The following is a 71,701-nucleotide window of genomic DNA, read 5'->3' on the forward strand; positions in this document are numbered from 1 at the left end:
AACTTAAAAAAATGTCCCTAAAAATGTTCACTCTCACAAATGTCCTCACTTGCAATATGAGTCAGACTACAATCAGATCAAATTATGTCCTCACTTTTTAAAAACATCCTCTTCCAAATGTAATTTTTTTACCAAATTTTTTTTAACCAAAAATTTCCAATTTCCAAAATTGCCCCCCCCCTTTAAAAATGTCCTATTTGTCTTTTTCCAAAAATGTCCTCACTTATCCATTACGTCTTTACTTTCCACTTTGCAAAAATGTCTTCTTTTCATTTTCCAAAATGTTTTAAAGAAAAAAAAAATCATTTTATGTTTAGTCCTCATTAATAAATGTCCTCACTGACCTCCTTAAAATGGCCATACTTTCCAAAATGTCCTCACTTCATCAAACTCGTCCTCTTTTCTTTCCTTTTTCCAAACATATCATCATTTTCTCTCTGCCCTCACTCTAGGTTTAAAAAAAACATCCTTGTGCCCTAATTTCCCACTTTCCAAACATCCCTGACATCAAAGACTTGTCCCCACTTTAAAAATGTTTTCGGTCTTTAAATATTCCCTCACTACGAATGTCTCGTACTGGTCAGAACTATTAGAAAACACTGACGTCCACATGCCTACAGGCAGACATGTGCACAGGAGCTGCAGCTCCTCTGTGCCTGGACTCTATAAAAATACCTGATCAGTTCATCAATACATGTTGTGCTCTCATACATCATTTAAGCGTTGCTGATACTTCACTCATCTATAATTAAAAGCTGCTCAGAGAGCTCTGAAGGATCAGAGAAAATAGCAGCACACTAAACGTCTCTGTGCTGCTGCTGCTGCTGCTGCTGCTGCTGCTCCTGGATCAGTCCATCTGTGCTGCTATGTGCTCGTCGCTGCCTCTCACATCCATCTGCTGTGAGACTGACACCGAGTCTGCATGTTCGCTGATGGATGGGAGCGGAAATACAGCTCGGACCGTTGGGTTGACAGCGGCAGGAGCAGAGATCAGCTTTTAAAGGAAGGTTTTTATTTGGCAACCAGGGAGCAGAACACTCCAAATCCAGCAGGGAATCATTGGAGGTTAAAAATCCCTGAATTTTCGTTGTGTGTTCCCTCTGGTCTTAACAGAATCTCCAGTTTGTGTGTGTCCACACCCACCCCCACCCTGTGTGTGTAGTCCCATCACTGCTCTTTCCTCTTTTTCAACTTTATTTCTGAGCGCTTGTTTTTAAGGTGCCATATTTTATTGTTTTATTTGAAGTTTCAATGAAGATATATTTGTTGTTTTAAGTGACAGAAACAAAAAGTTTTACATCTCCTCTTTCAGGCTTCTCTCTGGAGCTCTAGTAACAACATATCGGTGAATCAATCTCTGTGGACTAAGCGGTTTGATATTTTCACAGTATTAATATAGAACTTCGACCTGCTATATAATAAAAAACAAAACAAAAAAAAAAGGACATCTAATTTTATACTATAAGGGACCTTTAAGATCACTCACTTCTAGGCTGTAAACACTTTGAGCTCTTTAAACCCTCCCTATCAGCTCTGCAGAAACACAGCAGTTTGGTCACATTCACTCTTTGGATTGACACATCCCACTTACTGTAGCTTACCTACTTCCTCTTTGTTTAATGTGTGAGGCTCTGAGCCTCTCCTCTGATTGGCTGACTGTTTTCTGGGCGATCAAATAAAAATACAGCAGATTTCAGGTAAACACTCACAGAAACCAGATCCTGCAAGGTTGGATGGTGGGTCCAGGTGGGCGGGGCTTCGGGCAAGGTTGAGGGTGGTGACTGCTTTGTTGTGACATCAAAAAGTCACAGAAGTCCTGACGGCTGGTTTTAAGGCTCAGTGTCTGAATACAGGCTGTGTGCATTTCTCTGTGGACTGAGGCTTTGATACTTTCACAGTATTAATATAGAACCTAGATCTGCTTTATAATCACAAACACATGGACATCTACCTTTATACACTATGGGACCTTTAAGAAATAAATGTGTTGAGTTGACATGATTATTTGGTCTTTCATATCACACTAAATGGGATTATGTGCTGCAAATTCACTGATTTATGAGTCCTCATTTGTGTGTGTATGAGAGGTCTCAGTGGAATAAACTGCAGACATACACACCATCTCAGGTAACAGGGGAGAGGAGAGAGTCGTATATCCTCTGCAGTCTACTTCTGGCTGATAAGTTTTCTATTTTGGGCAGTTGTTAAGACAGGTAGTATCACCTGGGAATTACCCAGGAAGCCACAGAGCGGTGATAAATCACAGCCGTAGAGATGTGTGCAGCAAACGAAGCGCAGAGGGATGAAATTAGCAGCAGAACATTGTTTCTTCCAGGATCCAGAAGGCAAAAAAGACGGTATATAAAGCAGCACACTGGGCATGGATCATAGTGAGATGAAAATAGTGACAAACTGTTCACATTGCAGGATGGTTGCCCATCCCCTCCCCCCGTGGTTCTTTAAAAACACAGCCTGCACCGCAGCTTTAAACAGTAAACACTCCTGGTTGTTTGGCAGGAAAAAACACAACGGCGTTCATCAGTCAGAGGCAAATATCTGAGACAGCTACAGCGACAAGGGAAGCTCATCAATATTTCAGTGCCTGTGATAACAAAAAAGGAGGCCAGTGGCTTTATGCCGACGTCTCTATGTCATTATACACAATGAGATCTTTGCTGTTCATTAACAGCACAATATACAGCACAATAAAGTCCAAACTTAAAGTGCTTGATTGGATTAAAATACAGGATCAAAAGGAGACATAAAGAAATAAAGAGGGTAATCAATGGAGAAAATATTAATCTGTTTCCTCCTGTTTGAGAAATAACTACAGAGTTAGAAAGTTACACAGGCTGTGTCAAAAAACAAAGGTGTTTTAATGATTTACATTTCCAGTGTGAATCAATGGGCTGAAGGCCGAGAGCCACAGACAGAGGAGGGAAAACAGTCTCATCTTCAGGGAATTTTCTTGTCATGCAGGGTTAAAATCTAATGTGGTAATATTTTCACATGTGCCAGGTAGTGGGTAAACCAACCTAAACCAAACCAAACTGTTCTGTTACACCCCCCCTGGTTACTGGAGAAAGCCTCAAACACACTCGGTAGAGCTTCTGCCAATGCTGGACCACCTCCTGTAAAAAATGAGCCCATAGGTTGTCTGTGCAGCACCTTATTATGACCCATAGCTATGTTCTGTTGCTAGGCGACATCTAGTGACTGTAGTAATTATGACAGGAGCAAAGGGAAACGTGCGGTGACGTAGTTTATAGAGCGACAAAGTCCACGTCAGGAGGAGGTTGGGGTGGATGGATGAACATGACACAGGAGAGCGGTGTTCGATTCCCATGTGACAGGAGCAGTTTATGTTGTTTCTATTATCCATGACTGTTTGACAAAGTTCACCACTTTGTCTCTCTGTTGTTATTATTGTTACCATGACAACAAAGACCGTCTAATGTTGAGGAAGTACTTACTTTAACCCAAATCGCCATCTTTTCCTAAACCTAACAAAACCATGACCATTATTATAGTAACCATGGCGCTGAAGCGTACGCCACTCTTGGTACAGTCAATGCGTTTATTATTGTAACCATGACAACCAAGGGACTGGCAAAACCCCCCCACCCCCCAAAAAAACAACAACTTGAGGGTCATATTCAGTGAAATCCATAACTGTGAAGCTCTTAAAAATGAAGTCCGATGTCTGTACCTTAGAATAAGGACAATAGAAATATTTTTTTTTCACCCAGCTGAACATGAGCGAGTTTCTGATGACTAAATATGAAGATTACGAAAAGTACCTGGAAATTTCATGTATTTGAACATGAACGAGTATGTCTGAAAAACAGCGGTGAATATCTTCCAAAAGGAGGAACAGATGGATCTTCTCTGTCAGACTGTGAAATCATTCTCAAAAAGCTCCTCTGAATTTGATAAGACATGATGAACATGGAGCTCAAACAACACTGAAGTCTTTGATAGGGGGAAATACGAGCCCGCTATAAAGGATTACATGAGAAGAAGGATGGACCTCTTTATACATATTCATTATGATTTTTCCAATTTAATTGTATATACACAATAATTGTTCATGGTCCATAGATATTTTAGATTAATGAAAGAAAATGTGATGAAAAATCCAAAGTTCCAGGCTGGTGTTGCTGACTTATTCCTTTAAAATAATAATATCCTTACAGCAGTGGTTCCTGAGTAGAACAGACAAGAAAAAAAAAGCGAGAGCAATGAAAAAGCAAATGAATTTTTGAAGGTTGTATCTGTGTTTCACATTAGATAATAACAAGAGGAGAGAGAGTGGATCAGGACGGAATCAGGCCATGAATAATGCTCTTTTCACTCCATAATCCTCTGTGATTGATCGGGACCTGGTCCTGCTTTTCATTCAGAATCACTTCAGCCAACTGCCACAGCAAAGTGACAATGTGTGTTTAATTAATGTGCAGTGATTTAGCATTTATTCACTTGAGCCGAATGAAAAAAAAAAAAAAGAAATCATAAATTACAGCTCAGTGGGCCAGATGGCGCCGTTAGTTGAGGGACACATTTAAATTTGATTAACCAGATGTCCTCATATTCTTCATGTTTATTTGTGGTGAAGAGACCTTGACAACATCATGTCACACGTCATGTTTCTTTACCGGCAGATGGTAGAGACGAGGAAGTCTTCCAGCAATCACGGAGCACTTTCAGGGACACTTCCATGTTTTAGGGGGAGACTCTCCGGTGACTTGGCTCCCGGATCAGGGGAGATTCTCTGAACAGATTTCAGACCTGGAGCACTGTGATGTCCCCTCTGCTGCTGTCAGCTCTCTGGTGCAGAAAATTCATTTCGTGCTCCTGTATCCATTTAGTGTAAGTGCCACTGAGATGATGCTGGACCAACGCACTACATGACATTTTGACACTTCATTGATTCAGACTCAGATTATTGATTCTGCTTATTATTATGACCGAGATATGAGTCATAGTATTTGAGAAGGAGAACTTGTGAACTGACTCATTAAGGAAACAAACAGGATTATCTCACCACGCAGGCTGGTGTTTTTTTTCCTTGCATGAGAACAAATGAGATTTGATGAGTCAGTAGCAGATTAAATGACATTTTACAATTGTTCTTTTTTTTGTTGTTGTAGAAACTAATCTCATTTAGCAAAACGCAAGAGACCAAACTGATCCTGGTTCAGTACGTCTGCATCTGCTGTAAATAGAGACCAGTGGCCACACAGTGCTTCACTTTGATGTCATGAATGACAATATGTTTCACCACAGCTCTGTAAATCCCCAAATCTGTAAATCCGACTCCAAAGCTACATGTTCATTCTGTTCCTCTACTGCTTTTTAATTGCTGCTGTATCCTGTTTCTCTATGCTAATAAAAGCTGCCTGTTGTGTTCCTGATGAACTGATGAACCAATGCATGTATATATCTGTATATGTGTGTTTGCTTCTTTTAACATTTAACATAATTCAGGCCGGGAAGCTTTAGCAGGGTTAAGGCTAAGATTTTATTTTCCATTTGTTTTACTGTGCATCTTTTTTGTGTGATTTTTTTTCCTTTTTTTTTTTTTTTTACTGATCATCTTTTTTATTTTGTTTGTCTGTGCATTTTTTTTTTACATTGTAAAAAATACATCGATTTTTCAGTATTATGAGGTTTATTGAGTCTGGATCTTATTAATACAGGGCCTAGATTTACAGTGTGTATTAGAGTCGCAACAAGATTTAAAGTTATTCATGTTTCCAACTTTCTTCAAATGTTAAAATGCTGAATGTATTCTATTATCAGATGGATCATGAGAAATCATTTAGGTATTTTAGTTGGTACTTCAGTAGTTCATAATGAACTAGTCCAGCTCCACACGACTCAACTCAGTACCGCTTCAACATATTTTGTCATGAATTTTTTTTTTTTTTTAAGAATAACAGCTTTACTTTACTTTTGAGACCTGATATATTTTCCTGCTTACACTTTCCTGAGTAAAACTTTGAAGTACTTTCACCCCAGTCTTTCTCTCTTGCACGCCTCACTCTGCTGTGTGAGGACTTCTGCTGCCCCCCAGTGGCCAAAAGCAGAGTAGCAGCCGGGACACAGTCACTTGCAGTTGGCAAGTGCAGCGGTTGAATACAGCAAGACTTATGTTGTAAAGTGGTTCTGCAGCCAACACTGTGTCCATTGTTAAAAGGCAGCTGGAGACAGAACATCGCAGTTGAATTAGTTTAAAATAGTTTTGCAGGGGAAGAAAATCCTGCAGAAACTGTTGAGTTTTAGTTAAAGTTGGTTTATTCACTGTGTCCTGGTGAATAGGTAAATTTGTAACATAAGAAAGAATGAGCACATATAGGCCTCCTACCCTGAAAAAAGACAGATTTTAGTTTGAGACACACATTTTATACGAGATACACAAGTTCAGATGTTGGTAAAACTCTTATGACACCAGATTGTCCTCATATTCAAGGAAACGCCACAGCACAGATCTGGACACGTGTGAAGGGAATGAATCAAACGAATCAAATCACACATGAACCAAATGATATAAACAATTGCCAGTTCGTATAGAAACCAACACTGTGACAAAATAACAGCTGATAAAAGTGGAAGTAACAACTTGCAATGGATGCAATGGTTTCACATTCAAATTTGCACAACAGCATCTGCGCAGCATCTGCGTAACAAGGTTACAGTTTCTAGAGAAACACTGTGGACATGCTGCTGCAGAATTACTCAAATGTCATAATTTAAGACAAAACTTTTACAAAACAAAACATTTTTGTCCCACTTCAGTCTCATATTGGATTAATATTATGTCAGGTTACTTTGGTTGTTGCTGAAACCATTTAGTTTTAGGCCAGATTTCACTTATGCAATTTTTTGGGGTCAAATTCTTTCTATGAAACACAGTTAAGGTTGAGTTCTTGCTCCTGTTTGCATATGTCAGATGAAGAACGTGACCTTTATTTTGGTACATATTTGGTAAATATTTCCTTTGAGCCGTGAAGTTCCTCTGGTTTTTGTTTCCATACAGTAACATGACTTCCATGGTACAGCCTTCGCTCATCTGTGTCGGCTCTGAGTCGTCCTTGTTCACACGACATTAACTCTGTTGTGTGTTTGAGACAGAACGGCAAAGTCATAACCGCCAGCTGGATTCAGCACCGAGAGCTGGCCAGTGTCAGGGTGAGAGGTCATGAAACAAGTCAGACATGAGGAGGAATCAGTGAGGAGTTCTCATTCTGCTGACATGTGGTTTATTTCTTGGATATACTGTTATTTATTTTTCTTCATGTGTTTACTGTTTTACAGAGAATTAAACAGAAGTGGTAATGGTAACAATTTTGATAAAAAAATTAAAATGTATTTTAAATGGTACCAGCATCTCAAAAGTAAATATCTACAACACATTTGGGTTTTTGACTGTTGGTCAGGGAAAAATGAAGCAATTTGAATAAGTTTGGGCTCCAGGGAACGACACTTGGCTTTTTACACACTAAAATAATCAATCGAATAAAATAACACTGAAATTTGAATTGAAATAACTGTCAGACCTATTGATGGTAATTGTTTGTACTTCTTTAATGGAATAATACAGCCCAGGTTTCCTGTGTATTAATAACTTAAAACACTCTTAAAGTAATTTGAAATTTAAAAAAGACAAATTTACAGAAAATCTTCATTGTTTTTGCTCATTGATGCAGTTCATCAGTACCACGATGCTGTTCCGGGTGTGACATTTTAAATCTCAGCAACACTACATACAAAATGAAGTTTAGACGTTTGGACAACTGCACAAATCTCTTCAATTGGTTCGGGGATTCAGGAAATGTTGGCAGGAAGTGTCGCAAGATGTCGACAGCTCTGTGCCTCCACCCGCTGAGCCTGGAGAGGGGTAAATGCCTCCTGCTGTCGCAAGAAGCCGGCTCACACTGAGCGTGATTCATCCAAACAGTGAGGAAAACAGAAAGGGTTCAACTAGTTCAACTACTGTTCCCTCTGTGCTGCAAAAATATGTATGTCTGTATTTACTTATTTTAGATATTCATATAGATTCTGTGTTTTTAATGCCGTGTGATGACTCGTGCAGTTTCCTTTTAAAGTAAAACTGAAACTGACTCTGTCACATGACTGAATTTTAATTTCAATATATCTTACCAGACAGTAGAAACAGATTCAGTTCATGGTTGACAACATGATCACAGATTCACAGATGCAAGTTTAAGACACATTTTTATTCCCACAAAGAAAATGTATTGGGTCATTGTGATGTTATTCAAATGTGGAAAAGTACAAGATTATAGAGCATAAAAAAAATACAGTGATTAATAAAATATATACTTTAAAAATATATGCAATCTCAGAACCTGAGGTTGAGCTCCACCCAGTGATTTTATAAACTTAAACAGGAAGTGAAATTGCTCTAATGTGTAGTTTTTGTTTGGGAAAAGTTGAGTCTTTTCATGGCTTGAATTTATTTTAATTCTAACATCTTTCCTTATTTCTCTTTCTGATTTGTTTCTGAATTGTTGTTTTTTCCTTGTTTGTTTGGGCTCTCATAAAAAAGACTCTTATTTGTGTCTATCTATCTATCTATCTATCTATCTATCTATCTATCTATCTATAAAACAACTATAAACCTATAAAAATCTGTCTTGTTATTTTATAAAATAAAGAATACAAGAAATGCAGCACATTTCCAACACTGGAATAATTTGTGCTAAAAGATCAACTTAATTAAACAGACTGTGCAAAATGAGAATAAGCACAGTACTTCTGTGTTAATAGACTTTCTCCACAACATTTCAGAGACAATTTTTTTACAAATAAATATGCAGCTAAAAGGAAAAACAGATGCAAAAATAAAATTCTGAGTCTTTAGTCCTCTAAAGAGGAGTGAGACTATATTGACTGACTTTAGAAAGTCAGTCAACATGAAACAAGCAGGTGTTTCTGGTAAAGATCTTGTCTCTCTCTTAAATATCAGTTTGTTTTGTTTTGCATATGAAACAAGAGTTTTGAAGCGATACAAGGTTTGAGAGGTTTTCCCCGCCCTCAGATGATCATCATGTAATCCTCTCACCAATCTGAGAGCTGGAAAATCCCCAGAGCTGGAGATGTGTAGCTCTTCCCCCTGACTGATATGTGAGTGTGAAGCTGTGGTCAGGCGTGAAGCTCTCTGACAGGGATCCTGCTGCAGAATCCGGACTCTCGTTTTCCTTCTTGCTCTTTACAGTTCACGCTGTATTTCTTCTAACTTCTCTCTCTGTAGGAGTCGGTCAGCCCTGCCTCACCTGCAGCTGGTTCGACATGGAGCAGAGAGAGAGACTCCTCCCGAGGGCCCAGAAGAGAGACCACATCTCTCCTGTACTGGCCTCTCTTCACAGCCATGGCGCCTCAGATGTTAAGACTCTTCTATTTGTTTTCAAAGGTCTGGCATGGACTGCACCAAGGTCACATCTCTGAGCTGATCGTGTCCTATCCCTCCTCCACTTCCCTCCTTAAATTGGAGACTGTCCTCCTGTAACAAACAAGCCCATAGGTTGTTTGTGCAGCACCTTATTATGACCCATAGTTATGTTTTGTTGCTAGGCGACATGTAGTGGTTGTAGTAATGATGACAGGAGCAAAGGGAAAAGTGCGGTGACGCAGTTTATAGAGCGACAAAGTCCACGTCAGGAGGAGGTTGGGGTGGATGGATGAATATGACACAGGAGAGCGGTGTTCGATTCCCATGTGAAAGCAGCAGTTTATGTTGTTTCTATTATCCAAGACTGTTCCACAAAGTTTGTAACCATGACAACAAAGTTCATCTAATGTTGAGGAAGTACTTATTTTAACCCATCATCTTTTCCAAAACAGCTATGACAGTTATTACAGTAACCATGGTGACGCTAGGTAGTCACGCCCAAGTGACACCCACCATGTTGTCACCCATTGGTTTGTGACCTGCTCTGTCAATCACACGGTAGCCCCGCCCTAATGCATACCCTGCTTTATCATCTATTTTCCTCTAAATGGACCATGATTTAAAAAATGAAGATCATCATGTTGTATTGAAGAAGACTTGAAACTAGAGATTGAGACCATAAACTCATTAGCTGAGGTAATAAATCAAGTGAGAAGTGGGAACATTTTCCCATAGACTTCAGTACAATTGGACTTCTATTTACAACCAGTGGAGTCGCTCTTCAGCATTGGCTTCACTTTTCAGACCTGGATTCTCCGTCCATTTTTATACATTTTTGTACTGCTGCGCTCCTATGAATTGTATCAGAGGGTTGAAAAATGATTTGCTCTCTGTGCAGTGCTGCTGTGTTTTTAAAGATTTTATCTGGACTTTTTTTTTTAATACATTTATGTGACTTATTCCCGTAAAACGTTGACTGCAGGACAGAAATGTGGTGAATACTTCCTCTAACCATATTTGGTGTCATGTCAAACTAAATGTGTCAGTTCTTCAGAGCTGAGTTTTTTGTTAAATGTGGCCCTTTAATGTCCCAACATTAGATTCAGTATTTCTCCTTCTCTTGTGTGGGAAGAATCTTTGATTATTCTGACCTGTGCAAATTCAAAGTTAAACCCTGTCAACATGATTTTTCTCTGAATCATCCACAGTTGCAGCAGGTCAGATCGTTTGACCCTGACTGACACATGTTTCCACTGTTGTAGTCAGAATATGACTTGTCACCTGATTGCATCAACATAACATGAAACAACTTCGAAATTTACACCAGCACTTCCGCTGTGTTGAGAAAACAGGAAGCAGATTCACTCTGTGGGGTGAGGAGCATGCGGCTCATTATCACACTGCAGGAACCCAGTTCATGTCTAAGAAAATCAGCAAAGCTTCACATTCAACGTCTGAACCATGAGCAAACGAAAACTGAGTAAGTTGCTTGTTTTCTGATGCTGTTGTCCAAATATTTTGGACATTTGAGGGATTTTACTAAAATTATAATTAGAGAAACATGACATCCTTGTAAAACATGATATCACATCTATTGAGTCCTTATTATATAACAGGAATAACAGGACCCTATATGGCAACACAACAGATAGTGGACTTCTTTATTTTAGAGGCATAATTTATCATTTTGTGTTTGTCTGTTTGTTTGCTTGTTTGTTGTGATGATAAATATGTTGATCTAGAAAGTTACAGAGGTAAAAGTACCAATACTTTAATGTCAAAATACTACATTACATGTGAAATTCCTTTATTCAAAACCATATAAGTATCAAAAGCAAATTTTACTGTAAGTATCAAAAGTACACGTTCACATTCTGCAGTAAAATGCCTCCGTGACTGATTCTGAGTCATTGATGCTTCAGTTGTATTTAACAGTTAGGCGGTTTAGTCCAGCACCTTTAGTCAAGTACTTTATTTAAGTACAATTTTGAAGTACTTGTATTTTCCATTTTTTCACACAACACACTGTTAAGGGAGACTGTTCTCCAGAAAGGAAAGTGCGGTGACGTACAATATAGAGCAATAAAATCCACGTCAGGCTGAGGTGGAGGTAGATGGACGGCTTGTGGTTGTACACCTCTGTGACTAGTTTCTGATTACATCTACATCCCTGTTTATACAGTCATATAAAATATTATCCATTTGTGTGACATTTTGTCATAATTGCTGTGTGGAGTCTTGAATAAGGGCCAAAGTGTTTTGTGAAGTCACACTGACCTTTGACCTTTCTTAATCATTGTTCGTCCTTGGCTCCAAGTGAATGTTTGGACCAAATTTGAAGAAATTCTCATACTAATACGACATTCAAAAAGCCAAAACCACATTTGTGAGGTCACCATGACTTCGACCTTTGACCACCAAAATCTAATCAGTTCATCCTCGAGTCCAAGTGGACATTTCTGCCAAATTTGAAGAAGATCCTTCAAGGCCTTACTGAGATATTGTGTCCACGAGAATGGGACAGAAGGACGGAGGGACAACCTGAAAACAGTATGCCTCCAGCCCTGCTGTCACCGGCACAGAGGCATAATAATTAAAGTTTAGGGAAAAGTCTGAGAAATAAACACACATTTGTGCATAAGAACTTTTTTCTCTTCTTTTCTCTTCTTTTCTCTCCCATTTATTGTCTCATGACCCCTCAGATGTATCTGGAGACCCTTTGGGGGGCCCCTGGACTAAACTAGCAAACTCAACCTTGAGCTTCTACCGCAGTGAAATGTTACTTACACACACTTTAAATAAATTTAGCTGATGATACTTTATTTTGAAAGGACTTTTACTTGTCATGGAGTATTTTATGGGTACTTTTACTGAGGTCAGTGGTATATTTGTCTCTGAAATATACAGTAGTGTAAATGTTGTCAGTTACTTTCCACCACTGGAAACTGAATTCAAGCAAAAGCAGAGAAGATCTTTTATGATGAGTCAGAGAAAACAGGCTGATGTAAGTGTGTTTGTATAATCCTATAAAAGAATGTGATCTATTGACACTTGTGTCACTGTGTGATAGTGTGTTTGTGTGTGTGTGTGTGTGTGTGTGTCGGCTCTTTGTCCGCTGTTCCACTTACAAACAGTTTTGTGGTCCATTGTAAATGAGGCATAGACGTGTCTTTGTGCAGTTTGAATGGACAGTGTCTCGGCTACTGAGTGGAGCAGAGAAAAGACAGAGAATGTCTGCAGAGAGGACAGCAGCTCACTGTGCTTCTCTTTTTCTGCTGTTAGTTCTTCATTATTGAATCTCACCCATGCTGCATCTGAAGGCCGTTCATTCAGTCCAGTGAGGCCTGAAAACCGGGCGAAAGCTTTAAACAGTAAAAACATCACAAATCACCATGCAAACTGGAATTAGCCTCAAAATATATCTTAATGTGGAGAGGTGCAGTCAGAGGCTCGTTGAGCAGCCTGGCAGCAGTGCAGAGATATTTCCTTAGTTGATAGCTAGCCTCGCCCTTCTAACCAATCACAGAAGGCCAAGGTGGGACCTCACAGCTGTTAATCAATACATGAGCTCAATTCTGGGGAAACTACTCCTCTTGCACAAGCTACAGGAAGATGTATCACGAGCTAGCGAGCCTCTGATTCCTGCATCAGATGAGACACAATGAGGATGCAGGTGGAGGCGGGGAGAGCTTTATTTATTTGGCTCGATATCACAAATCACAAATTTGCCTCAAAGGACCTAACAATCTATACAGCATCCATCACCGTCTGTCCTCAGACCTTCAAACTGGACAATGAAAAACTATCACAGAGGAAAAGTTTAATGGGAACAAGGGGGGAGGAGAGTTTGTTTTCAACTCTCATGTTGGTGCTAGCTTGATTTCCAAAACTTGCATACTGTAGCTTTAAAAAGTCTCGCTCAAAGACTGGAAGCAGGGGGGAAGTGTTAGCCTAGCTCCATCAAAAGAGAAAAGAAAACTCTTGAAGACTTCTTTGTTTTCTTTACTCAAGACTAGTCTGATGGATTTTGTTTAGTTTGTCCAAACCCCAAGTCCACTTGAACTGGATCTTATGATACTGTCCCTTTACATCCCATAAAAATCCAGCTTCCCAATAAAAGTCAGTGCAAGTTTCTATCAACTATGACCCCAATCATTTGCCTCTGAAAACTTACATATTTCTCATGAAATGTAATATGTATGACTTCAGGAGAAAGGTCGGTTATTCTTGAGCCTATCAAGAGTTCAGCTCAGTTAATGTGCTTCATCAGGACTTTGTGGGTGTCATTTGAACAGACGACCAAACCTAATGACCAAACTGGTCATCAGCTTTCACCAGAATCTGATTCAGATGCTGTTTAATTGTAATTGATGCCAGGAAGTATGTGACATCACCTTTTTCCAAATGAGAATTGTGCAAAGAAAACGCAACTGAAATTTCTTCTGTCAAATGGCTAAAACAAGAAGAAAAATACGTTTATGGGGTCTTGAAGCAAATAGGTTTAGTTGCTTAAACCATTTTTGCACCACAAACATTTGTAAAATAGATTTTGGATTCGTGGTGGAAATATTAATAATATTTTCATTGTCCTGATTTTTCCTTTTGAAAGAGTTAAAAAGCTACAAGAATAGATAATAATTAAAAAAAAAAGCAGCTTCTTTGTATCTGCACCTCCAGCATCTCCTTTCATTCTCCTTCTCAAAATCATTAGTCTATATTTAGCTGAAGAAATAAATACCCATCAGTGTGTTCAGAGCCTAACAGGCCCCCGGGAGCAGAAACATAATCAAACATGGCTGAGGTCTTGAGGGGCTACAGTTAGAATAGAAACCGATGAGAGTTGGAACTGATGAGGGCACAAAAACATTCCTCCGATGACTCCAACGCTAAGACAACATTTCTGTTTTTTCACAGGACAAAGTGAAAATTAAACGTTTGCAGCTGCTGGTCCCATGTGGCCCCACATTATACTTTAATTGTCCTTAAACATATACGACTGCAGGCCACAGAGGGAATCATTTGTTACCTGACTGAGGCCGTGACCCTGAGCAGGAATAAACAAGTGGTTGGATGAACAGCGAGTCAGATTAGTAGAACTTAAATATCAGATATTAAATCTTCCTCCACCAACTGTAAGTCATTTCCTGCAGTTCATCATTCAGATTCTCAGATCAGACACTCTCAACATCACAGTCAGGACCTGTAGCGGCCTGAAATGTGTCAGAGGAGATTTGTAAGACAGATAAAATATTATGCATAAGGTATTTGGCAATTTAAATGATAAATACATTTTGAGATATTGTGTAACATCATCTGTTTATCAACCATTTTGACCCTTTGTGCTTTTACCGAATACAAAAAAATGCTAAACTCACATGACGAGAGGAAAACTCATGAGAATTTGGAGACCTAGTCAAAGGTCAGAAAGGTTCTAAAAACCCTGTGTTATCTTTAACAGGAAATAGACTCAAGGTCCACAGCCTCTCTAGCGGCCACATGAGGCTGTTATTTTTTTAACAAATCTGCTAAAACGAGTCTCCAGTTTGTCCTGAGGCTGGCAGGCCCAGTTCTGCATGTTAACATATAGCATGTCAGCACATTAACTTGCAGAAGTACACCAGCCATTAGGCTAATTTTAGAAGCACTCGGTCATGAACTGAGGAACTAGAGAAGTAGAAACTTTGACCCAATTGCAAAGGTTATTATTGTACGTTCAGATTTGACAGCTAGTTTTTGCATAAACTTCCAATGAGCCAGCTGGTGAGATGATAACAGTATATCCTACAGCCATGGACAGAGTGCGTGATAACAGGCCTTTGGTCATTTTGCATTTCTTTGTGGTTGTTTTGTGTCACTTTGATCAACTTTCTATTAGTTAACATCAATAACTGTATGCAAAGATGGACGACATGACATGACAGCTCCCTGGGGCCCCCCTGGCCCCCCTTGCTGGCCTGTTCTCTGGTAACAGATTCAAGGCAATCAAGGCAATTAATCCATCAACTGTAGAGAGAAATAAGAGTTCAGTGTGAAATATCTACAGCTCATTCTTTTTTAAATGAATTCATTGTGTTCATTTACACACTGAGACTCGATGTCATTACAAAAAAGTGTTTGGATTATGCTGAAAAATCAAAGTTTGTAACAACAAACCCTAATTAACTGCCACCAACTCTCCAGGTTTCAAGTGGTTTGGGAGCCTCACCAACCTCTCCACCCGCCGCTCCCCAGAGAAAGCCAACGTCAAGACAGTCCCGGAGCATGATGGGAGCCTCGGTGCCAAATCAGCAGCAGCGGGGGACCAGTTGGTGGATGACATGGAGTCCTGCCTCCCCAGCCCCAGCTACGCCCGCTCCAGCGACATGTACACACATGTGGGCACTGTGCCCCGCAGTGATAAGCAGAAGAAGAGCTGCAGGGGGCTGAAGGAGAAAAAGAAGAACAAGAAGAAAGAGGAGGAGGAGGAGGAGGAGGAGGAGGAGGAGGAGGGGGTGACTGGAGGGCAGAACCAGTGGAAGGCGGGGGAACATGTCCGAGACTCCCCCCTGCTCAGTGCCCTGTCCAGCCTCAGTTTGACCAGTCTGGACCAGCATCTGTCTGTTTCTGCACCGGCCTGGCTGCTGCCCACCACCCCATCACCCACCAGGGCTTCACCTTTAGCCTCAGCACCTGAAAGCGTCTTCTTTGATTCTTCAGGAGACTCCATTAAGAGCCACGGAGCTTTGTCAAGGAGTAAGGATGATTTAGAAGCTGGTAGACCAGCAGAGAATCTGTCAAACATGCCACATAATGGTCCCAAAGTGGTTTCCTCGCAGGATCTGTACGTGCCGATGGACCCAATAGCTGAATCAGCTCGCAACCACGTGGACGACCAAAAAGAGAGGCAGCAAACACAGGAAACCACAAACCCTTTGAACATCTTGCAGGAAGTAACGAATGTTAACAGGTGAGGAAAGTGTTTAACAGCACTCTGAGAAGGTGTAGTGATGGTTCCAAAAATAGCCCGTTGTTTGGGTTTTGAGCTCCTCTTGTAAACTTACGGTCAAATCGTTGTCCAATATTGACTTTCACATCTTATTTTCTTAAGAATTTGTCGCTGCAGAGAGATTATTTCAACCTTTTTCTATTGCAACTGAATATCAGTGTCTTGTAGAAAACAGAATAAGAAAGAATGCTGCAGTAAAAAAAAACTCTTTGTATTGTAGGACATAAAAGTTATGCACTGGAAAATATTTTTTTTAAGAAATGACAAAAAAGATTTGCATCTAGCAACATGGTTATTAATAATAGAATAATTTTAGTCCATATTTGCACTAATTAGAGCTCCTGCCACTAATAAAGACCCTTTATTTTTTTAAACTCTAATGTACACTCTTGTTTTTCAATAATAGATTTGATTAAACCAAATCAAAAACTATTCATTATATTAATTCATATTTTTTTATTTGACATAAAAATACAATAAACGCATTAATTTAATAATTTATTCTGTCACAATCTATTAATTTAATTGTTTTTTTTCATATCTTATATTTAATTAGGCTATTCATGTGATCCTGTGTGTTACCACTACTGTTTGAAATTACAATTATTACGAAAAAAATTGTAATTGTGTGAATGAAGTTGTGCTTTACAGAAAACTTCATTAAAAAGTCACTTTTCAACGTTAAAGTTGTAATATTACAAAAACACATTATAAAATGGGAATGTTTCAATAATGCTATTAGAATAAACGAGTAATACTCCCAATTATGTTCTAATTACCACCTAACAATCGTGATTAAATTACATCAAATTACATTGGACACCAGTGGTTGTCGCGGCGCACATGCGCAGTGCCTCCCCGCCTGCTCGCTGCGGTTCAGTCAGCTGGAGGAAACTCAGCGGCAGCTCGCGTCGGACTGTGCGGGACAACATGTGTGAAGTCGGGGACGGGATCCGTGGGTCGGTCCGCTGCGGGGAGGGAGAGAGGAGGTGAGAGAACATGTCAGTGTCACCTGTCACCTGTGGACCTGCCCAGGACTCATCTTCAGCTGGGGCCGTGTCTGCATTTGAACTTCAGTCGGTGGTTTGGTGACTGCATGTGGTCTGTGGTTGATGCACTGAGAGCGGAAGCAGACACCTGGTGTAAGTTAGTCTGATGCCATAAAACATGAGAAGCTCCTGACCAGTAAAACATTTACAACTAGTCGACTTTGAAGTCTGTGAGTTACCAGGCTGGTCATTTCTCTCTCTCTCTCTCTCTCTCTGTGTGTGTGTGTGTGTGTGTGTTACACCAGCCTGAGTCTGGACTGGACTGTATGTTACATAAGAGGAGGAATTTGATCCTGCTCTGGCTTCAGTCAGAACAGTGATAAGGCTTTTTGGCAGAGATGCAGCAGCCTGTTTCCCTTCATCCTGTCTGTCTGACCTGATTCACACCTGACTTTGACCGCAGGCCGTCACACTCGGGTGTGAGGGAGCTGAGACACTGCTGGCTCATTGACGTTCTATGTAGTGGTGGGAAATGAAGAGATCAGAGTTTGCAGAAGACGAGTAACTGTGCCAATAACACTGATAAACCAGTCGAGTGAATGTCCGGAGCTGCTGGCAGATACTCAGTCATGGTGGTTTTGTGGTCCAGTGTTTCTCATGTGGGTTAAAGTTCTCTGCAGGTGTTGTTGCTTGTGACGACACAAGGGAGCAAACACGTACTAATTAATTAAAGATGAAATATAAACTGTTGGTCAGAAGCTTTAGAGAAGCTTTAATTCAATGTCTCAGTGTTTCTCAAATATAAACTGTAGAACAGTGGTTCCCAACCTTTTCCAACTCATACTTGAAAATCTCAAAAATGTTTGCAGCCGACCTCCGACCCCACAACAAGAAATTGTCCAAAAAATACATTTTAATAATAATAATAATGATGATGATGATCAAACATTCAGACTGAACTGAAAGCAGAGGAAGCTCAATTTTTCATTTTTGTTTGTTGGGGGACGGATCACTTGTTGATTCACTATCTGTCTCTTGATTCTCTCTCCTTTTATTACTTCCTGTTGCTAACCGCTATATAATCTTTTAGTGTGTAATCAGACAGAGATGGTAAACAAATAAAGGATGTGGTCGGTCCAGCAACAACATAGACGTTTCTATCACTGTTTTACTGCAGTGATAGGCTTTAATATGAGAGGGGGAAAACACAAAGTTCAGCTGCTCATTAACATAAATATCTAATCAGCCAATCACATGGCAGCTACTTAATGCATTTAGGCTTGTAGGCATGGTCTAGACGACCTGCTGAAGTTCAATCTGAGCATCAGAGCGGGAAAGAACGGTGATTTAAGTGACTTTGAACGAGGCACGGTTGTTGGTGCCAGATGGGCTGATCTGAGTGTTTCAGAAACTGCTGATCTACTGGGGTTTTCCTGCACAACCATCTCGAGGGTTCACAGAGAACGGTGTGAAAAAGAGAAAATATTCAGTGAGCAGCAGTTCTCCGCGAGAAAACGCCTTGTTGATGCCAGAGGTCAGGGGAGAATGACCAGACTGCTTCTAGCTGATAGCAAGGCAACAGTAACTCACATAACCACTCGTCACAACCAAGGTAGAGCATCTCTGAACGCACAATTCCATTTCTGCTGCGACATTCGGATGGTATAGGGTCGGAATTTGGCTTCAACAATGTGAAAGCATGGACCCATCCAGCTTTGCATCAGTAGTTCATGCTGCTGGTGGTGTAATGGTGTAGGGGTATTTTCTTGGCAAATCTGGAGCAACTGTGTGATGCTGTCATTTCTATACGGACCAAAATCTCTGAGGAATGTTTCTGGCACCTTGTTGAATCTGTACCATGAAGAATGAAGGCAGTTCTGAAGGCAAGAGGGTTCCAACCAGGTACTAGCAAGGTGTACTTGTGGGTATGTGTGTGTGTGTGTGTGTTTGTGTGTGTGTGTGTACAACTTTTCACTAAAATTGTAATGTTTTGCAAATGATTTGTCGGCTCACTTGCAATACCTTCACGCCCAACCAGTGGGCCTCTTTGTGATCTACTGGTCTTAGACATGAGCTAGGCTCCGTCCACACGTACTCTATACTAAAAAATGACGAGTTGATCAGTGGGTTGACAGAAAAGTAACATTTTAAAGCAAAAATGCCAAAACTTCACCCGTTCCAGCTTCTGCAAAATGTATTAGTTTCCCAGTTTTTCAACTCAACATTTCTGAGCTTTTGACTTGCTCAGAAAAATAAACAAACACGTGAATATGTTGACTTGAGGGAATGATGTCAGACCTGTCGACAATGAAAGCAGCCTCACAGTACTCTCATGATGGAATAATACTCCAATAAACTCAAACAGTTCAGGTCTGAAAGCTAAAGTTAGACTCATGGCTCCTTCTACAAGACCGGGTCCACATGATGGAGGGTGATGGACCAGTCAGAGTTGATATTGTACTTGATTAAATTAGTAACAAATTAGTGATTAATCAAACTATGAAAATCCAAATGATGACAGAGGCTTTTGGGTAGTTTTGCTTTTGTAATGCAGCCTTTGCTGGGAGGAGCAAAGGCTGCATTACCAGAGTTGATCTCAGTTCACTTCAGTTTTCCAGTTTACACATCATTCAGAGCAGAAGTGGTGATGAGGCTGACGTTCACCTTCATATAAAACAGCTCAACTTTTTCCTCTTTCTGTTTGTGTCTGTTGTGAACAGCTTCTGCTCTGTGTGGACACATGAAAGTAGGGTTATTGTTATGGGTTATTATGGGAGCTGGTGTCTTTGTGTGTGTGTGTGTGTGTGTATGTGAGAGAGTGTGTGTGTGGTGCAGTGGTGTAAGAGCTGCTGGCTCAAAGGAGCAGGAAGTGCTGTAAAACTTGATGCTGGTTTGGGGAACGCAGCCCCGAGGTGGAGGGAGTCTCCCCTTGCTGGGTTCAGAGAGCAGCTGAGTTTCTCTGGACCGTGACGACTCTTTAGAGACTGACAGACTGGTTTCAATCAGAAACTGAGAGTCTATGCACCGATCTCATACCACATCATTTACATAAAAAAAACTCTATAGTTTCACACCTGGATAAAACAGCAGTTTCCTGGAAATCAACTCTTCTTCACTGCTCTAAAACTGAAGAACTGGTTTCCGAGAAAATAAACTGTGTCACAATTCAGTGGCCACATCCTTCAGAGGATCCTAGCAACCTTAACAACATACAATTCTTTTCTCACAAAAACTTTTTAACAGTTGTATCGTTAGGTTTGAGCTGAAACTGAGCTGAAACTCAGTATTTAGATTTAAAAGTGTAATCCTCTTTTTCTCTCCCTCTGTGATGATTTTCATCACCGCTGCAAAATGAATCTCGGCCTTTGGGACAGCCGAGTCGCGCTGCTGCGATGCAGCCAGTCTTGAAATGCAGCCTCTGAAGGATGCGGGCCTCGAATTGAGACGCAGCTATAGAGTAACGTTAGCTATTAGCATAACTTTAGCAATTTGGCAAAAAACATTATCACATAACTAATACTTGGTGTTGAACCAGTGGTTGATTTGTAATGAGGCCAGATGTTTTTTCATGAACTCAGCACATACAACTTCTAACTCTGATTGTTTCATGTTCTGTTTTACTTTTGCTGATGAAATAATTGTTTCATAATCTCAGGAAACAAAAGTTGTTATGTCAGAATACACTGAAACATGCACGTCCTCTCCAGCCTCAGTTACCCAGTGTCTACCCTCATTGTCTAAAACAGTCAGGAACAGCACAAGTAATCAACAGCTGTGAACGTAGCTTTTGACTGTCAGGGAGCTTCTCATGTGGTATGTTTTACTTGTGTGGTCACATCTGTTTGTGTGTGTGTGTGTGTGTTTGCTGCCTGCTCCCAGAGTTTGTGTTTGGGAACAAAAGGTCACCTCCCTTGACGTTGCTCATGGAAACATGCAGCATGTAGAGGAAGAGCAGAGTGACCCTCCCATCGTGCAGCTTCGCTGACACAAAGCATCGCTGCTGTCAGGGAGAAACCGTGAAACTGCACTTTAGGTGTTTTCCCTTCTTTCTAATGTCAGTTGAAGAGTCTCAGTAGTCGTCTGTGTGCCGCGGAGCCTCCCAGAGCCTTCAGACTTGGTGAGAAGCCGGCTGCTGTGATTACGGGATGGACATCGGGGAGAAAGGAAGTTTCCTCTGCTTCAGTCCTGAAAAACAGACTATTAGCAGATATGAGGTTTCACACAGCAGTAGGAATATTCCCCATCCTCCCTGGAGAAGTTTGTTGTGTTGCAAGCTGTTGCTGGGCGGTGTCACATTAACTCACTGCTGCTGTCAGAGAGTTGTGCAAGAGGACAGACATACAGACAAGAGGCACTGGAATCCTACTGCTATTGCTACTGCTGCTACAACTACTGATACTGCAGTGTCCAGGGCTGGGTATTTATGTTAACAACCAAAATGTGTCTGTCACAACAAGTACTGGAAACTATCAAGTACTTCCACAATAAGTAATTTCAAGCTCGGCCCCCTGCTGCCTGAAAATGTGACTTAAAGGTCCCATAATTTACACTTTTCCTGTGTTTTTATCAGAACAGAGGATCTGACTTTGTTTTCTGACTGATCTAATAAAAATATAACTGATTTCAGGTAAACACTCAGAGAAACCAAATCCTGCAAGGTTGGATGGTGGGTCCAGGTGGGCGGGGCTTGGGACATGACTGAGGGCAGTGACTGCTTTGTTGTGACATCATAAAGTTACAGAAGTCCTGATGGCTGGTTTTAAGGCTCAGTTTCTGAATACAGGCTGTGTGCATTTCTCTGTGGACTGAGGCTTTGATACTTTCACAGTATTAACATAGAACCTAGACCTGCTTTATAATCACAAACACATGGAGATCTCACATTATACAATATGGGACGTTTAATGCAATCATTTAATCAAAATTTCACTGTAGAAACAATTTAACAACACCTGAAAACAACCCAAGAGCTAAACCCATAAATATAAATGAGACCAATCTGAAACAATAACCTGATGAAATCCTAACATACCACAAAAACATCTGCTGCCAGAAGGAAATGTTTTTAGCCATGCTAACGGCTCTGGGGATTGTAGCGCTAGTCTGAAATATCTCCACATCTATCAGTACTTTTTCCTCCAGCGCCACCAGCAGGTCAAAGCTTCCACTTATTCTCTGAAATAGCTCAAAGTATTGCTGTGCCTCGCAGAGACACTATCATGGCTGCAGACAGTGTTGCTGGATAAATTAGCAGAGACGCGGTTGCACAAATAGCTCCAGAGACAATAAGTGTGTGTCTGTACCTTAGTGTACGGGAGGTCAGGGAGGACCAGCTGGCCTCCCTGTCTTAGCGATCCAATGATACACAGTGTCCAGAATGTATCAGCACTGAGAGGACGCCTGCATTTCGCCAGGTAAGCCTTTAATGTAAACTTCTAATACCTGTGTTTCTTTTGTGTTGCAGCCGCCATGACTTGACGGACAGCAGTGGAGAGTACGTGAAGGTAAGCTCGCTCTTAACACGACCTCAAATCTATTTTCTCACTTCCCTTTGTCAGACAAGAAACTCTCTGTTTCCAGCAGAGGCACCAGTTTCAGTAAAGGTTCACTGAGAGCTTGTTTCTGATCCTCTACACACGGCACTCAGGTCCTAATTCAATCAGGGCGGCCCACAGAAAAGCCTCTGGGAATGTGGCCCTCTGCGGCGGAATACTTTGAAGCTGCACCGGTTACCAACGGCGACCGCGGCGGCCTCGATTCGGCCGGCAGCTCTGCCTGGAAAAGATGGAGAGAGGTGCAGAGAGCGAGAGGATTTCCAGTTCATTGACTTATAATTGGATACTTGACAAACACACTTGTCTGAATGGGACAAGCTGGCAATGAATGATAATGTTAATGAAATTAAAGCTATTCATTAGGGGCTTCCAGGTCTTTACCCCCCCACCCCCAAGAACTCACACACATGATGTCATAGGTCACTTTTGGGGACGTTACATTGACTTACATTCATTTCCTGTAGACCTACCCTGACCACTGACCACTGACCCAAAATATATCTTTTTTCCAATTGGGGACACAGCTTTTGTCTGCAACAGGACAAGCTGTCCCCAATTTGTCCCCAAAAATAGCCTATGACAGACGTAACACACACACACACACCCTCCTGTTTTGTTGTGGAAGTGGCTCTGGCCCGGTGCCAAGCCCTTGATTAACTGTTGAGTGGGACAAACCATTCTGTCCAAGCAGGAGGCCACCTGTATAACAGTAAATGAGGTGTGTGTGTGTGTGTGTGTGTGTGTGTGTGTGTGTGTGTGTGTGTTCCAAAACAAAAGCATTCCCAGCCTGTCCTCAGTGTAAACTCTTGATATACAGTAGGATTTTTTTTTTTTTTTTGAACAAAGACGCGACAGACAAAGCTCCGCTGAGTGATGACCCCGTCGCACAATGATGTTGCCATGGCGACAAGGCCAAGACTCCAGCATGAGTCTGGGTTCTTGGGCCCCTGGTGCCGCCAAGTGTGGATGCCAGTGTGGGAATGCCAGAGCTGTCCGTCCTCCCTCGCTCCCTCCTCATACCCCTCTGTCCTCTATTAACACACACTCACACTTTCACGCGAAAACAGAGCTGCAGTTTGACAAGATTTACCCACAATGCTTGTTTTCGTGGCGGACAAACGTTTCAAGCAGCTCTTCTGAGGAAACAGAAGAGTCTGGTTTGTTGCTCCAGATGCAGGAAAGTGGAAAAAAGCAGCAGATTGTGACGATGCCTCTGATGGGATTTGAACCCAAAGCTAGCAGAGGCTACATGACGGTCTGAAGTGGCTTTGTTGTGTTCTTTTGTCGGGGTTTTGTGTCTGATTGTGCGCCTGTGATGCCCTTTAAGTTCTCCAAAGGGAAGTTCTGGCTGGAGCCGGCGTCAGAGCAACAGAGGAAGCAGCTGGAGGAGGAGCTGAAGCTGAGCGGCACCAACCTGAAGAGCCACGCCTGGTACCACGGACACGTCCCCTGGGAGGTCTGTCTCACACACACACACGCACACACACACACACACACACACACACACACAGGATTTATCGTGGCTAATCTTACCCAAAAACTTAAATGCAAGTCTCTATTTAAAATTTTAGTGTTTTACAGTTAGATTTTTGTCCCCAAATGTGAAGTGAGCTCTCATAGTGATCACATTTCATTTCACGTTGTAACACAACTACACATACAACTGAACAACCCAAATTTTCAAATGTTTGTCTGGTGTTTTTGTTGTAAGTGCTGCATCTTGTTTGCCACACAAACGTCTAAAATCAGCCTTGTTTTGTTCGGAGTTACACCAAATGTTTTCACTGCTTAAATGATCTTTATGTTGCTTTTTTTCTAAATAAGTTTAATGAGACCAGGTATTTTCACCACTGGATCCAAAATAAAACTGGCTTTATTTATGAAGGACAGCTTCTAATTCAGATTGAGTTTCACACAAATTTTTTGTGGATTTTCCCTTTTAAAATTCTCAGAAGTCAGGGTCATGCAAGAGTTCAACCACAAGAGGGAGCTGTGCACAACCACCAGCTTTAAAGGCTTTAAAGTGTTGCTCATTAAATCCAGATTCATAAAATGTGGAGAAGAAAAAACAAAAACAAAAAGGAAGGATTCATCTAGGTAGCAGTGATAACACAGTAAACAGTCATTATTTATTATCTAATTCATCTTTAATCATCCTGTGATACCTGACGGACGAAGCATCTGAAGCATGGACTGAATATTAAAATACACCAGACTGACATGAGCATTAAGTCACATACAGACCTGAATCCTCTGTGGGATTACAGAGACCTGCCAGGACCTTCTGGACTGATCTGACAGTGTAAATGTATATATCTCATTAATCGTTTGAACGGCTTTAGTCACACGAGAGAGAAGAAGAGCTTCAATTTATGGCAGCCTGTTCCAATTAAATGCGGATTCAAACACAGTTATATATATAAAAAAAACAAAAGATAAATGTAACCTTAAAAATCTCTGCTTTGATTAATGATTTGAGTTGTTTTATTGTAATGTTCTCAGGAGTCTGATAACAAGTGTATTTCCATAAAAATGTCAACTAGTAGAAAATTTAAATGTCTCCTCAGGTGTCAGAGAGCCTGGTGGTGGACCACGGCGACTTCCTCATCAGAGACTCTCAGTCCAGTCGGGGCGACTTCGTCCTCACCAGCCGCTGGGAGCAGAAAACGCTTCACTTCCTCATCAGGAAGACGGTGATTCAGTCCGGCGATACGTACACTCGGGTCCAGTACAGCCTGGAGGGCGAGGCCTTCGACTCCATACCGGCCCTCGTTCACTTCTATGTGGGCAGCAGGGCGGCTCTGAGCCAGTGGAGCGGAGCTCAGATTCACCGGCCGGTGAACAGGACGCTGCCGCTCAGCTACCTGGAGACGGCCTTCTGCACCGCCGCCAGCCCGCCGTCCTGCCACCGAGGCCTGAAGATCGTAGAGGAGAGGGTCTGTCTGAGGAGGTGAGGCCTCACAGAGGGGCGGTTTAATCATCAGAGGAGAACAACTCACAGGGGATTTCTCATAAGCAATACATTAATATTTGCTCGATGTTTTATTTTCAGAGATTATAAATTTGCTATTCGTCGAAGCTTCACTGCAGACAGACAGGAAACATGGTCAGGAAACAAGAGGTTTTCACACAGATGTTATCAGGACGCCACCCAGACCACACTGGTTTCACTGAGCAGAAATCATGTCCAGTGATGCTGTTAATGATTAAGATCATTACCGATTAATCTGTGTTTTTTTTGATAAATTCATTACCTGCTTAGTTTATAAAATGTCAGAAAACAGTGAAAAATGTCCCAGAACCCTGTTCTTTCGGACAAACTCTCCGAAACTGCTGATTTTTCATTTTCAGTTTATAATGATGTAAAACAGAGAAAATCAGGAAATCCTCAAATTTGAGAAGCTTGAACCAGAGAATGTCTGGAGCTTTTACCTCATAAATCACTTCAACAATTCATCAGAATTATAGGAAATAAGTTTTCTGTTATTCGACCAGTTGATTTCCAAGTTATCTGTTTGGAGTGACCTCTTTAATCTCTTAGAAAAACCGAGCACAGAAGATCAGGTGGTGTACCTCAGGGTTTAGGTTTAGGGTTTGTAACTGTATGAATTCAGGTCAGGTCACGTAAAGGAAAAATGTAAAACCACATCGGGTTACCAGATAAACTGTTGTAGGTCAGTAATACACTGACGTTTAGTAAAACTCTAGCAGATCTTAGAAATGTCCGTTATTTTATTTGTTTTTGAATGAAAACAGTTGAACGGAAACATGCATCATACAACTACAAACAGTCATCATGCAGTCACCTGCAAAAATCTGTGTGTGCACAGTGCAACATCAAAAAGAAAATGCACAATGAGGTGATGCCTACACTTTGCAATCTTGAATTTAAAAAAAAAAAAAACTTTGCAGAGAGGTTCACAAAATAAGAGGGAATAAAGTTGAACAAATATAAATTAAATGCAGTGTCTCAGTCAGGGTGTGAAGTCCAGATACGCCGTTGCAGTTCTTTTTAAATGATGTTTGGCAAAACCTGAAGGAACATGATGCACTGACACACTTCCCCCTCATATCGTCTCATTAGTCTGAAAAAGAAAACATGAAACCAACTGTTTCCTGTCGTCTGATAACAATCTACAATCTCTCTCTCTCTTTCTCTCTTTACTTTTCAGTCCTTCCTCTTTCCACCACAAGGAGGCAGATGTGAAGAGAGAACAGGACGAGCAGACTCTGCTGCCTGCAGGAGAAGCCTCTCTCTTGACTCCATACAGCAACAACAGTGAGTTTAACACCAAACTAATGTCTTTCTCATGTGTGTTCTGATGAAACCTTTTAGAAATTAATATATTTAAAATATTGACATATATGCATAGACCATACAAATATTACCATTACATGTATATGTATGTTTATGTATTTATGCTTTTCCCAAAGCCTGTCAGTATATATTGATAATATATACAGTAAGATCCAGAAGTCTGAGACCACTTTCATATATAAATTAAATATATATCATTAACATATATGGTCACAGCATGTCATACAATATAAGAATTCATGATAAAGATTTTAAACAAATGTACAACAAATTCTACTTTGGATATTTCATATATGTTATAAACTGATATCTATCTATATCAAGAGGATGTATATATAATAATAATAATAATAATAATAATAATAATAATAATAAAAAATGATATGGAAATGTTTGCTGTAAAAATATGTTGTTTTGAATTATACTTTTAAAACAACTAAATTGGGGTTGGGATGGGGGGGGTCTCTGTGCACTCTGTGCTCATATGTCATAGCACATCAGTCTGCTGTGATGTAAAACAGTAAGTGAATGTGAGAAACAAACAGAAGCTGTCAGCCTTAAACAAAACTTCTCACACAAGTGCTATCTGATTACAATACCACAAAACTCATGCAAATTAATTCAGGTGTTTAACGAGTGTAAGAAGATACCAATAAGCTGCCGTCCTTTTGTAGTTCTTATTCAAGGGACCGAATAATAGAGTAATTTAATATGTCACCATTTATTTTTTTAATTCCTTTTAATACCCATTATTAAGCATTTCCACAAAATGTTCTGGATGTCTAGTGGACGCATACAGTTGTGTGGCCTGTGGTTTCAGACAACAAATAAAATTTTGTGTGTAAAAATTATAATAAGTGTAAAAATAAGCGCAAATAAGTACTATATATGGGACACAGTGTATGTATTACTGCAGCTAGAACACGTGTTTTTTATTATGTATTTGCAGTGGCACTTGGTAAAAAATTCCTCAGATTCTTGAAATATATGTAAAAATACATGAACTGAGTTCCACTGTAATGAAGTACATAAAAAGCAAACTAATCATAAAAATATCAAAAAATCATTTTGTTTTTATTTGCAGATTTCTTAAAACCATTATTAAGATGATCAACAGTATTTAATTATCGCCCAACATTAGTTATAGACAATCACAGGATACATTTGCCATTTATTTGATTTCATTTAAGTACGTGCATTTTGTTAATGAGAATAAGAAAAATATTCAAAATCCTTCACAATAGGATGTTTGTGGGTGCATTCAGCTATGCACTCAGGCATGTTAGGATACCAGTAAAAGACTGACTCAAAATACAGAATACAACAGTTTACAAATGTGATGTGACACAACTATCACCGCACATTCATCATTCCTTTTTGACTTTGCTTCTAGAAAACACTCTCCGCCACAAAAACTTTGTTGCTGAGATAAAAACAGTAAATACTAGCAAAGTAACTGCCAGCAGAAATGCCACCACATCAATCGAATGGTACTGGATCATGGACATCTTGTAAGACTGTGTCTTGAGGTGTGGAGCTCCCTTGTGCCTCATGACAAACTCAATCCAGAAAATGGCACGATCCAGTGGTTTCATGGGCTGATCTCTTTGGAGGTTGGACAGCGTCTTCATCTTCTCTCTGTAGCTCGGTTCATAGAGGACCTCCTTGAGCGCCGCCAGGAAGATGTCTTTGTTCACGGTTGCAATGTCCAGGACTTTGGCCACACCTTTTACTTTCATCCTGAAGAAGTTGTCAGGCTGGTCAAACATGAGGGGCAGGCCGACCAGGGGGACGCCGTGGTAGATGGCCTCCTGTATTCCATTGGTGCCTCCATGGGCCACAAACACTCTAGTCTTGGGGTGACCCAGGAGGTCGTTTTGAGGCAGCCAATCCAAGAGTAAGGTGTTGTTGCCAAGGGTGGATGGTCTTTTGCCTTGGTGCCTCCAGATCACCTTCTGAGGTAGTTGGGCGAAAGCAGCTGCAATGTCCTCAGTAATGTCCTCTGGAAGTTTTCCTACCAGGGTTCCCAGTGTCATAACAATGACGCCATGTTCACCAGAGCTTTGGACAAAATCCTCTAGTTCTTTGGACAGGGGCTTGGAGGGTTTACACTGAAATCCTGACATGTAGATGATGTTAGGCATTGTGGGTCGTGGGAACTCAAAGGTAAAATCATTTCTCATCAGCCAGATGTCTGCTGCTTGGAACAGCTCCATGTAATGTACATCACTGCCGAAGTAACGATGGACAAAAGGTTTGTAGTTTGAGTCTGTAACGTACCAAATTTGAAAACATGAAAAGAAATAGTAAAGGAAGTTCTTCATCCGTTGGCTAAATGTCATCTTGTCAGTCAGCTCTGTCCCTGGTATTGGGACATAGGACAGTGGGGATGGTGCAATTGCTTGGTGCCCCTCGCCCTGAACAGTCCACCTCACATTATAGACAAGTGGAAGACCCAAACGGTGACTCAGAAGCACCCCTCCACCAATTGCTGGGTCTGTCAGCAACACATCATATTTGGCATCAGTGAGGCTCTGCATCATTTGGGGATCCTCAAACATTTCCCCCACCATCTGAAGCACCTCATTATGCATTTTATAGAACTGGGTCATCAGCTCGTACTCAAGGGACATCCGAGTCCAGAGCGAGGCACCTTCCCGCCGCATGTTCAGCATTGTGGTTATAAATGCTCCAAAGCGTTGCTCATCGAAACCAGCAGAGGAATTTATAGTGATGGACTTGTAGTGAGGGGACTCTGGCTTGATGTACCAGGTGTCCGATGGCCGCAGCACTGAGATTTCATGGCCTCTGGAGTGAAGCTCCTCGATGATGACTTTCATGTTCACCCAGTGGCTTCCATCTACAGGGAACACCAAGATCTTCCCTCCGTTTACCAGGGGTGAGGAGCAGAGCAGCGCTGCAAGTGTCACCAAGGTTATTCCGTACATCTCTGAAAGAGAGGTTCTGACAAGAGATGCCAGGAAGTTAGATCTGCCCTTCAAATTTTCATTCAAGCCAAAACAAACTGGACGCACACTACAACTCTTCCGCTCTTTCTACAAAGGATTTTGATTGTTTTGTCAGCAAACTGAGGCACGCTGCTCTGATACTTATGTAACTCCTAGATTCAACTCGGTTACAGCTTCCTGATTACATAACTACACAGTGTGGGAACTCCAGTTTTGGAAGTCCCAGGAGGTTTAGAAAAGATGTTTGCATTTAGTGGACATTCCCTCTCTCAGGTTTCACAGCTTTGTGCTCATGGGTTCATGTGCCACACAGTAATGATAGGTGTCGGACAATAACAGCAGTGGCCTTTGAGGTTTGAAGGAGCTTTTACATATCTGGCTAACAAGTATTGGCTGCAGAATCCTCAGTGAAATTTTCAGCTTTATCTTCACAAACTGCTTCAAAGATGTTGATGTAATTTTGTTTGAGTAAAAATTAGTTTGTCTCAGGTTTCCTAAAGATAATACTTAAGTAATACTACCACCACAAATAATAATAATGTTATTTTTGTAGCATTTTCAATACTGAAATGCTATAAACTCCTCACAAAATGGTTTGAAACTGTTGAATAAAAAAATTGGCACATTTGAAATAAAAAGATAATGTTTTTCTTAAATTATGTCTTTTTAAAAATAAATTATAATAGCTTATAAAAAAGCTTTTGGAGACATGAGAGTTGAGAGCGATGCATTAAATATCCAAGACTTACTGTCATATATACAAGTGTATGTTCTCTCTGAATGAAGATAAAAGTCTTAACCTCTTACCCATGAGGTTTTCCTACATTTCTGTAAACAGGAAACCCAAGAGCTGACAGGATCTGTTTCTCCAGTGTTCTGGCTTTAATTACGTTGAACATCTTGGTTTTGAATCTATCTCATTAGGTATCCTGTGTCTGCGTATCCACATTTCTACACATTTTCTTCTCACAGTTTATAAGCTGAACTTTAGGAATCATGATTATGAACGAGCACAGTTTATAGTGAGGTTGCTCGGTGCATTCATAAACTGCAGTCCTGTTTTTGAGCTTGTGGAGAAGAAACATGTGGAAGTCGCTCGGTCTGGCTCTGTGAGACTTGGAGACTATCGCACCCATCTGCAAGTACTCAGGGTTGTAGCTGAACACTCCATTCATGCACATAAACAACGCAGTAGTAATATTCACATCAGATTTAGATTAACATACCTGCAACGTTGAGCTTCCAGAAACTCTTTCTCTGGTCTCGATTGTTTGATGTCAACACTTACTGAGAGCGTCCCAGTCAGAAGATTTCACATTTCAACATGCGCTTAGCGTTCATCCAGCAGCCTCCCTCCCAGCAGACTGGCAGGTAATAGGACCAAAGTTCAGAGTGTGTGTGTGTGCGTGTTTGTGTGTGTGTGTGGTATGCAGCAGCAGCAGCAGGTCGGTTACACAAGGGAGAGGTGAATGAGGGAGCCTCACGTGGCGAACGCTGAGCTTGAACTTTAGAAGAGATATTGAGATAACATTGAGTTAGTTGTTGTTTTATTTACTCATTTTTTAATGACCTATTCTTTGTCCTTTCAGTGCTTATTTTTATTATGTAGTCTCTGCTCTCTCTTTATATACTGAAGACTAAAAGAAGAAAAAACAAAAAGAAAACACAGAAGTAGCAATGAAAATATAAAATCGTACAGATAAAATAAAAATGATAGAAATCAGATATAAATGTAGAAAGACGGTTGAATTAAGATGAGATGATGAAAATCTTTATGTTGCACAAAACATAAAGTATTGTTCGTCAAGTCATTGTGATTTCAGTGTGATTTAAGTTGAAGTTCATTATTATGTAATCAAACACGTGTGCACGTGTCACATGCACGGCACAATCTACACAACCTTTAACTCCCACTTTCAACCTGTCGATGTTCATAAATGAGACAACTCAATCTCACCTTGCACACACACAGAAGGTGAGGTGAGGGAGTCATGAAATAAAATGATCTGCAAAAAGGTTTTATTGTATTTTTTTATCTACAAATAGGCATTAAATAAAAATCAAAGGGTGGGGAAACGTCCCCACTGTACGTGCTGTATTCAAAGTAAATTTTTTTTCACTTTGACATTAAAATTCTCAACGGTGAACAGACAGTGTTAGATGGTTTTCTTCCTTCTTCTCTTCTTTGTTTTACTTTCATTAAAAGTGTGACAGGCTTGTTAAGGCTGTGGTTGCCTTATTGACACAAAGTTAACATTTTTAAGTTACAACAATACACTGGCTGCTCGCTGCTGTCCCTGGAAGCTCCTGATACCTCAGCAGAGCCAATAATATAATGAAGAACTCCACACATCCTGTTTGAACTTTGACAAGCGCTACAGGTCTGTCCAAACACTGCACCTCCAGACTCCAGACAGTTTCTTCCCCCAAGGTCATTAGCTCACTAATCACAAATAAGCATCAAGAGTCTATTTTACTTTTGTGCAATACTGTCTCTACTGTAATAATCAACAAATTAAAGTACTATTCATCTCACACTGTTATTTATTTATGTACAATACCATATGAACAATGTTATTTATTATTGTGAAATATAATATATTCAACTCATATTTTAGCGTTTAGTCTATATTTTTATATTATTTCATTTTATTATTATAAGTCATCTGTGTCCTGTGTTTTTCTTTTTTTGATGTTGCTCATTGTCTTTTTTCGTTGTAATTTCGTCGTATGAAGACCTTACAATGACAATCAAGGCTTTCTTGATTTCCACCTCTTTGTTTGCTAAAAACTCGTCCTGCTGTTTCAGGATATAACTGAGCCTTGTTATTATGAGACTGTGTACATGGTGGAAATATTAACGGCCATATTTAACGACCTTTCTTGAAAAGTTGTTACTAGAGGTCATAAATATCCTGCTTTGCCCTCTCTTCCTCCATGTCCAGCCCCACAGTCCAGAAGCCCTTGCAGTAGCCGGGCAGCCAGTGTGGCTCCATCCCCGTCCCTCCCCAGGCGCTCGGATACCGCCCAACCCTCGACCTCCCCGAGCAGCACCCTTCACAGACAGTGTACCAACAGACCCCAGCCTCAACTGAACCAGGACTCCCCCTCCACTGACACGGATGGAAGCTGCTACACAGAGCTGTACCCCGGCCCTCAGAGCTACGTGGAGAGGTTGCAGGTGGAGGAAGGGTCAGCGGGCCTTGATCCGCTGAGGGTGGAGGATGGGAACGTGTACTTCTCGCCAGTGGTGGAGACGGTTTCCTCTTTCAAACCGAGCGGGTACCAGTCGCCGCTGATGCCCAAGGAGAATAAGCCTTTGGAGGTGGGCATTCTGCGGAGGGTGAAGGAGCTTCTGGCTGAGATCGACCCCAGGACGGCGGCCAAACACATCACCAAGGCTGACTGCATGGTACCGTTTAAAGCTGCTCTAATCAATGTCTTTTTTTTTTTTATTAACGAAGTATTCATAATGTGAAAAGGGTGAGAAAAAGTCACAAACAATTTTCCCTTGATACTTGTACTTTATGACCCACAACTTTGGAAATGTGATTCAGTCTCGCTGCTCCCCACTGGTATCATTTCCAGATTTGTCAGACAGCTGTTTTCAGGAAATGAGCTCTGATAGTTCCACTGAACACAGACAAAGTTTGAGACTAGCAAGAGTCAGGTATTTTTCCAGAGACAAAACCAGAGGCGAGGAGTGAATATTTGATTTACAGACATTACAGACACAACGTAACTGTTTGCTTCTGATATGTTTCTCAGATGGCCAGAATTCTGGAGGTGACTCCGGAGATGCAAAGGATGATGGGAGTTAGTTCTGGGATGGAGCTGCTCACGTTGCCACATGGCCAACAGCTGAGACTGGACCTGCTGGAACGGTGAGAGGGGGTTCAGAAAGAATCCTTCACAGTCCTGAATGATGTACAGACAAACCTCGTCAGTCTCTTCAGTCCACACACTGTCGTTCAGTGGTGTTTCTTCCCCATCACAAATGATGAAGGGGTTTGCAGAGAGCGTCCAAGTTTCATTTTAGCCTGTTTGTTAAGTTGCTTGCTCATGGAATTAATGTCAGCCGATGTGACGTTTGTCAGTTAAACCGCTGCCACCTTTGACGCTTTCTAAGACCTGGATCCTGGGCTCCATGATGGTGCTCATTTATTTATATGGAAATGACCTGCAGAGCACATAGCCCAAGCCGAACAAAGTTCTGTAGCTCGTGAGTTTCCTGCTGCTTTGTGCCGTGTACTGCACCTGCACGTCAGTGATTCTGCTGCTGACCCTGCCTGCTCGGACTTTACATTGAGGTCACGTCCCGTACTTTCTAAGCTGTGGGAAATATATTTTGCAAACATAAACACCTTCATGGATTAAAGATTCATAGGTCAAACAGTAATTATTGGCCTCGTTTGCAGTTGAAAGTGACCTGTAAACATTTTGTCCCGTTTATAATGAAGGAAAATGCTTTTCAGGCAGCAGGAGATTATATTTTTTAATGCAACACCATGTGTCCAGTGAGACACACTATCTGGACAGCTGAGACGTGGCCCTGTATCTGGCCTTCTTAATACATCATGGTTAATATGCTATGAAGCTAACGTGCTGAAAACAGTTAGGTTCTTTTGGTATTTTGAGATTTAGTATTTATGGAGAACAGATGGAAATGCACCTGCCTAAAGCAGACCGGCTGATTTGAAGATATGATTGTGATATGAGTCTAACTTTAAAGTTGGCATCACCCTCATGTTCCTGCAGGTTTCAGACCATGGCGATCATGTTGGCTGTGGACGTGTTGGGCTGCACAGGGACGAACGAGGAGCGGGCCGGTCTGCTCCACAAAATCATCCAAATTGCTGCTGAGCTCAAGAGCACCATGGGAAACATGTTCGGCTTCGCTGCCGTCATGAAAGCCTTAGAGCTGCCGCAGGTGAACATGCATCATCACGCAGACTCCAGTTCCATTAATTTTTCTTTTTAAGATCTTTCTTGTGTATTTAAGAAACGTGGGGAGAGAGGGGCAGGCCCCTGTATGATATCATACCAGGATACAGTTGAGAGAACAGCATTAGTGATAATACTGATTATCTTTACTGCCTCAGTCATCTGCAATTAAACCTGCAGTATAACCATTGACCCACTGCACATAAGAAATAAGGGGCACTGCTCTACACTGACAATATTGCACATTTTTTTAATTATCACATCTGTTTCTGTCAAAGGTAGTAGTGTGACAAGTCAAGTTAGACAACATAAACACCTGCTTATTAAAACAGAAATGACTGTGCACACATGTGCTCGCATTGCATCACTTTCATTTGCATCCTTTACCCCTGTACATGGACGCAGATTATCTCATGTAAATTACCTCTTTACGTTTATTTGCTAATATTTCCCAGAGCGGAATAAAGCTGTTTGTAAAATCCAAACCCAATCAAAAGATTAATGTAAATTAAAATGCAATTTTATTTTTAAAAGGGAAAATTGTACATGTTCAGTATCTTGATCATCTCATGTTGAGATACATATTACATCAGGTCAGTTTCCATGACAGATTGTTTTCCCCTCAAGACCATCAAATAAATCTCTTATATTAAATATCCTGTAGTAGCTGAAACATTTTAGGTTAATATTTGACTTCGGGGGCAAGATGGGCATAGTTTTAAAGAGGGGGTGGCACATTTGTAAAATTACAAAAAAAAGTGTTAAGACTCCATTTTAAAGGTCCCTCATTACCCATTACTTTTCATCTTTTGACCCTGATGGGGCACCTTGGGGGGCCGGACACATTCAAAGGGGGGTGCCCACGCCATCTCTGACCACCCCTCTGCTCTCACCCCTGCATCTGGTAAACCAGCACTGCCGTGTTTAATGATCTTCTGTCTCTCAGGTGACCCGCCTGGAGCAGACCTGGATGGCGTTACGGCAGCGACACACAGAGGGCGCTATTCTCTACGAGAAAACTCTGAGGCCATTCATGAAGAGCCTGAACGACGGGAGAGGTACGGGTCCTTCTACACCCCAGACCCTTTGTGGTCCCTTTGTAGATTACATTTGCCTTTTCACAAAAACACTGACTCTCTCTGTGTGTCTGTCCTCCAGAAAGCTGTCCACTGTCCAACACCACCATCCCCCACGTCCTCCCCCTCCTGTCTCTGCTGGAGAAGAGTGTGGCGGTGGGTGAGGGGACGGAGCCCTGGGAGACGGTGGAAGTCGGCGTGGATGTGGTCATGTTCCACCTGGGGGCGGCGAGGACCATCGCACAGCTCGGGGGCATCTACCGATCCAACGCTGAGAGCAAACTACAAGGTAAGAGAGGTCAGAAGAGGACAAACTCAACTCTGTGGAGTTACGTTGATCAATACTTGTCAGATGGACATCATTACTACACTACTATAGATAACCTGATTGATTAAAGCAGCTGAATAATCCATAGGGCTCCATCCAGTAGGTAGTAGCAGAGAAGGATACAACAGAAGGAAAGGAAAGGAAAATGGGGTCTCTGTTGTGTTTCATCATTTGCACTGATTACAGATTGATTACTTGCAGTGTTGGATGAAATCTAAACGCCATTCCTATTTTTCTTCTACACATTTTTTTCTTTACTGACCCACTAGCGATGCAACTGTATGAATATACAAACACCACATTTACTTTAGATCACTCTGTGGCCTGAAAGCTTCACGTTGGTAAATCATCCATTAGCCATATGGAGGTTAGAGGGCGGCAGGAACAAATATCAGCTGACAGTGGACGAGAGGCAGGGTACGGCCTTGACAGCTCGCCAGCCAATCACAGGGTTGACGTACAGAGCCAGACAACCATTCACGCTCACATTGACACCTACAGGTAATTTAGAGTCACCGGTTAAACCTGCATGACTTTGGACTGTGGGAGGAAGAGAACCAGCAGGTTCAAACCCTGAACCTTGTTGTCGACCACTACACCACAGTTCCGTCATGTCGGTCAATCAAGGTGAACTTTTTCTGAGTTCATCTTCAAAGCATCTTTGTGTCGGATGTAAAACCTCCCAGCTCCTCTGCTGGTATCAAAGACACACTGCTGGCATCAACACAACTTCCACCAACTTCCACCAGGATTGCCTTTCAGGATTGTTGTTGTTGTTGTTGTTGTTTTTTTACAAACCACAATTTGTGTCATCAAAATAATCCAAAATATTCTATAATAATACAGTATGAGAGGTGCAGTTCTCAGAGTATTTCTGTTGAACTAATTTAACTAAAATTTTGGTAAAATCATCATAATTTTTGACACAAGAATAAAGTATTCTGCTTGGGGAAAAAAAACTTATATGATATATCATATTTTTATGTATCTGCTCAGATTTAGAGGAGTGAGGTGTCTTTTTGCCCTTTTCCATTTTCTGAATTTGGTTTTTGTAGTAGAAGAACAGGGATAAAGTAAGAAAATACATCACATTATATTGCGTTATTAACCTTTTAATAAATGTTTGTATGCTGCTCATAAATGCTAAATAGAGGGACTTATCACAAACTCGGAGGGCTACCGAGGTCCTCTGTTGTCTCACTACACTGCCCTGATGGTGATGTTGCAGGTTTCCAGGAGCAGGCCGAGGTCCTGGAGCTCTTCCTGACCGACTTCCAGATGAGGCTGCTGTGGGGGAGCAGGGGAGCCACGGAGAACCAGGCCCTGCGATACGCCAAGTTTGACCAGGTGCTGACGGCCCTGTCCAACAAGCTGGAGCCGCCTGTCAGATCACGCTGATCCCAGATCGGTTTACTCTGGCTGAGTGCCATGTCATGTTCTCACTCCTTCATGGGACAGTCTGTCAGACGCTGAGCAGCTCCTCCCAGCAGTTGAGGGTCCGATGCCTTGCTCAAGAGCAGCTGAAGGGGAGGCTTATGAAACACTCTTCATAAGCATTTAGACTCTAGACGTGTGAAGCAGACTCACAGTACAGTACAGACAAAATCTGCCCAAATGTAACAGACAGATACTTGAAACTTGAAATGTTTGGATTCAGATAAATGAACAAAAGCACTTCAGCAGGATGAATGTTGGCTTACGGTTAAATTCTCATACCAGCATTTTTTCAGTACATTTGAAACTGAGCCAAACTGATCCGAGTCTAGGAAGAGTGAAACTTAAATTTTACTACTCTCTCTCATCAGGAGTTTCTGTACAGTGTGAAGGCATCAAAACTTCGGCTTTGATGTACATGTGGAAAGTTTTTTTCTTTCAGACCCACTGTGTTCTCATTTACCATCCTCATCCCTGCCTCATTTAACACAAAATATATTCTGACCTGAGGACTTCACCACCATAACTTTTCATCCAATTCTGCCAGCTTCCTTTATTGAATACGTTTAGCTGTCTTACCAGAGGACTTTATCTATAATGTGAATATGCGACACCATTGCTACTGTGCCAGGTTTTGATGTGGTACGGTGCTTATGTTGTGCAGAAAACAAGAAATTTTCTGTCACAAGAAGATGAGATCTGTTCTCATGAAAAGGGTCACTGAGATGAGGTTGAGCCTCAGTCTTTTAGGTTAATGTATAGAAGTGTTTTTATGTCTGCCTGAAGGCTGGACCTTCCCTAAATCTACAGGTGCACCAACTGTATGTCATATTGTACAACCCAATAACAGAATAACATTATATCTACAATTTAACTTACTTGTACTATGTTTATTGTCATGTGTTATTCATTTGGAATTTCCAAAATTGAAGTGAATATTTAATGTTATCTGGGATGAGATTACTGGTGCTGCACTCAGTGCTGGGATCAGTTCAGAACTATCTTCTTTTTTTCTATTTGCCCTTTTCCTCTTGTCCTCACACACAGAGTGTATCTCTCACTGTCACTGTGTGAAATGAAAGGAAGTGACTGAACCTACCCTAACCATGCAAGTACAGCACACAGGTACACAACATTTCTATTACTGTACATAGTATCAATGTCTAATATTTATCTGAAATGTGAAATGTAAATAAAAGTGTACCTCACTGTTGCGCTGGTTTATTATTTACCGTCAGTTACAGGTCTGATGCTCAATTGAAATGAGACCTGACTCATGCTGCATATTGTGAAACACAATCAGATTCCTCACGCTTATTTGAAGAAATTTGGGATTTTTCAAATGTTCTTCTGACGGTTTGTGTTGCAAGATGATGTGATCACAAATGAATCTGTGAAGGAGCAGGAACTATAGCACAACAAACTTTCCAAACTCAGGCCACTCCAAAGACTACAGACTTGCTCTCTCTTAATGAACCCTAATCTCTAAAGTGTTTTTGTGAAAAAACACACTTTTCTCTGAAATAAGTGCAAACCGACAAAAGTAATTGGCGTCCACTATTCCCTTTTCTATATTAAATAGAACAGACACTTTGTTTTTGATTTTCAATGTTACCTTTTGTTGTTAATAATACAAATAAAAGTAACATTTACAAAAATATTGTGCTTCTTATAGCTCTTAATGAGAGAAATAATATTTGCATTCGAGAAGCCCAAACCAGAGAATTTTGATATATTTTCTTAAAAACTGATGCAAAACAATTACTCACTTATCAAACTATTCACTGTTTTTTTTTTTAAAAAACCGATTAATCGACTGATTAACCTGCAGCTGTAGTGTTGTTGGTGCTCCAGCTGCGCCGTCTGGACTGGGATCTTCCAACGTGTCCTACGTGTTACGTACCACGCCCGGATGCCATGCTTTCTGGGAAATGTAGTCCTCTCCATCCCTCCGTGACGTGTTTCTGGACGCCCTTCTGGAAGTAGAAAAACTACAAACTTGCCAGCGCTAGGAGAAGTGCCAGTCTGTTTCTCAACCAGCCAGCAGGCAGCCAAAATGTTGGCCATCCTGTGTGTGCTGTTTTTATCTCATTATAACCCGGTCTGCGGCGTTTTTCAGAAACTTTACTGCACTATATCAGAGAGCTGTGACTGTGACTTCAAGCCGAATATCAGAGGTAAGAAGATAAATGTCTGTCGCGGCTAGCTAACATTAACTGACGTCTTGTTAGCCAGCTAGCTTGAGAGGAAATATATATATATATGTATATTTTGTCCAGTAAACGGTAACGTAAACATACTTGAAGCATTTGTTCATGTGCAGAAAAGGTTAGCAAACTGACATTTCAGAGGCCTGTGTTCATGGAGAGCTAGTAGAGACTGTTTCTGTCAATAACTGCTATGCTAGTGGGCCGGTACGTTAGCTAGCAAAACACAGGAACCTATCGTTGTTTCGCAAGTTACAAGCTTTAAGCTGTGGGGGATATTTCCCCATATACACCTCAAAACAGTCTGTGGTAACTTAGACGGAAATGATTTTTTTAAGTCGAATAATAAAGCAACTAATCTTCTTTACCTAAAATAATGACAAACAGGTTGTAGACGAGGCTCTAAAATCTGATGACCTCATATGTTTCTATCTGAAACATGAACGCATCACATGGACGCATCATGCTGTCTAATACCAACCTCCTGGACAAGTCCTGCTGGGATTCTATGCTTTTGACCTAATACTATGTTATAACACAGGTAAATATGACTACAAGGCTAAATGACCAGATAATCAATCTCTTCTACCTCCAAATATTTTTTCTGTTGCCTTTTCAGGTGAAGAAAATTCATTTTATTTCCATTTTCCTTTTTCACCAATAAAGGAGTACTTGAAACTTATGTTCATATCATTTTATAGCAGAGTGTTGTATAATAGTCACTGCATGACATAAAAATTTGGCTAATGGATAGACACACTTTTATAGCCAACATTTTATTGTGTTCAGTTAAAGGTATTACTCATCTAATTAGCAGGCCTGTTGGCCTACTGCTTAGTCCTAGGCCACGCTCCGCATAAAAAAGGGCAAACAGCACATTGAATAGTAATAATTCAGACCAAGATATTGTGAACTCAGGGGGGGGGGCCTTGGGGGTTTAATATCACAAAGCTCAAACTTGTGTTGTCAGGTTGGTACTGAAATCAATAAATTTGTGACAGGAGTCCCACTTGAGACCTAAAGCTTGTTTGTACCACAGTGGTCTAGGAATCAATTTAGGAACAGAGGAACCTTAGCTTTGTTTTGACTGAAGAAACTGGGCTCCCTCAGCTATAGTGCCAGATGTGGTGGTTTGTGTCGTTTGTGCGCCATCTTAGTTTCTTGAAGTATTTTGCTGAAAATAGGCTTGAGCAATGTGATGTATTATCTTACAGCCACTTAGCTGTTAAGCATTGGTGGTAACATTAACATCACAGGTGTCTTTATTTCCCTCATGACCAGACCTGGAGTGGGACCTCTACAAGAATGTCTATGGACAACATCTGGCCCAGGACATCGTGTCAGGGGAGGTGGCCAAGTTCCTTCAGAACCGAAGCCCCGATCGCCCCCTGGTGCTGTCCTTCCATGGCTCCTCTGGGACAGGAAAGACACTGGTCAGCTCCATGTTGGGAAATCATCTGTATGGCTCAGCCATGAGCAGCCCATATGTCCACCAGTTTGTTCCCACGCTGCACTTCCCCTTACCTCGACGGGTCAATGAGTACAGGGTAAGTTAGTGTTCACTGTGGCACAGTGTGGGTTAAGCTTTGATTTAATCACATTGTGCAGAAGTGAGGAGTAATTACAGGTTTGTGACAAACTGCTTTATCTAAAATCAGAGACAAAGAACAGAGAGCATGTGTTGGGAGATGCTACAAGTAGGATTCAGTCAGATTTATCACTGCTGAACAACGTTAACTTGCAGGAACTACAAGAAAATGTTGTAATTATTTGTATCCTTTGGAGATTAGGATTAAAATTCAGTCCTTTGGTTTGCAGGAGGAGTTGAAGAGCTGGGTGCAGGGGAACCTGACGGAGTGCGCTCGCTCCATCTTCATCTTTGACGAGATGGAGAAGATGCCTTCAGGCCTCATCGATGTCCTGGAACCTTTCCTGGGTCCTTCCCACGTTGTGTTTCGCACCAACTACCGCAAGGCCATCTACATCTTCATCAGGTACATACAAATGTGTCGACAGGACAGAGACTGGTGGAGTCAAAACTCACCATCCCTCTTCGTTTCTGGAAACAGAGGAGAGTCTAAATAAGTCATCGTTATAATTATGTTTTTTAATCAGCTAAGATGACTGTCAGTCTAGAAACTGGCTGAAGTTTATTTGACTAACAACTGACAAATAATGATTTGGTGTTGAAGGTGGAGTGGGGCGTCTGTGTATTTGATTTAGTTGAATTTTGAGCAGATTTACTAAGTGAAGTTGTGTTGCTTAAAGTTTGTACTATGCATCCATGGTTTGAACAGACTATATTCTCTGAACCTTTGGGTGAGCTACTCTAACAGGCAGGTGCTACTGGCAGCTTGCGAGCCACCTGTTGGAGACCCCTGACCTAATCTTACAACAAACCCAGTCAGCATCATCTGCCTGGTGGACAGCTTTAACTTTAAGGCTTCTTCGTACCATCTGAATGTGTTGTGTATGTGTTTCTCCTGCAGCACCACAGGAGAGGAGGTGATAAACAAACTGGCCCTGGAGAACCGGCAGGCTGGACGGGACAGAGAGGAGATCCAGTTGGCCGACCTGGAGGAAGCCATCGCACAGACAGCTTACGACAACAACACAAGTATGTCTCTCACTTCTAAACTGCTTTAGATTCTGGACTGTTGGTTGAACAAAATAAACAATGTGAAGACATCACTGCCGTGTTGTTAGGGTGCTTACCATATTGGCATATTGAGCCCTGGACCTTGTACTGCATGTCTATATTCCTGTCTGTCTCCACTTTCCCTGTCAAATAAAGGCATTAAAAATGCCCCAAAGTAACTTAAAAAAAACAACAGAACATGAAGTAATTAGTAGACATTCGAGCTGACACCAGGTCTGGTCAGTGCATGAAAGCAGGGCTCAATAATGAGCTAAATGCTAGACACAGATGAAAAGCTACTTGTTTTTGTTCAGTTGATCAAATAAGCTTATTTGTCAGCACAGTGCTGTAAACAGGCTCAGTCACTGTTACATTATTGTTAGATGAAGGACTGAAGTGAGTTTCTCTGTCCAGGCGGCTTCTTCCAGTCCAGCATCATCCAGCAGAAGCTCGTCACCCGCTTCGTTCCCTTCCTGCCGCTGAGCCGACGCCACGTCGAGCGCTGCGTTCGCTCGCAGCTCTGTCAGCAGGGCAGCTGCGGCCGCAGCGATGTGGTGGAGGCAGTAGGGGGCGACATGATCTACACTCCCGTCCAGGGACAGTACTTCTCCACTACCGGCTGTAAGGCTGTCCCTGCCAAAATCAACTTCTTCCTGTGAGCTGAGGGGCTGATTTTTTTTTTTTTAAGGACTGAAAGGGAAACTGTATCTAAGGTGAGTCAGAGAAAAGAAACAGAGCCCTGAGTCATGGAGGTCTGGAGCCGGCAGAGATTCAGAGTTAAGGATGCTTCCTGCACTTGGAATCAAAGGGAATTGACCTCGTAACCCTCTGGATTCAAAGCAGCTTTGTGCTGCCAGTGCTGAGTTTATCTGAAGACGCTTTAGCAGTCAGTACACGTCCATCCTGAGCACAGGAGAGTCTCTTCCCTGAGCTCTGTTCAGTGTCCGAAGAGGAGTCCTGCCCTGCTCTACCTCAAGCACGACTCAACTTTTTATTTATGAACCTGAAGTTGGTACATTGTGTCAGATTTGACAGCCTGCAGCTGGAGGTCATTACTTGATTTTTTTTTTTTTTTTTTAAGTTCATTATTTATCCAGTCTTAATTTATCTTCTCTCAACGACCCCCTCCTTTCACATTCATTCAGTCACCGCTGGAAACTTCTGGAAGATTCCAGCGTTAGGTTTGGTGCCTTGCTCATCTGTTAGCTAACAGCCAACAGGAACAGAGAGGAGCTCGGTCTCTTCTCTCATGTTGTCTTCATAGTTTTTCAGAGTTTCATTCGTCTGAGTTTCACTAAAAGGGATCAAAGATTCTGGTTTTCCATAAGGAGTGATGTTTTTATGTCTGAATGTTGTAACATTTCTTTGCCAAGAGATTTTTGGTGCAGCAGCAAAAGATTTTTAGGGAGGTAAAGTTTTGCTCATGTCAGGTAAAAACCTTTTCTGTGTCTCAATTCGTGTACTTCCATATTCACACTTGCTATTTTGAGCGCATAGGTACGTTCACACTGACAAGTATGACAAAATGTGATGCATTACAAGTACCCGGATGGTTCACTCAAACAGATCAAATCATGAGTGTAACCTTAACGGTCGCTATCTTGGCTACGTAGCATAAGTGGAGCGACCACCAACGTATTTTTAAACTTGTGAAAATGGCGCCTAGTCTGTGCCTTATGTCCATGTCGCATAACTCGGGGCACAGTAACACATAACACAGGGCACACACAAGACAGTAACACAACAAACACATTGATTTTTCAAGTGACACAAATGACACAAATACAGTGGAAATCCATTGAGCTGATTAAACAACAAACCCCAAAAACACTTAAAAGTTACAATTTCAGATAAAAGCAAAGCAGGCAGATGACAATCGTGGTCACATGTTGTGATTGTTACTTCTAGTGAACAACAGTGTTCGATTTGGGACAACAATAACCTATTGAAAGCCAGGCACTAGCCAGTGAATGTATTGTGTACGCGGTGTACTACATGTGAGTGTACTTACTGAAGTATCCGATTTGAGACACGGCTCTTGTCTATCACACCTGTAGTAGAGAGCAGCAGCATTCAAAGCTCCAAATCTGATGTATCTGGCATCTTGTTTGTCAGTTTGACAACCTTGTATCTAGTATTTCAGTACAGCTGAAAGTAGCTTCAGTACAGTATTTCTACCCTTTAACTTAACTCTTCATCGCTGCTGCTCTCTATGATGGCGCCTAAAAATCCTCTGGCATTGCGTAGTGGAAGGGCCACATCATCCAATGCTGCATTCACTGACATTTCGGATGTTGGAGTTAATGAACCGATCAGTTCAGGGGTTGTCAATAACATTTCAGGGGTGGCCCTGACTCCCTCCTAAGATACCAACGTAAGTCATTTAAACAAGAACTCAAACATTCAGGTCCCTCAACAAATAAAACCTCTGACTTCACTCAGTTTTAGTTATAATATACATAATAACAGAATCCAACCAAGCTTCATCCAGTATGTTTTGAAAATGTCCACTGTTTGTAAGTGTTGAAGGAATGAAAAATATATCAAGACAGACCGAGGTCCTGGTTTAACAGTGCCAAGACTCAGAAAATGTATTTAACTTGAAAACAGCCTCACATGACCACTTCTGCCATTAGGTGGCAGTAAAGACCTGATTTTACAGTGTACAGTGTGGAAGAGGTGAAGCAGAGTTCGTCTGCAGCTCAGTGCTTTTTTTTTTATTTTTATTATTTTATTTTATTCTTTTTAAATTTTATTTAGTTTCTTTACTGTAAAATGGATTGTAACAGTGATGTGTGTTTAAACACAATGAAAATGCACTTTACGCTTCTGGAAGAGAAGTAGTGTGTGATGATGGGTCAAGATGTAGCTGCCAAAATACATGCTTCAGGTATGAATTTTGAATTGTTTATTACAACTAAGGATTATAAATCAATGTTTTTATTGTATCAAATGATGGCTGCATGAAGCTCAGCAGCAGCAAGTAAGACAGTTAAAATAAAACTCAAGCTTTATCAACAAACAACTGAAGCATCAGTTTTCAGATTGATTTCAGTTTGTGGTTTCAGTGCATCTCTATGAAAATCAGCCCTGCAGAGACTTGGAGGTTGTTCAGACTGTCTCTCAGGTGTCGTCAGCTGCAGCTGCTGTCCTGTGCTGCTCTGATGAACCTGTGCTGTACACGGAGAGCTGCCTTTCAACCTCCAGCTCACTTCAGGAAAATATCACTTTCTGCAGATTTCAGAGCCCTCAGAGGCAATGAGAGGGTTTTACATCTATAATCAGGTAATAAGATTCTCGCCCTGCCATGGTGGATGACATAAAGTGTTTTTTAAAGAGGCAACAATCAAAGCAGCCGTGTGTGTGTGTGTGTGTGTGTGTGTGTGTGTGTGTGTGTGTGTGTGTGTGTGTGTGTGTGTGTGTGTGTGTGTGTGTGTGTGTGTGTGTGTGTGTGTGTGTGTGTGTGTGTGTGTGTGTGTGTGTGTGTGTGTGTGTGTGTGTGTGTGTGTGTGTGTGTGTGTGTGTGTGTGTGTGTGTGTGTGTGTGTGTGAGAGTGTGTGTGAGAGGAGCTTTCACCAGCTCACAAATTCCAACTTCTGCTACTACAGTGTAAAGTAAAAATACATTTTTTTATAAATAAAACAAACTGTTGTTCTGTGTTCTTTGAGACCTGTGAAAGAGAAATGTCCGTTACCAACTGTAAGATCTCTGCCTTGACCCACTGTAACTGATCTGTTAGTAAGGGACGTTTCCTCTGTCACGTCTTCTCCGCACTTTTCTATGCTTCAGTACAAAATCACACATGCACCATATTGAAAAAATATAGCCTGGGTAAAAATGGAAAGAAACTCAGTTCAGTATAAAATCAACTCAAACTATTATGTTAAAAATTAGGCAGCTGTATATAAAGTAATTTCACCTTCACATGCTACAACGTAAAAGTGATGAACACATTAATGCATCAATAATTATAATCTAATCGTGTGTGTGATTTTGAAATGGACCAGTCTGTGTAATGAGTTATTTTTACTTTGGGAACTTAGTATATTTTGATGCTATGTGATGTTATTTAAATGCACAGTATGTAACCTCCGCCGCTGGGGGTCTCTGAGATGTCTGACTTTTGTTTCTTTAATAACTTCTGAGCCAGACGTTCAGGAGGCGCCCGGTGACTAAAATCCTTCATCCGGTTAAAATATATAGTTGAAAACGAGCAAGTTGTAAAAATTGTATCTTAAAAATTTGACTTAAAACTGGATGAAAGTCAATTTTGATCTTCTGGCAGACAACCACAACACTGACACATGAGCATAGAGGATATGACATCACTGACAGACAACCAATGAAATGGACTGTTACCACTATTAAAATCACACAACTCAAAAACATATATAACATAGGTCTAGTTGTTTTTAGACATTTTAATGTGGAAATAACTTTATTGGACGACTTTTACAGGTAACTATTTCTACACTGTGGTGTTACAGCTTTCACTAATGTACAAGATTACTTCTCCCACCACTGTCATTTAGCAGAGTATAGAACAGGTTCAGCTAAACCAGAACTTGCAGCCGTTTAAATGTAGCTGTGTCCAAACAGACACAAATTAGAGAGGCACTTAGCAGACCACACACCTCCACCGAGGTGAACTATGGACCAAACTGTCGCAAAATGCCCTATCGCACAACGCTGGGGGGAGTGATTAAAAAAAAAAAAATTGCATGTTTTGTTGTTCAGGTCTGTTCTTCCCCAGTGATGGAGGAAGCTACTGAATGCTATCAGAGCAGGGGGGGGGGGGGTCCCTCTCCACCTTCCAGAATCTCTTGCAAACTCATCTCTTCTGAGAGCTCCTCCCCCCCTAATGTTAACCTCTAACATGCCTAACGAGCACTTGTGGTGCACTTATTTACCTGATCCCCCTGCACTTAGTCTCTTTGAACCAATTCAGTACTTACCAAGGGTTCCAATAGGGCTGAAGGTTTAGTTTTGTGCGTCGTTTATAAATTGCTTTGGATGAAAGCATCTGCCACATGAGTAAATGTAAATGTGATATTGACATGTGTTATTTTTCTCCACCTGACACTCAGCTGCTGTTTGTCACCTCAGCAGCTCTGAACAGGAAGCAGAGGAGATGCGATCGCTCTCTGACGGAGACATAGCTCCACTATCTCCAACAGGAAATTAATAGTTTCTCCATCGGATATGAACAGATGTCAGAAGGCTTTAGTATTCTGTGTGTGTGTGTGTGTGTGTGTGTGTGTGTGTGTTGGTTGTGAGGACATTTCTCTTGTTCCCACAGCAGAAGATGGTTAGGGAAGATATTCCATTTTGTGACATTATCTGTGATTCTAATTTATTTGAGTGTGGTGGTCAGCTGTTATTGATGATTGATCAGTTTGATTTATATACATAAGTAAACAGTATAAAAAAGTCGTCTCTGTTGTTCTGGCTGAAACGTTAATGGTGCACAAGAACATAAAGGGTTCTGGTCTTTTGTAGCAACATGTCCGCAGAGAGAAGACAGCGTGTGTAGGCTGATCTGATGAGACTAGTAAACAGTATATTACTACAGATTTCACTTATGTTGATGTAAACGGCAGCCATCTTGGATTTTGAGGTCGAGATTGGTGAGGTTCTCCCAACTTTGTGAGTTGGAAATCTGATTTCATGGGGAAACCACTTTAAATTTCCAATAGGGAACTTGGAAATTCTCGGGGCGTTCCGGTTGAAAATAGACATATTAGTTCAGCCTCACATAATGGCACATGCATTATGTTTTAATTTGTTACACTTTAGTCGCTGATGAGCAGTGAGATGTGGTTGAAAGCTCTGGAAGAAGCCAGTAAGTGGACTTTTTCATGTCAAACTTAAGAATACAGGCTGAGTAGGAAATAGGCTAAAAGATGTAAAAACACTGGTTTGTGGTTTGAATTCAACTGTGGACATCTGCTTCGTGTTGCTCGTCCTCTCTCTCCTCTGAAGGAGAAACGTAAGGACAAAGTTAAAGTCTCTTTGTCACTCGAGATTAAAAAAAACCTTTTGGATCTGGGACAGAAACACTGTGGTCACATCACCACCGACTTTGACTCAGTTTCCTGAGGCCGCTCGGCTTCTTTGTAGACGTCTTGTCACCTGCTGGAGGTGACCGACCCAGCAGCAGCATCTCCCGGTGTCGATTTCCCGCCCTGCTGACAACATTTTGGAAACATCCTCTTGTCCTTTAACGGCGCCCCGTCGCCTCCTATATATGCCACATCTCACCACGATCCTGCCGTGATGACTTCATTAACCCCACCCCCTCCTCCGCCACCACGCAGGCGGTGTGAGGAAGAGGAGGGGTTCGAAGGTCAGATTAGAGGCCTCTTCACCCCAGCTGCTGTATCGCCATCTCCGTCCTTCTGTCTGGACAATGACACACACACACACACACACACACTTACACATATATAATAATGCCAGGATGACCACCACACACATACACACACACACCTCTTATGACCTCTGAGCCTGTTTTCACACGCTCCCGCAGGAGAGAGAGAGAGAGAGAGAGAGAGAGAGAGAGAGAGAGAGAGAGTTTACTTTCTTTTTCCTCTCCTCTCCTTTCACTTTCTTTCCTCCTTCATCCCTCTTTTCCTCTTCCTCTTTCCTCCCCTTGGCTCCTCCATCACAAATCAGGTTTAAAAATCCACTTTCACCTCCTACTCTCCTGCTTTACCTCCTCACCCCTTCCCAGCTTCCCCCCCATCGGGGAGGAGGGCAACAATGGGACGCTGCTCCTTCCTCCCCCCTCCCCACCCACCTCCACATCTGTGAGTGCCCCTCTGTCTCCTCATTCTTCTCCCTAACCGCTCCATTATTGGGCCTCTTTCACTTGTAAATGTGGCCAGCGATACTTCTGATGGGTCTTTTATGCACGCGGCCGGGGTCAGGAGAAAGGTAGGGGCAGGGGAGGAGGGGGAGTGGATACAATGAGGGGGTGGGTCAGGGTTGAGGGTGGTGGGAGGGGAGGAGGGAGGTGGTGGTGGGCGGGGGGGTTAGTTTAAGGAGTCTTGTGCTGTTTTTTTTTTTTGCAGGCCAGAGTGTGAGGGGACAATTGTGACAAAGAGTTAAATCCTTTTTTGTGTGTGCAGTCATTTGGGACGGTTGGGACGGGCCCAGCTCTCGCCTCGAATTCCTGCAGCTGGCCGTCCCCTGGTAGGACGGAGAGGAACGGGACGGGCCTGAGCTGCAGGGACGACCAGAGTGAAACCTCAACAGTCACAAGTGGCGTACACTACCCAGGAGGAGGTGTTTTTCAAATCCATGTGTGCAGAGGCCCCCAGCAGAGCATATCACAATCCATAGCATGAAACACCGAGGCCCTGATACAGCAGGTAGTCCAGCAATAGGTTGATAGATTTTTGTAAGTTTTATGATGATTTGAGTCTTCAGCCATGCCAGCGGCCAGTAGTGGAGGAAAAGGAGCATCACACTATGAAAATACTTTAAGTATTTTAGTATTGAAAACAAAAAGTATCAAAAGTGAAAGTTTTCATTATGCAGAATTCCTCCTGTCAGCACAATTATTAAATAAATCATTTAAACTATTTTATATACTGTTGGGTAGTTTAATTTATAACAATGCAACATATCTTAGAGGTTGGTCATATATTTTCTTGTAAAATCGTGATCTGTAAAGTAACTCATAACTACAGCTGTTAATGAAATGTATTCAAGCAGAAATATAAAGAAGCAGAATATGGAAATACTTAAAGTACAAAACTGCACTTGAATAAATGTATTTGTAGCTTCAGCAGCACTTTGAGTCAAATGTTTACCTGCAGGTTAATATTCACCATGTTCACCATCTTAGTTTGACCTGGTGGAACGATGACAACTTAATGCAAAGCTGAGGCTGATGGGAGCTTCATTAGTTTTACAGGTGATAAAACCAAAATACAGGACACGTTTACACAATGAAGTGACACAAGATGAAAAGTCAGGGGATCACCAAAGTGTGTGTGTGTGTGATTCATCCTCTTGGGAGTATGAATGGATCCATAGCTGTTGTCAACAGACTGACATTACATCCAATGAGCTGCTGCTACTGTGTCGAAACATCTCTTCATATAGTGGCACAGGAGTTAGCATTTTAGCGCTTCCTGTTAGCTCGTAGTGAAGTCTCTGGGTTTTTTTAATGGATTTTTGGTCAGATGGCTGAAATAAGGTCTGTGGTTCACACACAACTCAAGACATTTTCATGTTTTATTGTACGGCATAAAATATGTCTGTAAATACCCCAGTCCTGATTTCTTTAAGCCTTAATGTCTGTTAAAAAAGGGCAGTTACCAAGTGTCTTAATGAGGCTACAGAGGTTGTTGGGAACAATAAACGTCATCAGTCCAACATGAAAACCGATCTCCTCACCGGTCCACCTTTACAGCCTCGTTGTGTTTCTACTCGCGCTCTTACAAACTGTATCAGAGGAAAGGCTTTTGTAGAAGAGCTCAGAGCTAAATCAAACTACAAGTGGAAGTTTAGTGGTGGTGATGGTGAAGTCATGTGACCGCGGCGTAGCTGGTTTACAGCCCAACATTAGCCTTCTGCTTCTGCTGACTGTATTTAGACCTCAAACATCACAAAGTGGTTTCATTAGCGAAGATTATCCTGCTGAACAAAATGTGTCAGGATCATGAGCTGTTGTTTGTCTCAGAGTTTATTTTCCGCAGTAATCCAAAAGACAATGTAAAAATCCCATTGGCTTTGTCGAGGGAACCAGAGTTACACTAGCATCCAGTGGCCTACAGTCATCCCTAAATATATTGCCATATATATTTGGGAAAAATAAATGCAGGTTGAACAAAGTCCAGGACTTGAAGACAGGATCCCAAACCCTGTTATCAAACTAGAACGTCAATATAGGACAACTGGCTTACAAATGTGGATTACATTCAAAAACACCTCACCGAGACTGAGGAAAGATTTTGATTTTGGATGAATAAGTCAACAATTTCTGTCTAGAGCTTCAAGTGAGTGTTTTTAAGCTGCCTAAACAGAATCATGAAAAACATCAGTCGTCAGTGAATGAAGTTCAGTTTTGCAGGCAGCGGAATCAAACACATGAATTAGGGGCAGGCAGGTCGAAAAGCAGAGCAAGACTGAGGCAGAATAAAGTTTCCAAAAAAGGGTCATAACAGGCAGAAAAACAGAACACAGGAGGGCCGGATGCTCAGGTGGTACACACACTAAACAATCAAGCAGGGCAGGAGTGTGTACTGGGGCAGCTGAGGAGGGGAATGAGGGGCAGGTGTGCAGGCAGGCGGTTAAATCAGGTGGTGAGGGGAGCTGAGCACAGGTGGTTTTACTACTGACAGGAGAGCTGCGGGGAAACCAAAGTAAAAGCTCTGCAGATACGATAAATAAAGTAACTTCACTGATAGATTCAAATACAAAAATGCTTTTCATTATGTTGATAAACTACATATTTATTTTAAAATGTAGTTTATAAAGAAAAGCAGATGTTAGCATGCTAATGTGCCACATGTTAAACATGTTATACCTGCATGTTAGCATTGTTATTGTGAGCTTGTTAGCATAGTGAAGTTGGCATTAAGCTCAAAACACTGCTCTTACCTTTATCAATGACTGATCAGTGACATTGATTTCAAATTATATACTTTTAAAATGATTAAAAAAGACAGTGAACCAGGTTTACTGAACAGGGCAGCTCCTTTTTGTTAACACTTTATTTACATTTACATTATTTCCCTAATGAGTTCTTGAAAGTTTCATTTTTTTTATTTAATTATTATTATTTTTAGTGCGTTATTGACTTCCAGATTAATTACAATGAAAGAAAGTTCTTCATTTAAACTCAGGCATTTTCAGTTGAAACTTTATTCTTTATTTTTGCTGAATTGTAAATTTGTTTTACACATTTAGCATATGTAGCTCTCCTGCTATCCTGATTAAAGGTCTCAGTGTTGTGCTAGCTGAGCATTTAAAATAACTGGAACTTCACCAGTGACTAGTACCAAACTGTAGCTCTGGTTCTTTCCAGAAAACTTTTGAGGAGATGATTTGGAAATAAACTGGAGAGTCCAAATCCTAAGTGAGAGCCCTGGTGTGTTGACGTTACCTCGAGTTATGTGTGTGTTGTGTTGTGTCGTGTTGTGTCGTGTTGTGTCCTGTTACTTTGTTTGTTGTGTATGTTGTTGCTGAGTGGCCTCCATAGTGTCATGGCCTGACCAGTATTATGTGAGATTATCTGTTATTTTAGCTTCTGTCCTGACCTCTGCCACACACACACACACACACACACACACAGACACACACACACACACAGTAGAGGGGTGGTCTCAGTGGCAATCGAGTCTCCGGGACAACAGGTGGACAAAGGGGACGCGGTGGGGGGAATGTGAGGGAGGTTGAGCAGGGGGGGTGGGGTGAAGGGTGACTCCTGGAGGGGGCTGATGGGAGATGAGAAGGTGGTTTAGGGAGTGTGTGTGTGTGTGTGTTTGTGTGTGTGTGTGTGGTGGGGGGGCAGGTTGACCTTGGCCTCTGTGCGGTGGTCAGATGGGGTGCGAAGGCCACCGGCCATGAAGGAGGAGGAGAGCAGGGGAAGATGAAGGCTGTGACGCCTCTCACTCTCTTCAAACATGGAGTGATTAATGACAAAACACACACACATACACACACATGCATGCAGAGCACCCTGGCTGACCCCTGTGAGCCTGCTGCTCAAACAGCGGGCCCGGGTCTTTGGCGTGGTCACTTTCCCAACACTTCTGATTGATGAGTGATTCCTTTCCCACCACATATTATGGTAATAACGCTGAAAGGGACGAGGAGCTGCAGCTCTGCAGCTGCTCTGCACAGCTCCTTGACCCCAGCGAACGAGCACAATCACTACCTCGGCTTCTACTTTCAAAAACTACATATAGTTTATTGCCCATTTTTTTTCTTGGTTCACCAACAACATACCTCTACATGCAGGAATTCATTCTTAGATGTTTTTAAAGTCTGTTTTTGCAGCATGTATTGTCAAATGTTTTCTGAATTGGTTTGTGTTTTGTCTATTTGCACGTGTTTTCTTGAGCTGCAGTGCATTGAGCTCTCAGGGCCACCGTAGTTTCCTCATATGATGCTGTTATATTAAATTCCAAGGGTCTGGTTCTCAAAATTAAACCAAGAATAGTTGACAGTCAAAATACCAACACGTCACTACACACTGTGTTCATGTACCAGACACTTACATGGACCTCCTCAGTCATTGTCTTTTGATTTTAGATTAACACTTAAAAATCCAACAGGACATTCAGGATCTGAAAATAAGCAAAAAGACTGAACATGAGTCTAATCACTGATTCTTTGTGTGGTTCAGAAAACAGTAGGTCTGGTTTATTGAGTAAGTGCTGACCTCAGATCAGCCTTTCTTCTGTGAATTTGTTCGAGCAGATCGAGGTCGGTCTAAGCTGTGGCACTAAAAAATATTTCTAAATTTTTCAGACTTTCAGAAGAAGAGGAGGAGGAGGTATAAGAGCACCACAGGGTGACTCCATTCTTCAGACTGTTCCCTCTACACTGTAAAAGAAATAGATATTTTTCTTTTCTGTTTTCCCTTCGATTATTAAACGGCCTCTGCTCCTCGTCACATTAATGGTCGACGGTAACAGGGACAAGTTCCAGCTAAAACCCCAACATGTCCTCCTCTGTGGCCAGGCAGTAAGTGTTGCTTAAAATAAATAAAGCGAATGATTGGCCAGGAGGAGGCGGTGATGTCAGAGCGCCCTTGCTAAACCACAGCTGTGTGTCTGCAGCTGGGGCTGAACAGTGGTGCAGTGTGGTGGTGGTGGTGGTGGTGGTGGGGGGGACCAGCTGCTGTTTGGTACCAATAGAGGGGTGATGGGCGGTGGAGGTGAAGGTGGTGATGGCGGCTCGGTCAGAGACTGGTGCAGGCGTCCCGGGCGTCTCCAGTCGAGATGAAAGAGAGGAACAAATGGCGTCCAGAAAGAGCACGTAAACCCCTGCTCGCACATGTTTTACCCATGTATGTATTTTAATATCGTGTGTGGGTGTGTGTGTGTGTGGGAGTCGTAAAGGAGCCATTTGTTAGATGTGGCGTTCTGAGGGCCAAACATGGCCGCCGGCCCCCGTCTCTGCAGCAGAAATCACTGGCTGACAAACAGAGCGGTGGTGACATTTTGCAGGAGGTGATGGGTTGTGATGATGATGTTATTTGGGGGTTGTTTTTATGTGCGTGTGTGGAGTTGGGCGGAGGGGTGGGGGACTAAGAGGAGGAGGGTGGGTGGAGGTGGGGGTGCTACATCATATGGACATCTGCAGTCCCTCTCACACCCCCAACCCCAAAACGTTAACCCATTTCGTCCTCACCAGCGAGCGTACCCGTACCACACGACACTGCAATAAGTGGATGATGCACATAGATACACACACACACACACACACACACACATACACACACACACACACACACATACAAAATGGCTTCTTTGCTTGTTTCTAAAGAAGACGTCACACGTCTCCGTGGAGTCACAGGAGGTCATTTCCAGCGACGGACCTTCAACATTCTCGCGTGTCCCTCAGATCTGGTGAGATGCTGCTGCTGCTGGAGTGTGTGTGTGTGTGTGTGTGTGTGTGTGTGTGTGTGTGTGTGTGTGTGTGTGTGTGTGTGTGTGTGTGTGTGTGATGGGAATAAGGGAGGGAGGGATGCTGGGAAGGAGGTCGTGATGTGACGTCACCCCTGTGATGCTCCCATTCCTCCTCCTCCTCCTCCTTTTCCTCTGCCCACATCCGGTCCCCTCCCTTCATCTTTCGTCCCTGCCGTTTTATTCTGCAGCGATGTGTGCGTGTGTGTGTGTATGTGTGTGTGTGTCACAGTGATGACACAGCCTGGGTCATGTGACTGTGGAGGTGGTGGTGATGTTGGGAGGAAGAGAAAGAGGAGGCGGGGGGCATGAAGGAGGAAGTGGGTGACCCGGAGCAGAACGCAGCAGGACGACAGCAGCTCAACAGCGTCCAACATGGAGGCCAAACCCGGAAGAGGAAGCGTTTTTGAATGTTTTAACGCTGCGCCAACATTTATCTTCAGTCGCTCCCCCTCCACAGACACAAAAACCTCTGACCTAACACGGGGATGAAGACACAGATGAATCTAGATCAGTTATTGAAACATTTCACGCAGCCTAAATGCTCATGAAGTTTCATTATTAACCAATTTAATCCTGAATGTGTTTAAACAGGGTCATTTTTACCATATTTGACCTTTGTAAAGTCTTGAATGAGAGTGAAAATTGAACAGAACGAGGACGAGGAGAGGCCATATCATTTAAAATGTGCACAAAACAACCAGGAGCCTCTGACGTTTGAGCTTTCAAGACTCCAGACCAAGTGGAAACACGGTCTATACCTCATCAGCAGATGCCAGTGGGGTTAAATGGCTGTAATGATCTGTCTGATCATTACACTGCCTTCCTAATTGTTTCCTCAAGATATCTTTGTCATCAATATCACTGTCGATACTGATCAATTCCTCGTCAAGTGCACCTGAAGTAGCCCTCGCTGCCAGAGGGAGTGAAGCTTCAGCTACACCAGCAGCTCTGCTACAGAGCGTTTATGGTTCTGTGAATTTGGATTCATTTATTCTCAAACTGAAGGGAAATAAACAGAGGGTTTGGTTCTGTATTAGGATCATTGGTGCTGAAATAAACAGATTTGTTCATTTTTCCAATCTCTTATCACAGATAAGATCAGATATGTAAAAAAGTAGTTTTTTATGCTTATTTTTTTAAATATTAAGTTATTTTAAAACTTTGGTTACACAAACTGTTTAAAGCGAAATCAAATGCAATAAAACACAAATAGAATTCTGAGCCCAAGGGTCAGGACACGACGAGGTGTCACAAGATAAATATGAGATTGTTCACCGTAAAAATATGTTTGTTTTAAACAAAATTCTGTCACATTTTTTTTCAAAATGTTCCCTTTAATTGTTGCCATTTCTTTCTTTTTAATTGTTGGATAATTTTAATTCCTCAGACCCATAAAAATAAAGTAAGATAACAGCACACTCTTTGTTTAACTAGTTGCAACTGTTGATGAGTTAATAAGAATTCAACATTTTTATGTGTATTTTCACAGATGTGTGTTTGGTCTAAGCCTTAAAAACTTTGTGATGGTATTTTGATTGAGAAAACTAAGACAACTCTTCGCAGCATCACAGCTCAACTCCAAATATTTTTCACACTTCAACTGAAGTGTATCTGCAGCACCAAGTTTTACACACTGTCGAGAACTGGAAGTCGACATTGAAATCAGAATCTTGTCGACTCATCTTCGATCCAGACTTCAGTTAAAATTTTGTCAATTTTACAACCTATTTCAGTTCTTGTAGCTGTTGAGAAAACATTTAACATTTGAACTTTGGCTTCTGAAAAATTTGATGAAAACATGTTTAAACATCTCAAAGTGAGGTAAGGTATCAGAAAAAGGATCATTTGGTACCAAAGCTCAGATATCAGGTATCAAAATAATGAAATGACACCAGCTCCACTCATGACCTCAAAATGATCTGATATCAAGAGGAGAATGGTTTTCCTCCTAGTTTTGACTCTCTGATCCAGTCATTATGGGGCGTTCAGTGGCACTTGGTCAACAGACAACCGGTGTGTTTTCCTCCCCAACTTGGGTGGTGGTGCATGGACTGAGCACACACACCTCCCCAAGTTTTTAATCCACTGTTCTGAGGCTGAGCTCCGTCCCACAGCTGCCCGGCTCCTCGGGCAACACGCTGACAGCGGATTACAGCAGCAAATTAGTCAGAGGAGACCCGACACATCCAAGCCTAGGTGATGCTGTGGTGTGAAAATCAAACAGACCCCGGTTCCAAAACCCAAGGAGGCCAAAGTCAAACTGAGGGTTTGGTTTACCCTGCTGCTGACACCTTTTCAGATTCCTGTCATGTCACAGCTTTCACATATTGGCAGAAGATTTTACTGTTGTTCTATAACAATTTATAAAAACTAAAATAAACTAAAATATACAAAAAAAAATCCAATATCCTTAGCAAATAGTTTTACCCCTAAACTAAAATAAAAATAAAAACTTAAGTTTTTGAAGTTTTTTTCTTTCTTTCTTTTTTTTTTTTTTTTTTTTACAGAACAGTGACATTTATTGCGAATATCATGTTTTTTTTAAAAATCTGTTTATATTCTCTAAAATTTCATGTCATATTTGGACTGAAATGAAATTTTCCCTCAATAGTGACAAATTCTTCCACCAAAAATTCTGCTTTTCGTGACAACATCCAAACTTCTGTCACAAATTATGAAGAAAATACACCCAAAAATATCACGTTTCACGCACCATTATTTCTGGCTAATGGAAACCCAGCATCCAGGAAACTAAACATCATGGGGCCTGCTGCACCACAAAAAGAAGAAAAAATTCTTCTGCTTTCCTAGAAAAAAAAAAAGCATCTTTCACTTCTTAACCTGCTAAAATTCAGTTTTACAGTTTAATAAATCTAAATATAGGACATTTAAATGATGCATGGGAAAAAACAAAATGCAAAAAATTTGGATACATGAAAAGAAGAAGAAGAGGAAGAAAAACATGGAAGAAAAAAAAATCTGATGCTTCCAATGACCATTAATTCTTTATTATTCACCAACAGTAGAATCAGTACAAACGAATTCCGTCTTTATTGGCTTGTAATGGCACCCTTTATCAAAAAGGATAAAGGGCTTGGAAAAGGTCACGGTTTGTTAAACAAAATTAAAATGATACATTCCTGAAGAATTATGCAAATTATAATCCCCAAAACGCCAACAAAAGGCGGCAACAAAAGCTCACCAGTGGAGCGACAATAAACCCTCCCTGCGAGGAAAAGTGAGTAAAATAAAGAGAGAAGCTGTGGAGCTGGGCCTGCCTGAGAAATATTAGTTTCACTCCAACAACTTAGAAAAAATGTCCAAGCTTGTAAAATACCTAATTATCACTCTTAATTTTTTGGGTTGGCCTCCTTTCCCCGGAAGCCTCTGATTACAAAGAAATCTGCAAAAAAAAAAAAAAAGTGAGTGTTTGGGCTTTTTCTGCTTCAGTTAATCAGTTAAAGGAGCCAAAAAAGGAGAATTTAAGTTCATTAAAAAACAAATTAGAGTCGAATTAAGATGACAGGAAACGAGTGTGGCCCTTTAAAGGCCCTGAAACAGAAAGAGCACGAAGTGTATATGGATGCAAAAAAAAAAAAAAACAAAAACATGGAAAAGGAGAACATGAGCTAAAAGTGATAAATCGAATGAACAACATGCAAAGAAGGAAAAAGCAGATGTGATCCGGGAGCAGAGGGTCAGATGAGCAGGAGCGTCCAGCAACAGATGTCCAGGCACAATTCTCGGCAGGATTTAAATTTCACAAGAATTGCGTTTGGACAATCAGCAGCCAGAGCTCAAGAGAACAACACAGGCACAAACACACCAACCTGCAGATCAGAGAGAGGGAGAGCAGCGCTTTTCTGTAAAGCCTCAAAATGTTGAGGAACAAGCGGGTCGTCTCCTCCATTCACACGAGAGTGAGCTGACCTGGAGTCAGCAGCAGCCTTCACACATCACAGGCCGCATCAGCCACATTATCCAATCACAGCCGCTAATTAGCCACTCTCCAATTTATCAGAGGCGATCCCGTAAAAAGAGACCAGCAGCTGAGGGGGAAATCGCCCCCCATGCGTTAATATCACACACAGACATGACTGTGAGTTCATCTGGAGGGGGGGCCCGGGAATCAGAGCACTTTCTGCCCAAAACTCCTTTTCCGCCATATCTGCACCTGTTAAGACGCATCTCTCTCCTCCATCCTTCCTTCCTTCCTTCCTTCCCTCCTTCCCCTTGTAGTTTCCCCCCAGAAAAAGCTCCCAAAAAAAAAAAAAAAGATGCAACTACACCATCTACCTCTGTTTTCAGCCGCGCAGCTTCTCACCTTTCCCCCGCACAAACCTGCACAGAATAAAAAAAAAAAAAAAAAAAAGAGGGGGATGTGTTGCAGGTTGCATGATGCACCTGCTCCTCCGTGTGTAGTTCCAGGACAGAAATTGGAAGCAGCAGGCTACTCCAGCAGGCAGGGGGGGGGAGGGGGGGGGCTGACGATGGAGGCAGGCAGCGGGCAGCGAGGCTGGATGCTCCCCCGGATGGTCGCATGGAGGACGGGGTGCGAGCGGACGGCGTGCCGCCACCACCGTCTCCTCCTGCTGTCGCTCCAGCTCTCCTCCTCCTCCTCCTCCTCCTCCTCCTCCTCACTCTCCTCCTCCCTTCTGGCCGATTCGGGGGCTTTTTCTGGGGCTCCTCCAACAATAAGCCCCGGTGCGTCCGTGTCACCGAGAGAGAGCTCGGGAGTGGGGCCGGTCTGCTCTTGGTACAGAGATTTGAATAAACACACACATGCACACACACCGCGGGGGTGATGATAAATGCCCATTGTGCCCGGAGGAGGAGGAGGAGAAGAAGAAGAAGTAATGAATCTGCACTGAGAGAGAGAGAGAGAGAGAGAGAGAGAGAGAGAGAGCAGCTGCGAATGAAGGAGCAGCAAACCTCTTAAAGACACAAGGGTCTTATTTTTCCTTTTTCTCTCTCTTTTCTGCTTTTTCTTCATTTTGAATTACAATCCAAACACTGTTAACCCTCATATAAACACTGCATTGTAACGCACACACACTCCCTCACACACACACACACACACGCTGAATATATGACGTGTGGCTTTTTGCTGCTGCTGTAGGAGACAGTCGGAGCTCAGAGGCTTCCCTCACTGATGATGTGATGGTGGGAAAACAACACAATCAATAACAACAACAAACAAAAAGGTGCACAAAGTCACTCTGATGCCGAGCAAACGAAATTCTCTGCGAAAAACGACACACTGTGCGTCACTACCAGCCACTGCTCCAAACAAAGCTGCTTTTGTTTTGAGGAAAATGAAAGTTAAATATATTTTAATCATTTTTTTTAATGAATGAATGAATTAAAAATATTTATAGGATGTTTTCCTGAGGTCTTGAAACACCTAATGTTATTTTAACTTTGATTATTTTAATTTATCATTTAAAATGTTGCCTTAACCTTAAATTCTAATTCAAGAAACCACATTTAAATCCGACCCTCAACATGGAAGAGACGCCCTCAAACGTCCAGAAAAATATGGTCATTGACGTTTGCATGAAGACTGTGCAAGTCCTTCTACTGATGAAGATCATGTAAAATGATCGAAAGCTCCAGAACAGTTGCTTAATTGTTTTTTTTCTCTTTTTTGTCATCTAAATGATTTAATTTTCTTATTTATCTGCAGAGTGCTTACCAAGTTGAATAATATTTATTATCTATTTATTTATTTAATAAAGTATATATACAGTATATGAACAAATAATAATAATAATAATAATAATAATAATAATAAATAGGCCTATAAACATAAATATAAACAAATACTACTTTAAAATGATTTTAGAAATGAGGAGCCTGAAAAACCTAATTTTCACACACAGTCACAGATCACCATAAAGCAAAAAAAAAAAAAAATAGATCAATTAATTCATATTAATTTATAATTAAATTTGTTGCTAAATAGATCATGTTTTCATAAGTAATTTAATACTAGTGTAACTTCCAGAAATCCTTAATTAAAGTTTTTTTTCCTAAATAATTAAATTCATTCAATTACCAGTGATTACGATTAGCTAGGCTAGCAGTTTCCCCTTGCTTCCAGTCTTTGTGCTAAGCTAGGCTAAACACATCCTGCTCCCACTGGACACACAGAGATGAAACTGATATTAATCTGAAACATCAGACCCTGAGGAAGGCACAAAAGAAGAGTCAAATCCTGGTTCAGTTTGCTTTAATGGGTCTTTACAGGATGAAAGGAGCCTGTTCCTCGCCTCTCTGTCTGTTAGATTCAGTGAAGACAGACACATCATCCATCATCATTTCAACACACATCACAAAGAAGTTGCTGCAGTTGCTGACGGTTGAGAAGTGGACGATGAAAAAACCGAACGTGACTCAGACAGATGACAGATCTTGAGCCTGAGTATATTCTATCAGATACTCTGTTTCACGTTCACATCACCTGTGCTTCCGTGTTTCTGCTTCTCTCTCAGGCTCCAGTCCAACTACCAGAAAAACCTCTCTGAACCAAATGACTTATTTTTGGGGTAAAGGAAAAGATATTTGAGTATTGGCTGGAAATGTGGGGACGGTCGAACACAGTTACACCATCTCTTCCGTCTCGTATCTTGAGGGAGGTTTGCCTCTTTGAGACCAGACCCGACTTTGTGAAACTATTCTTTAAATGAAAATTAACATTTGGGAGTAACAGATAAAACCTGCTCTGTAGAAGAAGAAACTGACAGCTGACCCTCCTGCAGTTCTTCGTAGTTATAGGCTAACATGCCTCAAATATTTAACAGCTTTTTAAGATTTTTTTTTTTTACACCTTCACCAATAGTGAATATTTGTGTTTTGGCTCTGAAACAGTCTGAAACCAGTCATGATGGATGGAAATGTCTGCCCATCGGTCAGTCCACTGCTTTGGTCCAGGTTGGAATATCTCAACAGCTGTTGAATGGATTACTAAGCAGTTTGGTGCAGATGTTAATGTTCCCCAGAGGATGAACCCTGCTGATTTTGGTGATTTCCTGAGGTTTCACCTAGCGCCACCAGCAGTTCAAGGTTTTCACTTATTTTGTCAGATATCTCAAAAACCCTCTGATGGATTGACATAAAATTTTGTTCAGACATTCATGGTCCCCAGTGGATGAACCTTTGTCTTTACCTCTGACACCACAGCTACTCTTCCTGTAGCGCAACAGTGAGGTCCACCTTTGTGGTTGTGAGTTAAATGCCTTGAAACCTAGAGGAGGCCTAAAACAGAGACTTTCTGAAACGCAGCTGAACCCGTTTTAGTTTAAAACTCTTTGTGTTGTAGTCTGGACGGGAAAAAACTGAGACCTTTGGAAACAATGAAGTAGACAAGTATTTACTCCCTGATTGGGTCTTATCAGCCTCGCCTACCAGTGGTAAAAGCAACATGGATAATGAATTACAAACATTACTGACCCTGTTGTCTTTGCTAGCAGCTGTTGTGCAGTTAAATTCCACATTTTAATGCTACAACTGTCTTTGCTGTTACTTATTTTTAATCCACTGCAGAAAATACAATCTACTTCCTGTTTACACCAGCTCGCACATGCCCAGTGTATGCGAATGGTTATATGATATGTGTAGTAGTGTGGTCGTAGCATAAGACGGTGAAAACAGTAAACATTACACCTGCGGAACATCAGCACCTTGTCACTTCCTGAAACTTCTGTGGTGGTGAAGCTCTGTGGGATGTAAACTGGTTTCAACTTTCAGCCTATTTCAGTCAAACAGCAAGAGCTGCCACCAGTAAAGGAGACCATGGGTTTCAGTAGGGAGCTGTACTGTCCCATGATGGTCCAAGTACGGTTTCAGAGGCTCTGCACCTTTTAATACATTATTTTTGGTAAATTTTAGGAGGGAAAATAAAATCTATAGAAGAATCCAGCACAGGGTGGATTCCTGGATGATAATCCAGCATGTGAATCTTTCTTTTACTGTTGCACTCCTTGTGAGCCGCTCTGGACAGAACCATCAGCTAAAAGCCAAATGTAAACACTTAGACAAGAGGTTAGAGGATAAATTACCCAGCAGGCTTTGCCTTCTGGGCGATGGTGGACCCTTCCTTCCCCTCTCATCAGACATGTCAGTGGATTCCCTCTGCCCTGCCCTGCTCTGTACGGCAAGTTAACATTTCCGTTGCTGGGAACATCTTTGCACGTTGGATGCTCATTTGCCTCTTAAAGGGCCCCGCTGCTGCCTTTTCATGGCCCTGTAAGAATAATTTAGTGCGGGAGGCCCGAGATCACTGGAGATTATGGCTATGAAAGGGGAAAAGGACGCGTTATTAATGCTTGCTCATCGGAAAGAGGCGAGTGAGAAAAGGATCCCCAACGGGCCTGGATTCACTGTAACACTCGGCTCTGCCATGGGAAACCAGGACGACTTCAGTCTATTCTGTGATGCTGGAGGAAAAAAAAACAAAAAAACACAGAAGACTATTGAAAGAAAGAAACTGTAGATTCACTACAGGTCCCTACTGCAACATTACACCAAGAAAATATTTTAAATATAACATTATTGTGAAATAAATACAATTAAAAGACCAATTTCAACCTTATTTTACTGTATGTACCAGCAAACAAATGTAATTATATATTGTCTATATAGTGAGAATAGATATGGTGCAAATCAGTAGAAGAAGACTGTTTATATGTGCTGTGAAGTTTTATAAATCCCTAATTGAGGACAGCAGATGCATTATGGGAAAGTTATTTAACAATAATAGTTTTCTATCCTTGTCTAGGTGAGTAATATAAAGCTATAATTCAGAGGTGTGGACTCATTCAGTCATATTCTTTCATTCAGCCTTTACCTCTTTATACAGGCCGGACTGATGCAAGCAGCTTCAGGCTGTTTCTCTTGGCTGCTCTATGATCTGTGTACAAAGAACAATCGAAACAAAAACTGCAAAGCAAAAAAAAAAAACAAACAAAAAAACAAAAAAACAAAACCCCAAAGTGCCCCCCAGACATTTAGACAACTGCAGATAAGATATGAGGATAAAATGGTGACAGAAGCAACATTACCAACACAAACTGAAAGAAGCAGAGTCAGCCTTAAACCAATAACCACAAATAAGAAATAAGGATGAAATAGTAAAAGGATAAAAGCTGGGATTGAAAGAGTTAAAGCCAAGATGACCTAGAATCTAAAGACCTGAGATTTATCTTGACATAAAAGATTTTAAACTCAAAGAAACAGCATGGCTTTTCAAAAAATACATGTATCTGCTCTCATGTTTTCTAAGCATTAGATGAGAACATTTATACCACTGTCATGTTAGTACAGAGCCACTGTAGAAACAGTAGGTAATTAGCTTAGCTTAGCATAAAGACTGGAAACAGCTAGCTAGTTTTTTTGGGTTAATTTTTGTTGTCACCAAAGAGACGATAGGCTACAGTCCAGAGGTTTCACACTGTAAAGGAGACGTGTGCAGAGACCCTGTGTGAGGGTGTGTGAGGTGAAAGTGACAGGTGGATCCAGGCGCTCTAAAAACAACTGGTTAGTTAGTGTAGTTTGACTAGTTCCGCCTTTTTAGAACAATTTGAGCCTGATTACAGCAAAATTAAGCAAAAACTGAACACACATATTCAGTTCATCTAACACTTTCCAAGGATATCCTTTCTCCAATGTCTGTAACACATGAATGTCAGTAAAAACATTGTCCTTGTAACTGCAGAACTCCGCAGAGAATCATCATATTTTTAGTATATATTAGTATATTTTTTGTACATTCAATGACACCCAGCAAAAAGGGAACTGTTAATAATGAATTCAGCATCCTTAGTTTCCCATATATAAACAAATACACTGTTTAATTGGGTTAGAGCTGCAAAAACTACAGATATTCTCTCCAATATGAGTTTGAGCTCAGAAACTGAAGTATGTGTAACGTTTAATGTTTCAGAGGCTTCTCTATAATAATGAGAATACAGTTTTTGACAAGAAATGGAAATACATGGACACAAACTGTCACTGACTGGTATCAGACATTGGTATTAGATTGCAAAAAACCCATTAGTTGATGGGGGAACAAAGTTGTCACCTGTCAACTGTGATTCTGCTACTGTGAAAACATTTGCTGCTGGCCCCACGCCTCAGCTTGGAGACCACTGATATCTGCTGTAAGGCTTCACAGCAGATCTAACTTCAGACTTCAGGGAAGCAGAGCAACTGTCTCTGCGAGAGTCACCTCTAATGCCACATGCCTCTGCAGCAGGGTGGTGGTGCAACAGGTTGCTAGGGTAACAGGGCTGGTAACTGTGGTCAGAAACTGGTGTCCGGCTGCCGGTGCCATATGGAACAAGCAAGACCAGCAACACAAGAGACAGACGGTGTGATGAGCTCAAACAGACGAGTGTTCATTGAAAGATGCAGACAGGATGACCTTCTTTGTTGCACGGCTACATCACTACCAGACCAGGAAGAGCAGCCGATGTGATGGATGCTGGGTAGGTGATGCCGCCTGCTGCTGGAGACTGGATCATAGATTAATGTGCCTTAAAACCAAAAGTATGAGCTCATTACAGCTGCAGCATGATGGGAAGCTTTGCCAGGGTGCAGTAACCTCTTTCACATTACAGTCATTTGATTCAGTATCAGTATAAGAGTCTACAGTCATGCTAGCAGCTCTGTGAGGCTGCAGCAAAATGAGACTTCTGGCCCCACATAGGCTACACCTGGGTCCTCGGCCCGAGTCCGGCCCATATAGTTGCACATCTGGGCAGATTCCAGCTGTTATCCTTCTGTATTGGCTGACGGCCAGAGGATTTTTTTTTCTGTGCACCAGCATTTGTCCAGACGTGAAAGTAGCATCTGGCAATCATTCCATATATGGGCCAAATTCGGGCCATTGAATCGTGAAAGAAACAAGTCTGGGCCGGATTTATTGTGCTGTTTGGGTGGTGCTTTGAGGTAAATAGCAATGTCAACATGCTAAGAAGCTTACTGTGTTTAGCATTTGTTTGCTAATATTTACCATCTTAATTTAGCATGTTCGCACCCAACATTTGGTAAAATCCATCTGATATCTGTTGAGATATTGAAGTAAAAGCCACTGCCTCACGGTAACACTGGTACATCATCTGGGAATCATGAATGTCTGAACAAGTTTTGCTGCCAATCCATCAAGTAGATGCTGAAGCATTTCACTGAATCAGTGAAACCTTTTGAGGGATCACCACAGTCACTAGAATCCAGCCTCTAGGGAATTTGAGTATCAATAAAAATTTCATAGCAATCCATCTCATAGCTGTCGAGGCATTTTCACTAAAAATCACAAGTGTCAACTTCATGGTGGGGCAAGAAGAAAAGTTAGAGGATCATCACGGTCAGTAGGGGTCTGTAAGTGGGGACCACGAATGGACCAGGTTTAACCACATCATCCCTGGACCTGCTCGCATGGCTCACAGACACAGATTAGGGCTTTAAGAGTGTAAATGTGTGCATATTCCTTTAATGTAGCTCTTCTAATTAGCCTTCCCAGTTTCAGTGGAGTCTGTGGGCTTGTTTTGTGTTTCTGCAGAGTTAGCACATCTGTGGGAAGACCCCCCACCGGGCTGCTGTTAGCCCAGCTATGCCTGGCCGTAGAGCACCGGGGGAGGTTGGGTGAGTGGGGGGTTCCATTCCTGAATAAATTTAGGGACTCCTCTAAAGGCCCGGGTGTCCAGCCCCATTGCTGACCTCTGACCCCTGCAGAAGAAAAGTTATTGAAGCTGCTGGTGAAGCCTCCTAAAGCTGACCAGTGAGGAGGGGCTGGGAAAGTGGCCTGATGGAGGCGAAGGGTGGCTCAACGGGGTCACAGCAGAGAAAGACAGGGAGGGTGAGGGGTGTTCGAGGTGTGTGTGTGTGTGTGTGGTGGGGGTTGTCATAGATTGAAGAAGTTTCCTTTGAGTTGACCCCCCCCTTCCTCATGTCCACAAGTGTGTCCCTGCAGCTATTGTGACTCTGAGCTACCGCAGGACAGAAGGCCTCAAACAAACCGGGTCTAAACAATGTTTGGCCCCTTTTGTTTCTTCTCTCCCTTTCTTCTTCAGCTCTCCATCGCAATCTACTGGCCTCCTTTGTATTGATTTCCCTCATTCAGCAGCTCGTCGGCCTCTTTCCGCTGTTTTATATGCTCTTTTCTGGCTTTTTTTGTCCACCACCTCCTCAGCAAGTCCCTCCATCCCTCTACCCCCCTGATGCCTCCTCTTGGCATTCTCCGCAGTGTGAGAACGCAGTGCGCCTCTTGACTCGATGCAACTCATTAAAGGCAGCTAATTGATGAAGAGTGTAATTAGTGTGACAATCGGAAGAGGAAATCAATATGTTTTTAGCCAAAAGAGCCACATCAGGGAGGACAGGATGGAGCAGTGTGTGAGGAGAACCGTGTGTTTGAGGAGGATTGCTTCAAGTTTTTTTTTTTTTTTTTGGCTTAATTCTTGACTGAGGCGACTTGTTAGAGCTGCATCACCTCTGCTGTTCTGCTAATTTACTTTTATACTGAGACCCCAAATGAATAAAACCACCCCAGGACAGTCTTTGTCCTACAACACAGGATCCCGACCAAATAAAGAGAATGAATAACATGTCATTCTAGGCCCAGAGGCTTTGACCTTTGATTTGGTTCTGGAGATGCAGTCACTGCAAGAATAAAGTATAAAATGTACCAGCACAAAAACCATGCAAAGCAAAAATACAGAAAACATAAAAAATGCAAAGGAGAACAGGAGTTTTCATTCTGCTGTTGGCGCACAAGTAAAATAATCAGCTGCAGAATTCCAGCTTCTAGGACAAAAAAAAAAACTTTTGATGGCACAATCATAAGCCCTGAGAGTCTGGACAGGTTCATATTGAATAAGCAGGTGAGAGAGACACTGGAGCAGGGCTTTAGGCTTTACAGACAATAAGCAAAGTTTCTTCATCAGTTAACTGACTGATTTGTTTGAGATCACTTAGAAACAGTGTCTCCATGACATAGTTCGTGTATGTGTGCATGTAAAATTAATTTTTATTCTTATAAATTCTAAAATTGTAGCTTCACCAAACCTGCACAATCCTTTTCATTTGCTATTTTAATCCAAATAAAAGTTCAGAAATCTTTCATTTGCTTCAGGATCTGGCTCAAAATACATCATGGGATGAATGCTCCTACTTATCTTTCTTGGGTTCACATTCAGTATTTATTTTTGGAGAAAATAGCAAAATGTTTAGAACATGTTGTATCCTGTGAAGTTAGAGATCCTCAACAAATTCTTACCGTTAACTACAACTGAAATCTGTTCTGATTTTGAAGATTCAAGAATCAGATAAATATGAATAAAAACACAATCAATTCATTGAGGTTTTTCTGCTTTTTATGAAGGAAATGTTTGGTTCTCTGACCGACTGAAGTACAAATGAATCACTAGAGGCTCATCTCATCTTTGTGGTTACACCTCTACTCCTGTTGCATAATTTTCAGTCTTTCCATGTAGTTTCAGAGGTGCATTGTCTCTTTAAGCCATTTAAACTCACACCAGAATAAATACAGTCTCAGTGATGAACCTTCATGTTTCATCTTGTGACATGTTTCCTCCTCGAGGCAGCTGTGTTTGATAACTCTGAGATTCAGCTCTGAGCGGCAGCAGAGTCCTCAGCTGGAGAGGCCGAGCGCTCCCTCTCCTTTCTCTTCTGTGCCGCTTGTCTGCCCCCTGCTGGTGAGGAGGAGGGGGACTGAGAGTCCTGCTGGGAGAGCTGGGAGAGGAGGAGGTCCACACTCTGGACCAGGACAGAGTCCAGAATCTTCCTCTCCTCAGAGGAGAACCGGCCCAGAACGTAACGATCCACTGGTGTTTTCCCCGTCGGGCGTCCGATCCCAACACGAAGTCTGGGCATCACCTGCAGGAGGGACGAGTCTGTTACTATGATGCTTGATTTTTTTTTTTTTTTTACTTTGCAAAGACAAAATTCTTTTTTTCCCCCAATCTTTCATCAGAAAGCCAGAATACTGACCATCTTTATCATCTTCTTCAGCTTCATCCATCTTTGGATTTCCTTCTGGATAAAGAAAGTTCTGTCTTCTGAAATCCTTTTAATCTTGTGCCTTCACTGGCTTTTAATGTCTATTTATCACTGCAGAACTTCTTTTAAAATTCTACCTTTTATGCAACCTTGATATGACTTATTCAAATAGTTTAATTTTTTTTTTTTAAATGCTATTTTAATGTCATATTAATGTTCTATTCTTGATGCATTTCCGTGCCTCTGTAAAACACTGTCTGAATGGTGCTGTATACCTAAACCTTATCAACAACCACCATGGAGTAACTCATGTACACTGGGGTCAAACATACCTGATCAGTTTAACCAGCAGATCAATGTTTCTTAAATTGAATCAAACACAGCAACACAAATAAAAACAACAATAAAATCAATAAAGTAAAACACAAATCAAGAATAAACCCCCTCCCCGCCCTCAAAAACACTTGCATTTGAGTGGTTCCTGTTTGTTGTATGTGCGTTCCCTGTTACTTACATCAGTCTGAAGACAGTCCACACAGGAGCGGACTCCATTGTGACCTCTGTGAGGAAAAGGTTCGGGTCTAAGTTAATTCACATCAAACTCTTTTCTACAAAATATCACATTAACCAATCAACATTTTGAGTTTTCTTATATTTGCAATCCTGATGTTTATCACTGCACCACTGAATCTTATCAGTCACTTGACAAAATGAGACTTTATTATCTTTATTTTTCACATGCCACATCGAAAGTTTTACACATAACATCCACTCCTTGACAACATCGTGACGACTGAGACCCACCGGGCACTTCCTCCATGTTTGATGGCCATCTTCCCCAGAGGTTTGTCCAGCTCATCATGGACCAGCAGGATGTCTTCAGGCTTGATGCCGTATTTACCAGCTGGAGAGGAGGAGACATCAGATCATAAAATATTCAACGTGGCATCAGTTTCTCACCCAGCTGCAGTATATGATGAATATCCAAATATGAAGAGTCCAGGAATTTGTTCATTTATAAGAAGCTAATGTTTAGCCTTTGCTTTAGGATTATATGGAGCCAAAATTTCCATTAATAATATGAATATGATCAGGATTAAAACTTACTCAACTTAAATAACATCAACTATTTCATTTGAATTTTGGGGGGATTTAAAATAACCTTTGGTAATTTGATTAGGAGAGGAATATTAGCAGAGCAGCTGCAATGAAATTTAGTTTAGTTCAATTAGAGCCTCATATTTTTCTATAAAAGACAGAAAAAGAACAGGTTCTGTGGACACAATGTGAAGTCTTCAGCTGTCTCTCTCTGTCCGACCAGCAGCCCAAAGCCTTTAAACATTCACTGTACAGTGATATGAAACAGAGGAAAGCAGCAGATCTTTACATCACGTTTTCATTTATTATTTTTTCTTGATTAAGCAATTAAAATGATTAAAGACTCCAATTCAAAGGCTGCCACTGCGTTCCTTAGCTGAACACGGTATTCTGTGTTTGTCACCTTAGAGAATTTGATGTTGACATGTTTCAGTGTGTCAAGAGTCCTCATTCATTTATTATTCCCAGCACTGATCTAAACACTCAGGTGCTTTCGATGTCAGCGGGTTAATTTAATTTATGTTTAATGAACTATTTCTCCCACAGAGATAATTTATTAGATGGGAAATAAAAATGCGCGAGAGACTGAAGCGTCGAATCAAATTTGTGTATAGAGGAAACAAAACAAAACACTGAGGGACAGAGGAGGAGAGCACATGGAGATAAAAAAGAAAACAAACCTGAACTCACGTCTATTCATACAACAGTAAAAACCAGTGAGATAAAACACACACACACACACACACACACACAGTGTGACCTCACCTGCTTTGGCCACTGACACTCCGTTGATGTTCATCAGCAGCCTGGGACGGAGCAGCACCACTCGTGTCTGTTGGACCTCTGACACGATGACCTCACCGGACACGTGCTTGTCGCCTCGCCAACTGTCAGCCACACCGAGCCGGGCAGCGAGCGCTCCAAGCACCGCCATGCCAACGCTGTGTCTGGTATCCTCCATCCCTGGGTTACCCAGCCCCACCACCTGACACACACACACACAAACACACACACACACACACATTACAGCTATCAGTTCTGTAATGAAGCAGCTTTTCATCGTTTTGTTGCAGACA

At 41.6% G+C, this 71,701-nt stretch overlaps 3 protein-coding genes and 1 pseudogene across 8 annotated transcripts in view; 2 read left to right on the forward strand and 2 right to left on the reverse strand.

The window, feature by feature from the left end:
* The first annotated feature begins 10,757 nt into the window (after positions 1-10,757).
* sh2d3cb (SH2 domain containing 3Cb) lies at positions 10,758-39,226 on the forward strand. Of its 4 annotated transcripts, XM_071483862.1 has the most exons (13): positions 10,758-10,895; positions 15,596-16,361; positions 22,854-22,893; positions 23,037-23,183; positions 24,272-24,400; positions 25,512-25,894; positions 27,117-27,223; positions 33,177-33,643; positions 34,000-34,115; positions 34,990-35,161; positions 36,122-36,233; positions 36,334-36,540; positions 37,808-39,226. In XM_071483862.1, exons 1-13 carry the CDS (start codon positions 10,877-10,879, stop codon positions 37,975-37,977), a joined length of 2,835 nt encoding a protein of 944 aa, XP_071339963.1. In that variant the 5' UTR covers positions 10,758-10,876; the 3' UTR covers positions 37,978-39,226. The 4 variants fall into 4 exon arrangements, with proteins under 4 accessions (XP_071339963.1, XP_071339964.1, XP_071339966.1 ...); XM_071483863.1 differs by lacking the exon at positions 23,037-23,183; XM_071483865.1 differs by lacking the exons at positions 10,758-10,895; positions 15,596-16,361 and adding an exon at positions 17,201-17,389.
* On the reverse strand, positions 28,164-31,616 carry LOC139624606 (UDP-glucuronosyltransferase 2A2 pseudogene; annotated as a pseudogene).
* A 766-nt stretch (positions 39,227-39,992) lies between the features above and the next one.
* Positions 39,993-46,411, forward strand: tor2a (torsin family 2, member A). Its single transcript, XM_071483867.1, has 5 exons — positions 39,993-40,190; positions 41,502-41,767; positions 42,039-42,214; positions 42,710-42,837; positions 43,273-46,411. The coding sequence occupies exons 1-5, from the start codon at positions 40,070-40,072 to the stop codon at positions 43,515-43,517; spliced, it is 936 nt and encodes a 311-aa protein (XP_071339968.1). The 5' UTR covers positions 39,993-40,069; the 3' UTR covers positions 43,518-46,411.
* A 22,452-nt stretch (positions 46,412-68,863) lies between these two features.
* Positions 68,864-71,701, reverse strand: part of ptrh1 (peptidyl-tRNA hydrolase 1 homolog) — a 5,163-nt gene continuing 2,325 nt past the window's right edge. For 2 of the 3 annotated variants that reach the window (XM_071483870.1, XM_071483869.1), the window contains 4 exons: positions 71,391-71,610; positions 70,332-70,431; positions 70,042-70,087; positions 68,864-69,404 (listed from right to left, as the gene is read on the reverse strand). In XM_071483870.1, coding sequence (XP_071339971.1) covers positions 69,135-69,404; positions 70,042-70,087; positions 70,332-70,431; positions 71,391-71,610 — 636 coding nt within the window. In that variant the 3' untranslated portion in view covers positions 68,864-69,134. The remainder of the gene's footprint in view (positions 69,405-70,041; positions 70,088-70,331; positions 70,432-71,390; positions 71,611-71,701) is intronic. The other variant, XM_071483868.1, reaches the window with a different exon arrangement.

This window comes from Trachinotus anak, unplaced genomic scaffold (assembly GCF_046630095.1).
Source record: "Trachinotus anak isolate AG129_WGS33_773 ecotype Australia unplaced genomic scaffold, CSIRO_AGI_Tana_v1 ptg000008l, whole genome shotgun sequence".
NCBI classification, from domain to species: domain Eukaryota; kingdom Metazoa; phylum Chordata; class Actinopteri; order Carangiformes; family Carangidae; genus Trachinotus; species Trachinotus anak.

What these genes read in the sequence shown, in the direction of transcription:
- sh2d3cb (XM_071483862.1), top strand. An exon ending in GAGAGGGTCTGTCTGAGGAG is followed by an intron (nt 25,895 to 27,116) that starts GTGAGGCCTCAC and finishes TTTACTTTTCAG; the next exon opens with TCCTTCCTCTTTCCACCACA. An exon ending in AGACTGGACCTGCTGGAACG is followed by an intron (nt 34,116 to 34,989) that starts GTGAGAGGGGGT and finishes ATGTTCCTGCAG; the next exon opens with GTTTCAGACCATGGCGATCA.
- tor2a (XM_071483867.1), top strand. Translation starts at nt 40,070, where the DNA reads ATGTTGGCCATCCTGTGTGTGCTGTTTTTATCTCATTATAACCCGGTC. An exon ending in CTTCAAGCCGAATATCAGAG is followed by an intron (nt 40,191 to 41,501) that starts GTAAGAAGATAA and finishes CCTCATGACCAG; the next exon opens with ACCTGGAGTGGGACCTCTAC. An exon ending in AGCTTACGACAACAACACAA is followed by an intron (nt 42,838 to 43,272) that starts GTATGTCTCTCA and finishes TTCTCTGTCCAG; the next exon opens with GCGGCTTCTTCCAGTCCAGC.